Source organism: Notechis scutatus, chromosome Z (genome assembly GCF_049901735.1).
Source record: "Notechis scutatus isolate UNSWTSFEM ecotype Mainland chromosome Z, rNotScu1.2, whole genome shotgun sequence".
Lineage (NCBI taxonomy): Eukaryota > Metazoa > Chordata > Lepidosauria > Squamata > Elapidae > Notechis > Notechis scutatus.
The window spans coordinates 124,805,006-124,877,094 of NC_142025.1; the positions used below are offsets into that span (position 1 = coordinate 124,805,006).

Sequence of the window (72,089 nt, forward strand, 5' to 3'; positions counted from 1 at the left end):
TCTTATTGTGGAGCTCGTTCCTTAGTAAAGCCATTTCAGTTCTTTTCAGGATACGTTTAGTGGCTGCTGTGCTTTGATGAAATGTTAATTTGAAGCAGGTTGGTGTAGTATTGTTGTCTCTGCAGCTGCGTAGGAATTGGAGGTCACATAGTATTCCTGCTCTTTTAATTTCCAGTTTTCGTAGGTTTTGATCTGGCTGTTTATTTCCTCCCGTAGAGGTTTGATATTTGTTTTCTTAAGTTTTGCGGGTACTTACATGTATGGTGTTCGGCTTGGTTCGGGTATTTTCCCACGTCATTGTAGTTGTTCTTTTAAGGTTGTAGCAACGTTTCAGCAGAATCTCATCTGCCATCATCAGGCTTCTGTATTGTGTCCGTCTGTGAGTCAGACTTTTACAGTGGTTTCAGATTTGAATTTGGGGCAGCCTATTGCTGTGCCAGAATGGTTTTTCTTCATCCTGATTGGTTGGGAGTCTTGGTCTGTGTTTATTGGTCTCGGAGTTTGCTGTGTTCTGCTTGATTGGTGTCTCTAATATCTTCTGTCTGTTTTTGGCTCTTTTTGTATCTTGATTGGCTGGCAGCATTGTGTTGCTTTAATGGAGGCCTTTAGTGCAGCTTGGCTTCGGGTAAATGGACGGCTATCATTAGTTAGGAAGCTGGGTTTCATCTGGGTGCCTGGTTGGGATGTGTTTGAGCTGGAGGTATCAGGGGGATCTGTTTGTGCCCAGGTGTTTGCCTGGCTTGTGGTGTGGAGATTTTTTTTGTTTGTGAGTGCAGGCTTCCAAATGATTGACAGCCTGGTGGAATCATCTCTTCTATTCATGCTTTCTGGTCTTTTTCAATCTCTATGGCTTCTCTGATGATTCTGTGATTAGGGTTTTCTATAGTGGCCAGGGTTTTGGTGCCATTGAAGTTGATGCTATGACCTGTGGCTTCCATGTGTTGGACTAGTGAGGAAGTGTGTTCCAGCTTTTTGACTGCATTTTGTGTTCATCCAGGCGGGTGCTTATTCTTCTATTGGTCTGTCCAATGTATGTGGCGGGCATGATGCACAGGGGACTTTGTATATGCCTTGGTTTTCCAGGTCAATTTTATCTTTGGGGTTGCTAAGGATGGCTGCTATTTTTCTGTCTGTTTTGAAGGCAGTCCTGATGTGATGTCTGTGTAGTACCTTACTAATTTTGTCTGTAGTACCTCTTATGTAGGGCAGGACAGCTGTTCCATAGGTCTGTTCATCTTCTGGGTCTCTATTATGTTTCAGTGTGTTTTTGTGGATCAAGCTGGTGATTTTGCTTTTGTGGAAGCCGTTGGCTGTCAGTACTTTAGTCAGGGTGCATAGTTCAGTCTTAATGTGTGTCTTGTCTGCCAGGCGTTTGGTTCTGGTAATTAGTGTTTTAGCCACGGAGTTTATCTGTGCTGGGTGGTGGTGGGATTGGGCGTTGAGGTAGCGGTTGGTGTGGGTTTTCTTCTGGTATATGGTGTGTCCTAGTGTGCCATCTGTTTTTTTGTAGATTAGTACATCTAGGAATGGTAGTTGTTTGTTTGTTTCTGTTTCCATGGTGAACTTGATTTTGGGGTGTGCGCTGTTTGGGTGTGTTAGGAAATTGTTTAGGTTTTCTTGTCCATGGGGCCAAATCACGAATGTGTCATCGATGTATCTTAACCATAGTTTGGGTTTGAGGATGGCATTGGCCAGGGCTCTGGATTCGAATTCTTCCATGAACAGGTTTGCAATGACAGGTGACAGTGGTGATCCCATGGGAGCTCCTTCTATTTGTTTGTATCTTTGTCCTTTGTATATGAAATATGTGTTGGTTAAGCAGTGTTCTGTTAGTTCCATGAGGTGTTTAGCTGGTTGGTATTTATTTTTGATGATTTCAAGGGTCTCTTTTATCGGGACTTGAGTGAATAGTGAAACCACGTCAAAACTTACAAGCAGATCTTCTTGCTCCACGTGTAGATCTTTGATCATTTCCAAGAAGTGGTATGAGTTTTTTTACATGAGAAGCTGCTGTTTCAGCATGGGGCTGTAGCTCTTTTGCTAGGTGTTTAGCTAGGTTTTGTAGTGGTGCTCCTCTGGAGCTGACTATGGGTCTGATATATATATATAAACTGGATATATATAAACTTTAGTCATCTTTGATACACTTATTCCTTTCTTTTTTTCAACAAGTGGTAAAAATTCTTCCAAATGTTGTGGTAATCAGATTCAGTCTTATTTTTTTTTAATTCTTGAGTTACTCTATCCATTTCAGCGCACATCCAAATTTTCCTAATTATTTCCATCTCATCTGGCATTTCATTACCTTTCCATCTTTGGACAAAGGCTAACCTTGCAGCAGTGGTGACATGGATTATTAAATATGTTATTTCTTTATTATATTCTCCCACATTGATTCCCAATAAAAAGATTTCAGGTCTAAATTCTATTTTAATTTTACATATCTCTTCTATCTAGTTTCTAATTTTCAACCAATATGTTTGGGCTTCTCTGCAATTCCACCATAAGTGATAATATGTTCCAATTTCTTTATTGCATTTCCAACATTTAGGGGATAGTTTCGGATACATTCTTGCCAATTTTGATGGTGGGATATGCCATTGGTAAAACATTTTATATAAATTTTCTTTATACGATGCCGCCAAGTTGTTTTTTTTATTTCTATCCCATAAGGTTTGCCAACCATCCAGATTTATGCCATATCCAAAATCTTTCATCCAGGGCAGTTGTTTATCTTTCATTGGCCCTCTCTTGTTCTTGCCTCACTCCTCTTTCCAGGACAACCTCTCTGGTCAAGCCTGAGCTTACACTGCATAAGATATAAGCCATGTTAAACGTAGCTGCTCTCTTCCTGTTGGTATTGGTAGTGCATTGAATGGGAACTTCTTTCTCAAAATCCTGGAAGTCTTGGCTTCAAATATATTTATTTATTTATTTATTTATTTATTTGATTTGCCAATTGTTTACAAGATAATAAGTATAAATGTATACATAGTTGTGAATACATGAAATGGGTACATATAAGAAAAATAAAAGAATAAGAGAAACAATAGGACAGGGACGGTAGGCATGTTGGTGCGCTTATGCACGCCCCCTACAGGCCTCTTAGGAAAGGGGTGAGGTCAATAGTAGACAGTCTAAGGTTAAAGTTTTTGGGGTTTGGGGAAGAAACTACAGAGTCAGGTAGAGTATTCCAGACATTGACCACTCTATTGCTGAAGTCGTATTTCCTGCAATCAAGTTTGGTGCGGTTTACTTTGAGTTTGTATCTATTGTGTGCTCTTGTGTTGTTATGGTTGAAGCTGAAGTATTCATTGACAGGTAGGACATTGCAATGTATGATTTTATATACCATGCTTAAGTCAGACCGAAGACGGCGTAATTCAAGGTTTTCTAGTTCTAGAATTTCAAGTCTGGTGGCATAAGGTATTCTACAACGAGTAGAGGAGTGGAGAACTCTTCTTGTGAAATATTTCTGGACTTTCTCAATTGTGCTAATATCAGATACGTAATGTGGGTTCCAGACTGATGAACTGTATTTGAGTATTGGTCTAGCAAATGTTTTGTATGCTCTGGTTAGTAGTGTGATATTACCAGAGAAAAGCTACGTGGGATTAGGTTAACAACTCTTAATGCCTTTTTGGCTATGTAGTTGCAGTGGGCTCTAGCACTTAGATCATTAGAGGTGAGTATTCCAAGGTCCTTTACAGAGCTTGGGTCATCAACAAGATCTTGACTATTCAGCTTGTATTTTATTTTCTGATTTTTTTTGCCAATATGTAAGACAGAGCATTTATTTGTTGAGATTTGAAGTTGCCATTTGTTTGACCATTCTGATACATAGTCAAGATCTTTTTGTAGGATTGCAGTATTGTCTGTGGTATTGAACAGCTTTACATCATCAGCAAAGAGAACGCAATTGCTCTTAATATGATCACAGAGGTCGTTTATGTAGAGTATGAAGAGAGTTGGTCCTAGAACACTGCCTTGGGGAACACCACTATTGACAGGTACTGGATTTGATAGGACGCTCCCGATTTTGACCATTTGTTGTCTGTTTGACAGGAATGCTTCTATCCAGTTATTCAGTTGTCCAGAGATACCATAGGATTTTAGTTTTAGGAGTAGTTTGTCGTGTACCACTGAATCAAAGGCTTTACAGAAGTCTATGTAGATTGCGTCTATTGCTTTGCCCTGGTCGAGTTGTGTAGTCCATATGTTTTTGCAGTGTAAGAGTTGCAGATTACAGGATAGTTTTTTTCTGAAACCAAATTGTTTATTGGAGAGTAGGTTATTTGTCTCTAAGTGAAGGATGATGGATTGGTTAATAATTGATTCCATGACTTTACAGGTGACGCAGCATAAGGAGATTGACCTGTAATTTTCAACTAGGCTTGGGTCTCCCTTTTTGAAGATGGGGATGACTGTGGCTTGTGACCATAGGTTAGGCAAGGAGCTGGTTCTGAAAGATTTTTCAAAGATTATGCTTAGAGGTTTGGCTATGGCAGTGGATAGCTTTCTTAAGAAGTAGGCACATATTCCATCCGGTCCAATAGATAGAGATGGTTTTAGGTTGCGTAGTGCTTTTTCAACATTGTCTTCTGTTAAATCGATATGTATTAGATCATTGTTGTTATCTGTGGTACGGCTAGGAAATACTGGGCATGATCCATTGCTGTTTACAAATACTGAGCAGAAGAATGTGTTAAAGATGTTGGCTTTAATGGTGTCGTCGTTGCAGTCTTTACCATCAGGTCCTATCAAGGGAGGGATGGACCTTGAGTCTTTTAGTTTGTTGTTTACAAAATTGTAAAAAGCACGGGTGGAATTGGTGCTTAGAAGGTTTTCCTCTTGTTTAATGTGATAATTGGTGCATTCGGTCTTTATCTGGTGGCATAAATTTTTGTATCGGTTTTTGAAATTGGCAACGTGACCAGATTTGTTTTTCCGCCAGAGTGATCTCTTTTTGGATTGAAGTTTCCTTATTGATATGGGTAATCTGCTTTTTGTTTTGTTTTGGGAGTTGTTGTTGGTACATATAGTTTGATGACTCTTTTGACTTCAAGTAAAAATATGTTGTAATGGTCTTCAACAGTATTGCATCCAGTGAATAGAGATAGCCAATCAAGGGATGAGAGATCGTTGTGTATAAGATCATAGTTGCCTTTTTGAAGTTACAATTGGCGATTACATCATTGTGGTGATTTTTGTGTGGACGTATGTTGAGACAAAAGTCAATCATATTGTGGTCACTACTGGAAAAGGGTTCTTTAGTTTGTATTCCGTAAATTAGATTCAAACTATTGCAGAAGATGAGATCGAGGCAGTTGTTTAGTCTAGTGTTGTTGGTTACTAGTTGTTCCAGTCCCAGATTTGTAATAGCATTGTAGATATAGGCACTGTCATTCATTGCATCAAGACAGATCATCTGCAAAGCTTTGTGTCATCCCCTATGCATCTCCATTTTTGTGTTCCACATCAGTTGTAATCAAAGGCACTATCTTTTCCAACACCTATAATCCATACCCTGTTATCCTCTAAATTTACTTCTGTTCCTTGCTATCATGTTAGAGAGGATCTATTTATCAGCAGATGTCAACAGATTCTTCTATCATGTATTGTTCATTGTAAACAGTGTTTTTCAACCTTGGCCACTTTGAGATCTGTGGACTTCAACTCCTAGAATTCCCACAGGAGGAATTTAGGAAGTCCTCACATCTTAAAGTTCTCAGAGTTGAGAAGCACAGTTTTAAATTATAATAAATGGATTATAGTGCTTGGCTACTGGTGCGATGAAGGCATCTGAGCTTAAACATTTTGTTCAAGCCAGTGTGTGGATAATATAATAGATTCTATTGAATGCTACACATTTTATCCACTGAAATGTAAAGTGAAATTCTACTCAATTTATACTTTTATAGAATTATTGAAAATGGTCCAGTGTTAGAAGGCATTGGGATAGTTCTTGAAAAATTTTAATGACCTTCTTAGAAGAGATCCAATTCATTGTTATGAATTTGGTAATTCCATGATCAGAAATTTTAGAAATTTGTCAGAAATATATTGACATATTTGATGATCTTTAACAACATATAATTATGACTCCTTATTTTTATTTCAGATGGAGGTGACCAATGGGACAACAGTCCAGGAATTCATTTTGCTAGGCTTGGACAGTGAACCACAAAAACGGTTCTTCCTCTTTATCGTTTTTACTATTGTCTACATCAGCACATTAACTGAGAACTCTGCTATTATCATGCTGGTGCGTGTAGATGAGCAATTAGCACAGCTCCCCATGTACCACTTTTTGGGAAACTTCTCCCTGTTGGAGATCTGCTACGTGACCACCACCATGCCTCGTATGCTCTTCGATCTGACTTCTCCTCAAGGGATCATCTCCTTCCAAGCCTGTTTCCTTCAGTTCTACATTTTCTACTCCCTTGGTAGCACTGAAACCTTCTTCCTCTCAGCCATGGCCTTGGATCGCTATCTGGCCATCTGCCACCCACTCTATTATCCAATAATTATGTCTCCAAAGAACTGCTCCAAGCTTGTTGCTGGTTGCTGGATGGCTGGGTTCTTGGTTTACACTATCCCAATAACTTTGATCTCCAGATTGTCCTTCTGTGGCTCCAATGTCTCAGACCACTTTTTGTGTGATCAAGGGCTCCTGACCTTAGCTTGCCCTCCCCTTGGAAACGCTCCCCTTATCCTCTTTTCCATGAATATTTTCATCATATTAGGCAACTTAATCTTTGTAACTATTTCCTATGGTGTTATCATTGTCACATTGATCAAATCCTCTAACCAAAGTAGCAGGAAGAAAGCTTTCTTCACCATATCCATTCATATCATGGTGGTGACCCTTTTCTATGGTTCTGTGGCAGGATTGTATGTAGCTCCAAGTGGGAAAACTCAGTCACATATTGCTAAAATAGTCACCATCTTCTACACTGCTGTTACACCCTTTTTCAACCCCATGATCTACTGTCTGAGGAACGACCAGGTGAAGGAGGCTCTGGGTAGGGTTCTCAGAAGGACAGAGCAATGGTTGAGAAAAAGATAATATGTAAAGGGGAGAGGAACAAGAAAACAAAAAAATAAGTTCAAAAATATTTATAGTGGATTTTTAGTTGGCTTTTAGAACAGCTCAAAACTAAAAAAAATTGATTGGATTTGATTCAATTGCATTCAATTGGCTGAATTGGTTCAAATTGGATTGGGTTGGACTGTGTGAAAAATATCAAAGAATGTATTTACATAGAAAAAAATTATCTTAGACTTGTTCCATATTAGTTAATCACATGGGTCAAAATTAAACAAAGAAGGCACAAGGTTTTTGGAAAACATTTAATGAAAGAAAATAATAACACTACTGTTTCCTGAAATATTAAATATGTACCTTTTTTTAACTTTGCTTCCAATTTTTGTGAATGTTTTGTGCCTACCTATTCTTTGAAATGATGTAGTGAAATAAACATACAATATCTTTCATCATAAATAAAAATAAAGTAGATTTTCTGTTCTTGTTCAGTGACTATTTTAGCAACAAGTGACTGGTGGGATAATCATATGATTTTTCTGATAGGCAACAATTGTACATGTATGCACAATGGATGCTTGTTTCTACACCATGACCATTTCACACCATGATTTTTCTGGCATGTCTCCAAAGTGGTTTGCCAAAGTGGCATAATCAGACATAGAATAACCTAAACACTATCAGTGGAAGATCAATAAAGTGTAGGTAATAAATGATGTCTAGATACTACTATGTTACACTATACTGTGCTACACTATATGTCATGTTATAATTATCATGTTATGTTTGTTACATTATGGTTTTATGTTATATATTATGTTTGTTATACTCTGTTCCCCAATAGTGTACTATCCTATATTACTGCCATACAATATGAGTTACAGTATCATACATATAACCATGATGTTGAACTGAGTAACTGAAAAGTATGGATTATGAGAATATATTTTTCATTGAGAAAGACACATTCCAAAGGTGAACCTCCTCATTTTAAGAAGAAGAATTGTGTTTTCCTCGCAACATGTTGAATTATTTTTCTTGGTTTCTTTACGTTCTATGCACAGATGATGTTACTTAGCCTGGTAATGAAACATCTTCAGGAAAACAATCCCACTCAGAGAACCTCAAGAACTCAACAGAACAATCCTGAGCTCCATATATATTATAATACTGACATTCTGTTTTGCTTCAGGTCATAGTGCATAAGAATTAACTCTTGTATCATTGTCTCCTTAGACCAACAAAGTAACTGGCCTTTTATTATAGACTTTCCTGGCAATAGGTCATCATAGACAAATTGCATGTAAACTCTTGGGAGCTTGGAGCAACAGCAAATGTAAGCATGGGAGGACTTTATGTCAATGTATTGTGTCATGCCCCTGTTGGAGACTGACTCTGAGGAAGAGGAGGAATAGCCAACAGGGAGTGGAAGTGTGGCTCCAGAGGTGGTGGAGGAGGCTGGGGAAGGGCAGAGGCTAGCTAAGCAGTGAGAGGAGGACCCAGGCCCATCCCCTATCCATCCTAGGGCACACAGGGAGGAGAGGATCAAGGTAAAACATGGTCTACTGGGAGGAGAGGGCCATGATCCTCTTCATGGGTTACAGGTGTGAGATTTGCATAAGAGTTTGGACCTGCATGCTAACAGACACTGGAGACAAATTAGTGTTTTATTCCTAAAGAAGGTTTATCTTTGTTGGCGTTCTTCCAATGGACTACCTGGTTATCTTCCTGAAGTTGGCAATTATCTATCCTGGTCTGTTGTGGAACTTTATTCAGTGCGGTTTGTTTTTGGTTTTTGCTTCATTATCGGCTCTTTGAACATTTCCTTTGAAATGTTATTTTGAAAATAGTTTACTCCTACATTGTGAACAATTAAACAGAGAAGCCCAGTTGAAGGCATTAAAGGACTTTTATTCGCATTTTGGTTTTTGTTATATTTCTGATATACTCTGGGTCATCACAGATAGCTTGTATTCCAGTGATTTTGTCAAGCAGCAAGAAAATCAGGAAATGCAGACAGCTCAAATGAATGTAAAAGTTTATTGCAAGCGTATGCTCTCTACAAGTATCTGAACTACTAATGATCAAAATTGATAGTAGATAAGAATTCAAAGGAATTCAAGATGGGCTGGATTTATATCTCTTGTGGACATGAAGGGACTCAAGTCTAATGATCCCTCTCTTGGGCCCACGCTAGTCATCTACTAATGAGCCTATATTTCAATAAAGTCTGTCAGAATTATCTGATTCTGAGATCTGTTTAATGGATAATTTGCATCCCCAGATTGATTTAGGATTTTTCTCTGCTTGTTCGGTCTTGGCTGTTCACTATCCCATTGAATCTTCCACACCCCTTTTCACTTTGGTCCCCTACTTCCATATACATGCATATCCACAAATTGTGCAATTAACCCAAACTTGCTACTTGTTTAAATTACCCCAGAAAACAGAACAGTCAATTGATTCATCCTGGGATACATTAAGAGCAGACAATCTACTACATTTTTTAATGATGAAAGGTTTTATTTGTATGATATAAATATGTTACAAAAACATGATGTGAACCCCAGAGATTCTAACAAATAAAGCTTTGATCCTTTCCAGCAGGGAACCTTCACTCCAAATCAACTTTGGAATGACCCTCCCAGGGTTCTTCACTCATAGCTCCCAGGAATGTCGTCCCAATAAGCGAGTACAGCAGCAACTTCACAAGAACAGTTCATTTCTTGTGCTGTTATCTCCTTACAAAAACAAGATAGTAGCTACAGACCTTCCTGGCCATAGGCCATCACAGGCAAATTACATGGAGACCAGGATTCAAAAAAATTTACTACCAGTTCTGTGGGTGTGGCTTGGTGGGTGTGGCAGGGGAAGGATGCTGTAAAATCTCCAGTCAGAGGTGGTATTTGTCAGTTCTCCAAACTACTCAAAATTCTTACTACTGGTTTTCCAGAACTGGTCAGAACCTGCTGAATATCACCTCTGATGCAGACAGACTATTCGTATTTTGAAGGCCACAACAAATTTCAGCATAGGAGAATATTGCTTTTACATATTGGGAATCATAAATCTCAGTATTTTATCCTCTTTTTTAATAATAGCAATATTATTTAATTGCAAGATCTCTTTTTTGAATAACAGAATAACAGAATTGGAAGGGGCCTTGGAGGTCTTCTAGTCCAAACTCCAGCTTAAACAGGAAACCTTATACCAATTCAGACAAATGGATATGTCTAGACCTCTTTCATGGATACTTTGCATGATTGAAATCCCTCTTTAGGATTTTTTGAATATTTGTTCAGCCTCTGCTTTTTCATTATCATGTAAGAACTTCTATTCTCCTTTCAGCTTTGGCCTCCTACTTATTTAGATACTATACTCTTTTCTCCTCTTCTCCAAATTCAACCAAACATAATGGAATTAAAGAGGACAGCTCAAAGTCTCATTCATTTAGTTCCACAACATTCAGGAGATCAGTTACATTAAAGATAATTTCATGGGATTTTAAAAAATTCATTGGCAAGCAGATATAGACATGCAACAGCAACAACATGATGTGAAACTGTCCTGGTTTAGAGACAAACATCCATGTACATATACATGTGCAATTGGTGCCTACCCAGAACAGCCATATGATTCATCCTGCCATCAAAAGAGCAATCAATCTCTTTCATTTCATTTGTAAAGTTAGATATTGCATTTTTTATTTCACTTGGATATTTCAATGAATAGAACAATGCTGAAATGGGAGGAATAGTTAAAAATAAAGGTATATACTTAATATTTTAAGAAGCAGAAGTGGTTTTCTTTATTCTGTTATGTATTTGACAAAACTATTCACAATTTATTTTGGACCATGTGGTTTCAGGGGTAAAATATTTGAGACAATTTTTTTCTTCATATTTTTTTCATCCAATCCATTCCACTCCACTCCAATCCAATCTAGTTCATTCCATTCCAATCCAACAGAATTGAATCAAATCTATTTAATTATTCAGCTTTTAAGCAATTCAAAAAGGCAAAGAAAAAAAAGTCCAACATAAATATTACACAACTTGCTGGTTCATTTTCTCATTCTCAACCCTTTGACATGCATCGTTTTTTCTCTCTCAACCTTTGCTCCATCCTTCTCAGCAACCTTCTCAGAGCCTCCTTCACCCTGTCGTTCCTCAGATAATAGATCATGGGGTTGAGAAAGGGTGTAACGGCAGTGTAGAAGATAGTGACTATTTTAGCAGTACGTGACTGACCATCTCCACTTGGAGCTACATACATTCCTGTCACAGACCCATAGAAAAGAATCACCACCACAAGATGGAAAGATATGGTGGAGAAGGCTTTCTTTCTGCTGTGTTGGTTAGAGGATTTCATCAGTGTGGCAATTACAAAGCCATAGGAGATAGTGACAAAGACAAAGTTACCCAATATAATCAAAATATTCATAAAAATGTGACTGATATAAGAAGCATTTTTAAAAGGTGAGCAAGCCAGGGAGAGGAGGCCTTGTCACACACAAAATTGTCAATGATGTTGGAGCCACAGAAGGACAGTCTGGAGATCAAAGTCACTGGGACAGCGTATCCCAAGAACCCAGCAACCCAGCAACCAGCTACAAGCTTGGAACAGTTTCTTGGAGACATAACTGTTGGGTAGTGGAGTGGGTGACATATGGCCAAGTAGCAATCCAAAGCCATGGCTGAGAGGAAGAAGCATTCAGTGCTGCCAAATGAGAAGAAAACATAGAACTGTAGGAAACAGGCTTGGAAGGAGATGGTCCCTTGAGGGGAAGCCAAATCAAAGATCATCCGAGGCATGGTGGTGGTTACGTAGCACATTTCCAACCAGGAGAAATTTCCCAAGAGGGATGTACATGGGCAGCTGAGCTAAGTGGTCATTTACATGTACCAGAATGATAATAGTGGTGTTTTCAATCAAAGTTATTACGTATGTAAAACTAAAAAGGATAAGGAGATAGAATCGCTTTTCTTGTCCACTCTCCAAACCCAGTAAAATGAATTACTGGACTGTGGTCTCATTGGCCAGATCCATCTGGAATCAAAGAGAAAGAAAGCAGACTGTTCCACACTGTTAAAGAAGTACCATTCACAAATATTTCTAAAAGTTTCTATATAAAAAAATTTAAATGTGGGATAGGCAGAATTGACAATTTATTTGATTTAAGTGCCATCAGAATAAGTATAACTTTTACAGCAAGAGGGTTTTTTTTAACTGAGACTGCTCATCTCCTCTCCAAGGCTACCCTTGCATAAAAACTTTGCAAGAACGATGGGGTATTGGCTGAAAAAGTTGATGGAGTTAGCAGAGATGGCTAAATCGACTGTTATGATCAAAGACAAGAACATAAATGATTTTCTTTCTACTTGGAAATCTCTTTTGGACTTTGGACTTGAGGTGGAAAAAAATGAAATTTTGATTGTGGATTTTGCCGATTGGATAGATTTGTTGTTATAGAAATGGCTAATTTATAACATTATGGAAAAAGTAAAAAGTTGAGGTTTTATGTTATTGTCTTATTCTACTGCACCAGAGCGAGTCAGAAGTCAATGCCATTTTTCCCTTCTTTTGTACACTTTTCTCTATCCCCTTTCCCTTTCTTTTGTTCCCTATTTTTGGCTCTTTTGTTTTCATATTTTATATTATAAGCTAAAGGAAAGAAAGAAAGAAAGAAAGAAAGAAAGAAAGAAAGAAAGAAAGAAAGAAAGAAAGAAAGAAAGAAAGAAAGAAAGAAAGAAAGAAAGAAAGAAAGAAAGAAAGAAAGAAAGAAAGAAAGAAAGAAAGAGGGAGGGAGGAGGGAGGGAAGGAAGGAAGGAAGGAAGGAAGGAAGGAAGGAAGGAAGGAAGAAAGAAAGAAAGAAAGAAAGAAAGAAAGAAAGAAAGAAAGAAAGAAAGAAAGAAAGAAAGAAAGAAAGAAAGAAAGAAAGAAAGAAAGAAAGAAAGAAAGAAAGAAAGAAGGCTTATGGACAATAGATTAGATTAGATTAGAGAGAAGGATGGAGCCATTTCACAGAAAAGGGAAAAGGATATCATGTATCTGTGAAAAATAAAAAGAAATAAAGTCTTTATTGGCAGTATCTTCTTCAACTGAATTCCTTTTATTATTATTACTAGAGTATCATAGAAACACAACAACTTTCTATGGATCCCACCTTACCATGCAAACCAGCTGGGTATTTTTGGATCAGTCACTCTCTGTCTACCTAATTTACTTCACAGGGTTGGTATTGTGGGGAAAATTGGAGGAGGAAGATGTAACTGTAACTGTGAGAGGGACCTTGAAGTCTTAGTGGACAACCAGGTAAATATGAGCCCTATTTGGGGCTATTTTCTAAATCACCCAAAGGCCAGACAAGGAATAATGAATGGAAACTGAACAAGGAGATATTTAACCTGAAAATAAGGAGAAACTTTCTGACAGTGAGAACAATCAACCAATGGAACAGCTTGCCCTCGGAAGTTGTGGGAGCGCCATCACTTGAGACTTTCAAGAAGAGATTGGACTGCCATTTGTCAGAAATAGTGTAGGGTCTCCCGCTTGGTTGGGGGGTTGGACTAGATGACCTACAAGGTCCCTTCCAACTCTGATTATCCGTTATCTATTATGTGTTGGATATGTTCACCACCTTTGATTCTTTGTAAAAATAATAAAGGCAAGGAAATAAGTAAATACAGTGAATAATAAAATTGTGGTCTGCAAATGATCTAATAGGCGAAAAGGATTACAATGAAGGGCAATTCAAACCCGACTAGTGTCTAGTAGTCAAGTGACTAAAGTTATATACTGAGGGTGTAATAATCACATAGGTGGGCTAGAATTCATTTTGAAATAGAAAAGTATGCCCAGAGATGGGATCCGACCAGTATAACTACCCGTTCTGTTGTTGTGCGTCGCGTGAGTCACGTGAGTCGCGCAAGTGCAATTTACAGTTCTGTGTCTGCTGTTCTTCAGAGCTACCGGTTCTGTAGAGCTGGACAGAACCAGTAGAATCCTACCCTTGAGTATGCCATATCATGTAAGAGTATTAATAATATAAAATCTGTGAAGGAAACTCCTGCTTCTAGATGCATCTCATTCAACAAACAGTTGATCCGGTTGAAGGATCTGAAATGCTTCATAGTAGTTGGAGGTTTTCAAGGGGGAAGAATTATCAGTAGTAATTACCTATATGGAAAGTCTACATAGAAAGATGAAGGAAGTTGATTATACCAATATTAGTTATTTGAAAGAGCTATGAAGCAATTAGACTGTAGATTTTATTTTGTTAGATCAAGGAAGGATCAACTTAAACAGTGTAAAATAATTTTTCATGTGATTGTAAAATAAGATTAATGCAACTTTTGTCTATGTGTGGATGTGTATTGGACACCTCAGAGTATAATGATGGAGAATTTAGAATTTAACCCATAAATATTGCTCTATTTAAAGATGTAAATTTATCTTAAGATATAAAGACCAGGCACCATGTGATAGGGTGAGCTCCTATTCTTGCCTCCTGTCAACCTAGCAATTCGAAAGCATGCAATGAAAGTAGATAAATAGGTACCACTTTTGTGGGAAGATAACAACATTCCATGTGCCTCAGCATGTCGTGATGCTGGCTACATTACCACAGAAGAGTCTTCAGACAACTCTGGCTCCCTCAGCCAAAAATAATGAATGAGCACCAGCCCCTAAAGTTAGACACGACTGGATAGGGGAAACCATGATCTTCACCTTGACCTTTATTGTTCTATTAAAGTTTTATTTTGAATTGAGAATAATAGGATTGTAAATATGAATATGGATCTATCAGATGAAAGTTAGGATACATATAGTCCTTTGTTCTTGAAATCTACTTTAAAAAAAAGAGTTTGAGGGTATGAGAAGTTTGCTAAAAGGATTTACAACGCTGGTATTAAAGGTACAGTAGAACCTCTAGTCACTAACGCTTCCGGTCATGACCAAATCAGATGATGACCAAAAATTTTTGCATCAGGTCACGAACAAATACTCTGGTGGTGATCAGCTGTGGCAATTTGCCTTCCATGCTGATTTACCCTTCCACACCATTTTTTTAATGCTCATGCACTTCCAGTCATGACCAAATCAGGTTGTGACCAAAGTCATGGAACGGATTATGATCATGACTGGAGGTTCTGCTGTATACATAGCTGGCAATTAGATTTAATCTTTCCACTCCTGTTGTCACACTGTGATCTTTTTTCTCAACCATTGTTCCATCCGTCTCAACAACCTGCCCAGGGCCTCCTTTATCTGATTGTTCCTCAGACAGTAGATCATGGGGTTGAGGAAGGGTGTAATGGCAGTGTAGAAGATGGTGACGATTTTAGTGGCACGTGACTGATCTTTCCCACTTGGAGCTACATACAATCCTGCCACAGAACCATAGAAAAGGGTCACCACCGTGATATGAATGGATATGGTGGAGAAAGCTTTCTTCCTGCTACTTTGGTTAGAGGATTTGATCAATGTGACAATGATAATGCCATAGGAAATAGTTACAAAGATTAAGTTGCCTAATATGATGAAAATATTCATGGAAAAGAGGATAAAGGGAGCATTTCCAAGGGGAGGGCAAGCTAAGGTCAGGAGCCCTTGGTCACACAAAAAGTGGTCCGAGACATTGGAGCCACAGAAGGACAGCTTGGAGATCAAAATTATGGGGACAGCATATACCAAAATGCCAGCCATCCAGCAACCAGCAACAAGCTTGGAGCAGTTCTTTGGAGACATAATTGTTGAATAATAGAGTGGGTGGCTGATGGCCAGATAGCGATCCAAGGCCATGGCTGAGAGGAAGAAGTCTTCAGTGCTGCCAAGGGAGTAGAAAATGTAGAACTGAAGGAAACAGGCTTGGAAGGAGATGATCCCTTGAGGAGAAGTCAGATCGAAGAGCATACGAGGCATGGTGGTGGTCACATAGCAGATCTCCAACAGGGAGAAGTTTCCCAAAAAGTGGTACATGGGGAGCTGTGCTAATTGCTCATCTACACGCACCAGCATGATAACAGTGGCATTCTCAGCCAAAGTGCTTATGTAGACAATAGTAAAAAGAATAAAGAGGAAGAAGCGTTTTTGCTTCCCGTCCTCCAAGCCTAGCAAGATGAATTCCTGGACTGTAGTTCCATTGGTCAGCTCCATCTGGAATAAGGAAAAAGAATCAGGGCAAAGCATTCTTAACCATTTACAAATATATCTATTTCCACAAGGGATTTAAAAATGGAATAGAATTACCAAGTCAACAAGAAGGAAATGTTCTGGCATTGTTTATCTGACCTAAGCAGTTCCTGAAGTAAATGCTTTTCAAGAATGTTGAAGAACAAACAAGAGTTTAGAGAGGAAGATGGAAACCTTAGGAATTCATCTGTAATTCTAAACAAAAGGAAATATTTCATCAACTTGAAAAATAAAATATAAACTCCTTTTCGTTTTGAAATTTTTATTTGGGTTTTCACAAAAAAAACATAATACAAAAAGAACATCTTTTTTTGAAAATAGCATGGTCCCGGGTTACACTTCTTCATACAGACACAAACTCAATTTCATGCTCACTTTTATGTTCTTTTCCATATCTTATTACTGTTTTACATTTTCTACATAGTTTTTCTCCTCTCTTAATTTTCTCAATTTTATTTTAATTATCTCATATCAATTCAAATCGTTATACTTTTGTCTGTCCATATTTTCTTTTCTCATTAAACAAATTTTCTCCTGTAGTTACTAATTGGAGCATGACACCTTTATATCTTCTAATTATATCCATTCAGCTCTTATTTAAGCTTCAATATATACCTTGAGGTTATAACATTCAATATAATACATAACTTCCAATTGAATTCTGCTTGGTACATTCTTAAAATACATACTATATTCTTAAAAAGAGATTATAAATTTATGTAATTAAAATACTCATTCCATTCCAATTCAGTTCTATCAATAATATCCATTAAAGTCTTAACATCTTTAACATTACTTTTCAATTAAATATCATACTTTCTTGGGAACACTTATAAGCTTTCTGTAATTAATTTTTCCCCCTATTTCTCTTCCCTTATATTTTATAAAACATTAAATAATTAAAATGCTCCCATCTTTTCCTAATTCAATTCTCTCATTTTATTTCATATATTTATTAACAAACATTTCACTAGATTACAATAACTATTTTATCCATAATTTTAATCATACATTGTTTCATATTTTCTAAAATTATTTCTATTTCTAATATAACAATACTATCTTATGTACCTTTGCAGAATCCCTTTTTCAATTAAATTTTCACCCATTATCTCTAAATAGGCCCTGTTTCTCCATATCTTGTTTCTGTCCTTTATAACTTTTTTTCCTTTCCTTCTTCCCTCTCTTCTTCTCTCTCCCCCTTTTACCCCCTTGTCTCTCTACTTCTAATTCTCTCTTCTGTAATCCCCTCTTCTGTTGCTTTCTAATATTATACTTATTTTTCAAGTTATTATTCCTTTTCTTGGTTGTTTTTTCAAATCTTAAACTTTTCATTCTCTTTCCCCTCTTTCCTTTTTTTCCCCCACATAAAATTACTTGTTCATTAAAGATGGCTTCTTCTTTGTCCCAGTCTTCTTGTTCTGCAGGCATTTCTTGTTGTTTCTCATAGTTTGAGATCTCCATTTCTAAGAATTGAAATACAAAGCCAAAAGAACCCCTCCCTTCTTGTGCATCTTCTTTGTACTTTTTAAGTTCCATTTTCAATTCATCTAAAAGTAGTGCCATTTTAAAACACTTTTAAACAACCAGCCGATTGGTTTAGTCATTCAAATGCAATAACCAAAAATCCAGAGATCACCAAATAATACAAATACTCCCAAGCTGTTTCTTCATGCTTTTTTCCACTTTCTTTTCCTGGGGTTCTACTATTTTGTAGCCAAGTTTCAGTTAAAATGTAACTTTTAGGAATTTTGTTGAGGTTTTACTGTAAATTCCTTTTAATTCCAGGCAGTCTCCTCCCTTTTTTCCAGATCCTGCCCTTTTATTCTTTTTCTCTCCTTTCCTGCTTTTCAAAGGTTTTAAGTATCCAGAAATCTTTATTATCCCTTTGACATTTTATTTTCAGCTTAAATGCCTGTTGATGTCAAAATGGATTTTTTTTCCAATTTCTTATTTAGATCTCTTAGCTGTCAGTATAGGGAAGAGGAGAGAAGGAAAAAAAACCAAATCCTTTCCCTTTTCTCTCCTTTGCTGCTTCAAAAACTTCTTTGGGAACAATGTTAGGTTTTTTTTAGTTTAAATTCCAGGGTTCCTTAGTTGTTGCTTTTGCAGTTTAACCCAGTCAACCAAAACTTTCTCTTCTTATCTTCCTCCTGCACATTCTTTTCCAGTCGAGTTCTTCTTTGAGGTGGCCATTTCTGACCACCACTGCAACCTCCTTCGGGAAAGGGAGTAATGGCCAGCTGAGGAGGAGAGATGCAGCTCTCCTCAACCCTGCTGGCAGTCTCCCCCCTCTTCACCACCTCTACGGGGGGCTTAGCCCCGAAACCAGCTGGCTCAGGGCACTCCAGAGGTGAGCACGGATTGAAACCTCGCATGATCGCAGTTTCGATCTGTCCACAAAGAGGCTCAAACCGGAAGTCGCAAATATAAGTTTATAAAAATATAAACTCCTTATAGCTTTTTCTATCACTGAAGCTATTACTAAATGTCATAGAAATTCAAAAATAATTGCTATGAGTACTTCATCAACATAACAACTGTCTAGATCTAAATATTTGACTTCTGTACCAAACGTCAGGTGTTTCATCACAATAGCCAAAACAATCTTTTCAACTTAGCACAGAATGTGGATGTAACATTTAGGAGGAGACATATGTAGATACAGCTTTAGAACTGCCCCACTTAAAATTACCGCAGGTAACAGAAACAAACTTGGAGAAAAATACAATGTGGGCTGGAGATGTTTCCAAAGGAAACTCCTTTGATTAAAACTGAGGTTGGACTCAGAGATGAAGATGTAGAGGGGAAGAAACAAGGCTTTGTTGCCTCATAGAAGACCTAAACTCCTGGAAGGAGCTGTCATCATGCAATGAATGACAGCACTAGCAATTAAAGCTAAGAGAGAAGTCCAGTTTTCCATGATAACAATTAAAAATCTTTCTACTCAATGCACTATGAACAGATTCCCCCAGATCAGATCAGCAGAGAATCTAATTTCAGTACAATCCAGATGTCTGGTATTTTATTTTTTCTGTGAGATGTAACCTCAAGCTTCACATGAGAAACTGTTCTGGAAAGAGAAATGAGATAAGATAAAGAGCGGGATCAATAAAAGATTATCAGTTGCCTGGTATAAAACATCTTTCCACATGTTTCCTCAAACAACTTATTGATTTTCCCTGTGGTGAATGAGTGAGTCTCTTTAATGCACCACAGCAGTAGCCTGTTCAATCACAAGAGTTTGTGAGATAGTGAGGGAAACATTTTTGACACAATTTCCTCTCCTTGCCTTGCTATTGTGAATTTCTCCAGAGATATCCCAAGGATGCTTTTCCAAAAGGTGACTGAACTTAATTGTTGTAGGTTTTTTTTTTTTCACTTCTTATCCAAGGAAGAGACTTGGATGAGAAGCGAAACATTTTCAAAGGAAAAAAACCCAAGAAAATCCAGTTGCCCTTTGGAAGAACATATTTGGGACAACCATAACACAGTGCTAGATGATTAGGACTTAATTTTGCTCAAGGAAATGGGAAATAGGGAGAGAGCTAGACTAAGTGGGAAGTTCACAACATTTCTTTCTCCCAAATTGGAGGTACCATTCATGAAACTTGCCACATTTAAGAGTGGTACAGTGACATTGCTGTTCAAATTCTGCAGTATATTGACAGTAAAATGTCTCTCTTCCTTCCAGGAGATTAAAGATCTGTAGCCTGTAACAAGTTTAAACTAATAAACATCCATCCTGTAGCTCCTGTGGAGACTAACAGAAGAGGAGAAATGAACCAGCCTTGGAAATTATATGTAGACTTTCAGCATTGAACACTCCAGTTAAGAAGGACTAGCTTAGATACCCAATATCTAAGGGATTGGCCCAAAGAAGAGGAAGTCAACCTCTCTCCAAAGCACCTGGAGGCAGGACAAGAAGCAATGGATGGAAACTAATCAAGGAGAAAAGCTAAAACTAAGGAGAAATTTCCTGACAGTTAGAACAAGTAATATATGGAATGATTGTCTTCAGAAGTTGTGGGTGCTCCAACTCTGGAGTTTTTGAGAAGAGATTGTACAACCATTTGTCTGAAAATATTATAGAGTTTTCTGCTTGAGCAGGGTGGTGGACTAGAAGGCCTCCAAGGTCCCTTCCAACTCTGTTATTCTAGTCCAAAGATGGGAAATGAAACATCACAACACAATTCCTGATGCAATTTACCAGCCAAGGAGATGTCTTCATTCTAATTGAAAGAGGCTGTAGGAATGGAATAGATCAGGGGAAGTAACTTTGGGGACTGGATTTAAACTGAACACCATATAGAGGCATCTCTCAGAAACATGTAAACTCTCTGGTAAATGTTATTGCTGTTTTCTCTCCAGGAAGGTAACAAACACTTACCATTAGCTCTGTTTCTTCGTTCAGAGGACAAGGATGTGTGGTGGAATCCTTGATGTTCCTCTCAACTGAGGAATCAGGCTGGGGCTGCCTTGCATAAGATAGTCAACAAAACTGAGATCAAGCTTGGCATTGCAAACCAACCCAATGAATAAATATCTTGGTGCTATTAGATCCTGATTGGGCCATACTGGAGGATAATAAGTCCCTTTTGCAGTAAGCAAGACCATGTTATGCAACACGGATAAAAATATTGATGTGAACAGGATTAACTGGTTGTTGTAAGAAGGAATAACTTGGATAAATAGCAAGAGGAAGTCCCTGGGCACCAGTCCTGGGTTTAGAAGGAAAGAAACTAATTAAGAAAATCAAGAAAGGTTCCCAAAGGAGATTTAGTGCCTTCTGGATATACAGGAAAAAAATTTTGCCTGGGGAGAATCCCAATCATGTTTTTACTCTTCAATTACAGTAAAAAAAAAAACCTTCTGTGCTCCAAGAATGGGATTTGCCATGTTTATCAGCATCTCTAGGTAATTCAAGGAAGATAATTCCCATAATCTAGCAGTGGGCCATCAATCTATCTACTTCTAGAAAGCTCTATTCAAACTTTTGCTAGCTGTAAACCCAGGGGTGGGATTCCACTGGTATAAAAACTGGATCAGCACTCTGCAACTCAAACAGCTATCATACTTACCTTCTCCTCAGTGGTGAGTTTCAAACTAGTTTACTACTGGTTCAGTGGGCATAGCTTGGTGAGCATGCTGTCCGCCTGTACACACACACTTTGCACGTGTCTGCGCCAAATGCGCACTTTGCGCAGGTACAGAGGCTTTCCAACTCGCCTCCTGCACTCCTGCACTCTCCCTGTCACTTCGACAGCTGACGCGCGGCAATATGCTGTGCCACACAAAGCAGTTGTACTCCAAAAGCAGGGAATAACGGTCAGCATGGGAGCCCAGATGGGCAGGTGGGCACAACAACAGCTCCAGCAACTCCTCAGGCAGAACTGGTTTGGTCTCCACTGATCTTCAGCACTACCTGTTGTAGAGCGGCGGCAGATATGAGGCGGACACAGGCTTGACTTTTAAAGGCTTTATTCGCGTGAATAAAGGGTTGCCGTGGCTGCCGGGGCTAACTGGCAGTCAACTGGCAACAACAGCTGATGCCGTTTGACAGCTCCTTTTATAGCCGGCTGTCAAACGGCATCAGCCAATGGGAGCGGTCGGCACTCCCGCCCGGATGGCGGACTGGAGTGAGGATTGCCGTCAGTCTGTGAACACAACACTACCGGTATGCCAGAACTGGGCCGAACCGGTAGAATACCACCACTGCTTCTCCTGCAGTCCTTTCTTAGTCCAAGCCAACTGCAACAAGCTTCTATATACTGTTCTAACCACATCCTGTGCATCTAGCTGTAGTTTCTCTGCAGGATCTGCTTTCAGCATTTATCAAGTGTGTAGATCTTGTTCTGATCTAGCTAAGCTGCTGGTAGCTTCCTTTTCTGAGTTTCTATGCAGACAAAATGAAAGCAGGCTGGGAAGATCCAGAGGTATTATTTTCAAGTGGCAACTAGACTTTCTTGTTTTTCTTTGAAGACGTTCCTTCCATTCCCCACCAACTAAGTCAGAGTTGAAGAAGCTTCTTGGATGAGAAGCAAAATGTCTTCAAAGAAAATCGAAGAAAGTCCAGTTGCCTCTTGAAAAAAAGTGCCCTTGGGACCACCGTAACCTGGATGATTGAGAATCTCCATAGACAGACTGGGAAGGATTAAAAAGAACATGTTGTTTTTTAAATGAAATGCTTTGAAGGTTGGGGTCTCAGAACCTCAAACAGTTCAAGAAACAACCATTTCTAGAAATTGGCTTATGTTAATTTCCTTGTTAAATACGGATTATAAAATATTCGCTTCTATTGTTGCAAACAGATTAAAAAGAATTTTGAATGATTTTATTCATCAAGACCAAAATGGATTTCTCCTGAACAGACAAATCAGGAATAATTTAAGAATAGTACAAGATGTCCTGGAATTTTATGAAGCCCACCCCAAAAAAACAAATAGCCCTTATGTTTTTAGATGCACAGAAAACCTTCGATAACCTGAATTGGCAATTTTTAATCCAAAGAATTTATAATATGAACTTAGGCACCAAATTTGAAAATATTATAACTACTATTTATGATACACAACAGGCAAACATCACGATAAATGGGGAATATACCTGCCCAATTAAAATAGAGAAAGGAGTCAGACAGGGTTGCCCACTCTCACCCCTGCTCTTCATATTATCATTGGAAACATTACTAATATATATTAGACAAAATTCAGACATAAAAGGATCAAAGGTTAAGAAAGAAGAATATAAGCTGCAAGCGTTTGCAGATGACATAATTTTTTTATCGAACAGCCAATTGAAAGAGGACAAAAACTGATGAACGAATTAGAACAATTTGGAGTAGTTGCAGGATTAAAAATTAATAGAGAGAAAATGAAATTAAGGATTAAAAATCTAACAGGAAAACGGAAGTTAGAATTAGAAAAGGTCATGGGATTTCAAATGATAAAGAAAGTTAAATACTTGGGAATATGGCTGACAGCACATTGCAAAACACCAAAGGAAAATAATTATGACAAACTATTGCAAAAGGTAAAGAAGGATTTAGAAACATGGGGTAAACTGCAACTCTCATTATTAGGTAGGTTTGCTATGATTAAAATGTCTATTCCCCCAAAATTTCTGTATATATTTCAGACGATACCAATTAAAGTACACAAAAAGTATTTTGAACAACTTAACAAAATAACCACAAAATTCATTTGGCAAAAGGAAAAACCAAGAATAAATTTAAAGGCAATGCAAGATATGAAGAGCAGGGAGTGGGGGGGGTGGCCCTTCCAAACTGGGAGTTGTACTATAGTGCAGCCTCCTTAGTATGGTTGAAGGAATGGGTGAATTTAACAAACAAGAGAATATTAGCTTTAGAAGACCACGACTTACAGAGGGGGTGGCATGCTTTTTTATGGGATATCGGGGAAACCACTCAGAAATACTTTCACAGACATTTAATTAGAGATGCATTACTGACCAACTGGAAGAAAATAAGGAAAAAACATTATTTAAAGATACCAATCTGGATTTCAACAATGGAAGCGATGATCCACCCAAATAATTTGGATATTACTAAGATGATTAAATATAAGGACTTATTAGATGCGCAAGGAAATTTGAAACTGTGGCAAGATCTTCAAAGATCAGGGAGTACAAATTGATAGATGGGTATATCTTCAAATTCAGAGTAGATACAAACAGGATAAGAAAGAATTTGGAATCAATAATAAACTCCAGCAACTAGATAAAATTTTATTAGGCCCAGATAAAAAAATATATAACGAAATTTTTTAATTATTTACTAGAGACAGAATTAGAGGAAGAAATTGTCAAAGGGAATATGGTATTCCTGGAGTAGGAATATAGGACGTAGTATTACCTTAATAGAAAGGGAGAAGGTCTGGAGTAGAAACAACAAAATTACAAAATCAGCAGCTTACAAGGAAAATGCCGACAAGATGTTTTACAGATGGCACCTCCCCCCCCGCCCTCGAGATTAGCGAAAATGTGCCCCAACATGAGTCCGAATTGCTGGAAATGTAAAGAAAAGGAGGGAACTTTCTTCCATATGTGGTGGTCTTGCATAGAGGCTCAAAATATTGGCAGAAAATTAGAAAATGGTTGGAGGAAATGACAATAGAACAGATCGAATTTAAACCAGAATTCTTTTCATTAGGGATTTTTAATAAACAACTCTCAAAAAAAGTGAAGTACACAATACATATTTTGACAGTGGCCAGACTGGCCTTTGCACAATGTTGGAAGCAACCTCATGTTCCATCAGAGGAAATGATTATTCAAAAAATAGCAAACTGTGCAGAGATAATCTGTGCAGAGATTAATTTTGGCATTAAAAGGAAAAGATACATCACTGTATTATGACAGTTCACTGTATTATGACATTTGGAACTGCTGGTACAAATGGATGGAACAAAGATTGAATAAACAACAAAGAGCAAAAGAAAATAGGTTATAATCGTAGTAGTGACTAGATATATATATATATATATATTCGCACAAGGAGTAATTGTATAAAGGGTACAAAATAAGGTGGAAAAGAAGGTCCCACAAACTGTCAAGGACGAAATGGTTTTTAATTGTCTCCTGAATTTTCTTTTTCACTTTTTCTTCTTTATTTCTTTTTTCTCTTTCACATTTATGTATGTGTTGTTTGTCTGTTTTAATTGTAAAATTAATAAAGTTTATTTTTAAAAAAAAAAAAAAGAAATTGGCCTATTTCATCCTTGAAGGCAGAGGAGCCTGTCTCTAAAGAAAAGATCTTTTGGAGGTTAATGAGGCAGATCTTTCGGGACACCTTCCCAAGAGAAACCGGAAGTATAAGAGAGATTCCCATGCTGTGATCTAGACTCTTCTTCCCACTGAGTATACCATCTGTCTTTGTGTGCATGGAAGGGTGCACGACAGCCAATGGAATACAGAAAAAATCAACAGAAGATGTGAAGTGAGAATTAACAAGCAATTAGCTAAAGAGAAGAGCTTGAACAAATAGGTATTATTTAAATTCTTCCTTAGCTTAAAAGTGAAAGGTGAACATAGTGGACAATTGTGTAGCCTTCTGCTTGCCACAGATACAAAAAAAAAGAGAGTTAGGTGTGCTATCTGTTCCCTTTTTCTTTTTTCCTAATGAGGATCAGGAAACTAAATAACACTAATAAATATGTGTTTATTTTAGCATATTTACGCAAGCAGTCCATGTCACAAGCATGTGGCTCTGGGCAGCATGCAACAGAACAGTGAAAAACTCCATCGCAATCTAAAACTAATCAATCTTCAAATGTTTTGCATGTACAAACATGGTTTCTCTTCAAACAGACTTTAGGAGTGGTCTAGACAGAAACTACTTGTGGTGGAATTTATAGAAGACTGGAAGAGACGTAAATCATAAGTATAACTACAGTAGATATGGGATTCTTTAGCTATCCACCAATTTATAATTATGATGAGTACTCATTGAACTTTTCCATAGTGTCAACTTTCTGGAAATAAAACCGGTTTAGGAAATTATTTTCTAAATCTCAACACTTTTGTTTAATTTGGACAGAGAATTGGCATGGTGTTCTGTCCAGTCCATACTTATCACAGTTGTTGAGTAGGAAATTCCCAGCTTTTCTATTCCTTCTGGATCTGTTTTTTTTTTTTTTTTTTTAAGAGGGGGAAGAAAGGATAATTATTTTGGAAGAGATGTAGTGGCGCAGGCTTAATTCTGCTGACTGCCAGAAATTAGATCCTGATCAGCTCAAGGTTAACTCAGATAATTAAACAGTTAATTAAATTAAAGTTTGTTGTACTTCCTTTTCCTGTCTTTTTTATGTTTATGTTCTTTGATTTAGTATTTCTTATAACCTCTGCCTTTGCATCAGGTTGTTTACTCTGATAAAAAGAATTGTGTGATTTAATTGAGACACCTAGTTAGATGATAGATAGAAAACAACTATCTATCTATGAATATATGGGGTGGGAGGGGAGAAGATTGATGAGTTTTTAAAGATCTTCCATTTTTCATCTTAAAACTGCTAAATCTTTAAAGCTAAAATGAGACATAATTTGAACTCCAATCCTAACTCAGCTATGAACTAACAGATCAGCAAAATTTAATCCTGATAGGAAAGAATATTTGTAAATCAGATAGAACTGTGGGCTCCTCGGTGCTCTCTGCGCTTTGTGGTTTTCTGACAAACATTTCGTTATCAAACTTGGTATCATCATCAATGCTCCTTGAAGATGTTAACTAGTTTGGTAATTGAACACCTGCCAGAAAAACCATCAAGTTCAGAGAGCACCAAGGATCTCACAAACTTTAGTCCATGTGAAAGTTCTCAGCAAAAATCTTTATCTAGAATACAGAGTGATGATGTCCCAAAGATTATGGATCTTGAGTAATCAGGCATAAATTCTGTTATATGTACTATATGTTAAAAGATGGCGACAGCAAATAGCACCAAAATCCAGGAATTCATTTTGGTGGGCTTTGGAGATGGGCAGAAGAAACGCCCACTGCTCCTCATTTTTTTCACTGCTCTCTACATCCTTACTTTGGCTGAGAACGTCATCATTATCACTGTGGTGGCCCTGGACACCATTTTGGCCCAGCTTCCCATGTACATCCTCCTGAGCAACTTCTCCTGGCTAGAGATGTGTTACGTGAGCACAACGGTGCCTTGTATGATCTTGGACCTGACTTCACCAAATGGGACCATCTCCTTCCATGCCTGCTTTCTCCAGTTCTACATTTTCTTTAGTCTTGGTACCACCGAGTGCTTTTTCCTGTCAATCATGGCCTTGGATTGCTATTTGGCTATCTGCCACCCACTACGCTACCCCTATATCATGCCTCCCCATTCCTGCTATGCCCTGGTGGCTGTCTGTTGGATTCTTGGCTTTCAGTGGAATCTAATCCCAGTTGTTATGATCTCCAAGTTGGACTTCTGTGATCCCAACATCATTGACCATTTGATATGTGATCCTGGACCCATCCTTTCCTTGGCTTGCTCTCCACTTGGAAATATGCTCCTTCATTATCAATTTGCAATGAGCACTCTAGTAATCTTATTCAACCTATTCTTTGGTGTGTTATCCTACAGTGCTGTGGTTCTCACCTTGGTGAAAGCCACTCACCAAAGTGGCAGTAAGAAGGCCTTCTCCACCATATCTTTCCATCTCATGGTGGTCACCCTTTTCTATGGTTCCATAGCAGGAATGTATGTAGCCCCAAGTGCAGAAAGCCAGTCAGGTATCATAAAAATAGTTACTGTCTTCTACACTGCCATTACACCCTTTCTCAACCCTATGATCTACTGTCTGAGGAATGATCAGGTGAAGGAGGCCCTGGGCAGAGTGCAAAGAAGTAAGGTAACTGTACTGAGATTTAATGCAAATAAATGCTAGGAAACTATAAGAAAATAGTATAAATATAACTAACCATCCAATCAATGAGTGTTCTGACCCAAACCCTTTTCCAATAAAACAAATAATAACCAAAGGGAACAGAAACCTTTTAATAAGTCTTACGAATCTCCAGTTAAAAGGCTGCTGCAAACTAATTAACTTTGATAAGCACAAACCTTGCCAAAACTGTGCAAGACTGCCAAGAATAACAGATACAAAATATTTCATAACACAAGAGTTTTCAAATACCAACTTAAGATGTCCATGAGGCTGAGCTTCAAAACGTCTTTGCTTCCTGCAAAGAATATTCACTTCACAGCTACATTTTATCTTCTTGAAGGAGGGGCCATTACCTTGCAGCCTTACTCCCAAATCGCCTGTGCTGCTCTTTCCTGTGAGCAATCCTGTGTGCACACGCACTTGGCACAGGCTCTTCGGGAACCTCCTTATCACTGCTTCCAGCCCCCACAATCTCTGAAGGCAGCAGTCCACTCCCTAATGGTCCTGGCCCCTCATCTGAGTCCTTGCTCTCCTCAGCCATCTGTACCTGCTGCCGGCTAACCACAACAGTGAGATAAACAAATGTGGTCTCAGTTTGGAAAACAGGAGTATTGTTTTCTCATGAAGTTTTCATGCCCTTCTTGTTCATCTCTTCACTCTCTTAGTTTAGTATAGTTTTTAATAATAATTTAATAATAATAATTTAATAATAATATGCAACGGATCAGCAGTTAAGGATGATTAGCTTGACAGTTGGAAAGCTGAGTCCAGGTTTGAGACCCGAGCATTACACCACAGGGTGAGCTCCCGTTCCTTGCTCCAGCTCCTGTCCATCTAACAGTTTGAAAGCATCTAAATGTAAGTAGATAAATGGTACCACTTTGGGGAGAAGGCAACAGTGTTCCTTGCACCTTAGTGTATTATCATGCTGACCACATGACCACAGAAATGTCTTCAGATAATGGTGGCTCCCTCGGCTAAGAAACGAAGATGAGCACTCCCATACTAGTGCCTGGATATGACTGCAAAGAGGAAACCTTTATCTTTACCTTTATAATGTGTAGTTTTAATGTTTTAACATTCTAATTATGTTTTACTTGTTTTATAACTTGTAAGCCACCACAGTCACCTTGTAGGAGAGATGTGCAGCATAAAAATTAATAAATAAATGACATTAATATTTTTGTGAAGTATTTAGCATGGTCTAATGCAGGGGTGTCAAACTGGCAACCCACAGGCCGGATATGTAATGCACAGGTCATGCCCACTCCAGCTCCGCAAAAGGGGAAAACATCACGAAATGTCACATGATGGCAACATGATGCGGCAAGTTTGACACCCATGGTCTAATGCAATGCAAAACCTTACTTGGAGATTAAAAGTGTATTTCTTTAGGTTTTTAACCAACCTTCCTTTTTTCAGAACTGGTTTCCATTTCATGTTGGTCTATAGCCACACTATAGAAAGTCTAATGACCAAGATTCATTAATGCTTTTTATAAAACCCCTGATTATCTTCTTTTGGGGGGAGGGGGCTTTACCTTGTTGTGTTATGTCTGAAAGAGGGAGAACTGCTGATAAATAATCTATTATACATGCCTCTTCTCTCAGTCATTTAACTGTTACTTTCTCTTCCTGTAAGGGATGGAAAAACTTGAAGATTATATATGTGTGTTTTAATTAAATTGTTGTATACCTCTGAAAATGACAGTGTATTTGAAGTCAAAAACAAAATATACTTAATGTAAGTATAAAAATACTTTTAATTGAATGTGTAATATTCAGCTATTATATAAATATTCTGTATATTGTATTGGTCTTTCAAAATGCTTGCCTCTTTTTTAATGAATTTATATATAGCCTGGTTATATTGCTGTGGAATAAATAAACTATTGTTATTGATGGTGACAATGATATTCCTTTTTCACATTTTCCTTTTGTGCCTTTTTTTAGCTTGGAATTTTCTGTCTGCTGTCTTTAATGCTTTCAATGATGGTTCCTCAGGTAATCTGGGCCCATGCAATAACAGGGGCTAAATACTAGATCACTGCCTCATCAATGCATTTATGATGTTACTTAGTTGGGTAATGAAACATCTGCAAGAAAATAACCAAGCTCAGAAAGCACCAAAGATTCCATAGTACAACCCTGATCTACAAATACTCTCTACTATTTTCTTCTGTATCTTCCATGACCAAATATATAGTTTGATTTCTGGTTTGTTTATACCCCACCATTTTACATCCCATAATATTCTTACTTCTGAATGATTAGATATTGAGGATTGATTCAAAATTTGAGTTTCTGGAGTAGAAGGAGATATGGCTAATATCTTAGGTTTCTGAATTGAACTTTTCTTGCTATTCATATTGTGGAACTATTTTGTCTTCATCAAAAGAGGAACTGAGAAAGTGGGAAGATTGCAAACAGAAGATAATAGCAATAGCAATAGCACTTAGACTTATATACCACTTCACAGTGCTTTACAGCCCTCTTTAAGCAGTTTACAGAGTCAACATATTGCTCCCAACAATCTGGGTCCTCAGAAAGATAGAAGGCTGAGTCAACCTTATGCCTGGTGAGATTTGAACAGCCAAATTGCAGGCAGCCAGCAGAAGTAGCCTGCAGTACTGCATTCTAACCACTGCATCACCACAAATCTTTTGGTATGAAGATCTAATACTAAGAAGTCTCCTTATAATTTTTTTGAAGGGGGGAAAGAGGTTATTTTAAAGATATATTCTAAAATACCTCAGGCATAAAGGCAGCAAACACATTGCCCAGAGCTATCAAAAGCCAATTTGGTCGAGGCCTGGAGACTAAAACATATGGAGAACAGTTGCAGGATTTGGGTTTGGCTAACCTAGAGAAAAGAAGGACTACAGGGGAGAGGTAGCAGTATTCTAGTATTTGATGGGTTGCTACAAAGAGGAGGGAGTAAACTTATTTTCCAAAGCACCAGAAGGCAAGACAAGGAACAATGGATGGAAACTAATCAAGGAGAGAAGCAACCTGGAATTAAGGAGAAACTTCCTAACAGTGAAAACAATTAACCAGTGGAACAGCTTGCCACTAGAAGTTGTGGATACTACATCACTGGAGGTGATTGGACAGCCACATCTGAAATGGTGTAGGGCAGTGTTGACTAACCTTTTTGTTGTCACATGATGAAAGTGTCTGCACCCACAATGTAATGTGCACACAACCACCATCCCCAACTTGCCCTGCCCCCCTGCGCATGCGCACACGACCTCTGTGCTCCCCCCCCCCATGCATGCATGCATGCACCAACCCCTCATGACCTGTTTTGGGCCTAGTAGGCCTCTTTGCAGCCTCCTGGGAGCAAAAACGGGCTAGGGGGGCACCACACACACACACACACACACACGCCTCCCATATTTGCTCCCAGGAGGCTGCAGAGAGGCCCAAAACAAGGACCACGGGGGGGGGCGCCACAGCCCCCCCTTGCATACGCAGCAGAGACCTGCTCACATGGCCAGCAGGGAGGAGTGTGCATATGCGTGGTGGAGCTGAGCTGGGGTAACGGCTCGTGTCCCCACAGAGAGGGCTTTGTGTGCCACTTGTAGCACACATGCCATAGGTTCACCATCACAGGTATAGGGTCTCTTGCTTAGTAGGGGGTTGGACTAGAAAATCTCCAAGGTCCCTTCTAGGTCTATTCTGATTGAACTAGTGATTAAAGCACTGGGCTAGAGACCATGAGTTATAATCCACCTTAACCATGAAAATCAGCTGTGTGACTTTGGACCAGTCCCTCTCTCTCAACCCAACTCACCTCACGGTGTTGTTGTTGTGGAAAAAAGTAGGAGGAAGGTGTTCTGGATATGTTCGCCATCTTAACTTATTTATAAAAATAATAAAAGTGGCATATAAATAAACTTACAGCAAATGTTCAGACATTTTAATTATACCTAATGAAAAAGGTATATATGCATGGATATACATGAGACAAAACATAAACTGAACTGGACAATTTATATTTATCTTTGATTATCTGTATATTTTATAATTTCCCCATTAGCCAGCTATTATTAGAGTTTATACACTTTATTTAACACTGAGCATTTTGATTGGGAGCCATTGTTTATAACCGTGGTTTATTGTAAAATGGTTTCTTTATATACAACATGTTAGCCCATAATCCATGGCCCATGAATCACAGAGGTAACACAATGCAATACACCAAAGCAGGAAAAAAATACATGATTGTTTAGCATTGAATAGGAATTTCATCATGGCATGACACCAAGACATGATTGCTGATCATATCCGAGTCATTCTAGAATCTTTCAATCTGAAATAGAATGGTTGCTTGGCTTGTGTAATTGATTAATAGCAATATTATTGACGGACACTGTAAAATCTTCTTTTTACCAGATAGCAAACAGATAAGAGATGGAGAATGTGAAAATTATGAGTAAAAGAAACTATGGACAAAATACAGTTCTGTACCAAACAATATCTCAAATAAAATTTACATTTCTATTATTTAAGCATTATGACTTTGTATACCTAATAATAAATCCACACTATATCGGACATTAATACATTTGAGCAAGTCCAGAAGTATTTCACAAGAAGAGTACTACACTCCTCTGATTGCAACAGAATACCCTATATCACCAGGCTTGAAATTTTGGGCTTGGGCAACTTTGAACTACACCACCTATGGTTGAACTTAAGCGTAGTACACAAAATTATCTGCTACAATGTCCTACCAGTCAATGACTACTTCAGCTTCAACTGCAACAATACAAGAGCACACAACAGATACAAACTGAATGTAAACCGCTCCAAACTTGATTGCAGAAAGTATGACTTCAGCAACAGAGTGGTCAATGCCTGGAATGCACTACCTGACTCTGTTGTTACATCCTCTAACCCCCACTCCTTTAACCTTAAGCTATCCACTGTTGACCTCACCCCATTCCTAAGAGGTCTGTAAGGGGCGTACATAAGTGCACAATTGTGCCTACCATCTCTGTCCTATTGTCCCCATTTTTTCATACCTATTTCCTGTATTCTTACTCACATTTATACTTATACCTAGTATCTTGTAAGCAATTGACAAATCAAATAAATAAATAAACATTCATTGAACTCTAGTCCCTAATTGTTTTGCTTATTTGTATACATGAAAATCAATAACAATTATGTAACTTTACATTTAAAAGATACTAGAAGGGGAAAGGCCCTGATCTCTTGACCAAGGTCTAGACCAAAAATCCACGAATCAAAGTCCCTAATTTTCCTGGAATAGTGTCCTTTTTATGGCATCTTTCATCTCCTTGTTCCTCAAGCTGTAGATGAGTGGGTTGAGCAAAGGGGTCAGCACCGAATAGAAAAGTGTCACCACTTTGTTGCTTCCTCCGGAAGCTTCGGGAGCTACATAAGTGACCATGATGGAGCCGTAGAAGAGGCTTACCACCAGCATATGTGAGGTACAAGTGGAAAATGCCTTCCGTCTCCCAGTGCTTGAAGGCAACCTCATTACTGTCCAGAGAAGAGTAGTATAAGAGGAAACAATGAAGAGGAAGGGGCCGAAAATAGCAGTGGAGCTGAGGCTGTAGAAGGCCAGTTCTGTGCCTAGGGCTGGAGTGCATGAAGAAGCCAACAGTGGCCCTGGGTCGCAGATAAAGTGGTCGAGGATGTTGGAGCCACAGAAATGGAGCTGGGAAATCAAAATGATGGGTGCAAGAAACCAGAGGAAGCCAGAGGCCCAGCAGGAAGCAGCCAGGATGCAGCAGAACCTTTGAGACATGAGCTCTGGGTATCGCAATGGGTGGCAGATGGCTAAGTATCGGTCCAAGGCCATTGCAGCGAGAAGGAAGCTTTCCGTGGTTCCCATAGAAAAGAAAAAGTAGAACTGGAGGAAACAGCCATGGAAAGAAATGGCATCTGGTAGTGGAGAGGTCAGGTCAAAGAGCATGCTGGGTACTGTGGTAGTTACGTAGCATATCTCTAGGCCAGAAAAGTTTCCCAAGAGGATATACATGGGCAGGCGGCTGAGTTGGGAGTCCAAAAGAACAGCCCATACGATGCAGAGGTTCCCCACCAAGGTGAAGACATAGCAAATGGAAAGGAAGGAGCATAGGAGCAGCTGGAATGAGGGCAAAAGGGATGGGAAGCCCAGGAGGACAAAGCCCGTGATCACTCTGGTATGGTTGACTTGGTCCAAAGGGTTGTGCCCCTGTTGATATGAGAATCACATCACAAAAACAGTCAATGTCTGAAATAAACTGTGCCATAGCTCCCTTCCCCAACTTAGCTTTTGGGTATGTGGACTTCAATTGCCAGGATCCTCAGTAATTGCCTTAATAATTGTCAAATTCTGGGAGTTGAAGTCCACATCTAAGGGTTGTCCAAGACCATTATGGATTAAGCATGGCTAAAGGTCCACTGGCCGGAAAATTCTCTGTTGCTGTTCTCTACTTCTAAATTCAGATAGGCAACATCTTTCAGCTTGCACACAAGGTTATTCACTAATACATCTGTTTTTGCTATGGATCTTAATATCTCTGTTCCAGTCAGGTACCCACAGGGCAGGAATATGTGAAAAAAGAAGAAGAAAAATTGGAGAGTTAATAAAGGAAAACAGCAAAGACTGAAGAATATATCTTCAGCAGAAAGCAGAAAGATAGAACTGAATTCAGAGTGATACAGAATTTAGAGGTCAAGAGAAAACAAGCAGAAGGAACTTAAAATTGGGAAAATATTTTAAAATAATGCTTTCTTTAAATAATCGATACAGAAACCATTTTTAGCTGTCAAAAAGACTAATTTGTTATTTCTGAGAAAAAAATAAACATTGTCAAATATGGTGGCACATTATGATATTTTGATTTTAAATGATTGTAATCAACATAAGTCTATTTTAACTTCTGAAATCTGAAGTAAGGTGATAGCTGGGTTTGGGACTGGAATTTTAGTAAATAGCACCCTTTTAGAATGCACATAAATATTTCTAAGAATGAAGAATTTCTCCATTGCTTCACCTCTCAGCTTTTTTTTTGGGGGGGGGGGGCGTTGCTTTCATGATTTTTTTTTTTTAATTTACTTTTCATCTCCCCAACTTTCTTTTTCTCTTTTCAGGAAACCCACAGGGGTCATAAATCATGGTTCCATTACCATTTATTCTTATAACTTCCCTATGAAGCTGGCTTATGCTAATCAAAACTGAATAACCATTCCCCAAAAATGAACATTGATCTATTCCATCTATTCAAGACTTACAGACTTTTCCATCCTATCCCAAATACTTTGTAAAAAAATATTTTAGGACTATTCCATCAATGCTAAACCTATTTAACATCAAATAACTAAGTTTACCAGATTACAACATCACATAGACCAATTTCTGCTCAGTTCAGGAATCCAAATTATGCATCCCAGTAGAGGAATGCTGATAATTTCTTGAGCATCTCCAATGAATGACAGCCCATCATCTCAGAATTATTGTTTCCACCACTGAATTGCTCTTACCATTACTATTTCCTTCCCTAAAATTTAACCCAAACTACTTTTCTGGGACTTAAATGTGTCACTCTTAAGTCCTGTGCTGTGAAACAAGAGAGAACAAATATGAATCTTTTAGATACTTGAAGAGTGCTATCATACAGTCCCTTAGACACCATTTGTCCAGGCTAAACATGGCCAGGTCCTTCTGCCTCATAGAAATTGGTTCCTGAATCATCTTTATTGATCTTCTGGTAATTTCCTATAATAGTTGTCCCATCACCCAAATTTTCTAGGGAGTTCCCAAATTCATTTCCTAACTGTCACTGCAATGTTACCAAAGAACATTCTATCAAGTTAGCTTCCCCTGATCCATTATTGTCCATCAGACTACAGCTTGCAATACATCCCACCAATTTCACAACCATGAAATATAGTCCAATGTCTGTTTGAAGAATCAGGATTGTTTCTGAAATAGTCCTTAAAGTTTGTAAAATCAGAATTCCTTACCTCAAATGTGGAGACATCCAGGATGGCATCTGTCATACTAATTTCATCTGTCCAGAACTGGGGTATAAGGAAATTAGAGAAGTATAGCAAAGAAGAGGTATTAATCATTTTACATGCAGAAACACACAGGTAACATCATACATGTATTGGTTCCTATGTTCAAATGTCTTTGATATAAACATGCTGATTATCTGCCATCAAGTCATTGTTGACTTCTAATGGCCATGTAACCAGACCTTCTTCAGATGAATTAAACTTATTAAACTACAACTTTGTTGTATATAACTTTAGATCTACATGCATTTTTCAAGTTTATCAACAAGTGCAATGCTGACATACCAAAGTTTACTTTTCCTCTCTATTCTTTCTCCTAAACTTCCTTTAAATCAAGGGTGAAGAGGATTCCTTCTTCAGCTCTAGAAGGAAAATTAATAGGTTAGAGAGTTGTGTTAATTAGCAAGTCCATCCACAGTTCTACAGTATATTTTTATGATTCAGAGGTGGTTGGACAATTGGATTTATTGATTAGAACATAAGGAGGTTAGTTAGTAGAAAAACACTCATGTAACCCTTACCTGATTTGGAAGATTACTCTGCAAATCCACCCAACTTCTCCATTATGAGGAGTTCAACAGTAAAAGAAACCTGACATAGCATTTCCATTATTTAAGGTCTCGAGAGGGACTTGTCCACAGAGAGCGATGAAGAGAAAGTGAACCTGGGATTTTTTTTCACTGGTTTAGAAATAGATGTGGTCAGATGCATGAGTCCTTTTGGCTGAGAATCCTGACCATTGCAGACCAGAATAGAGCTGGAAGGGACCTTGGAGATCTTCTAGTCCAGCCCCCCTGCTCAAGCAGGAGATCCTATGCCATTTCAGGCAAGTGACTGTCCAGTCTCTCCTTAAAAACCTCCAGTGATACAGCACCCACAACTTTTGAAGGCAAATTTTTACATTGGTTAATTGTCCTCACTGTTTGGAAGTTTCTCTTTAATTCCAGGTTGCTTCTCTGGTTGATTAGTTCCCATTCATTGTTTCTTGTCCTGCCTGCTGGTGCTTTGGAAAAATAAACTGAACCCCTCCTCTATGTGGCAACCTCTCAAATACTGGAATACTGCTATCATGTCCCCACTAGTCCTTCTTTTCTCTAGACCAGCCAAATCCAAATCCAAATCCTGCAAACGTTCTCCATATCTAGGCCTTTAATCATTTTTTAGTATCCAGGCCTTTAATCATCTTAGTTGCTCTTTTCTGAACTTTTTCCAAAGTCTCAACATCTTTTTTGTAATGTAGTGACCAAAACTCGAAGCATATTCCAGATATGGTCTTACTAAGGCTTTATAAACTGGTACTAACACCAAGAAAACAACAGGATGGCAGGAGGACCTAGTCAGAGTAACTCACACTTTAATTACTATCCAGTGGATTTCTGCAATAAATTTTATGTGGGGTTGCTTTTTAGCACTATTCAGGAGCTTCAATAGGTCCAAAAGGTGATGTTCTTAACTACATCTTGATATTGGGAGCTCAGAACATGGATGTTGTGGCCTTTGTACCAGTTAAGAAGGGGCCATGATGGCTCAGCAGTTTAAGGCAGGGGTCGCCAACCTTTTGGACCACAGGGACCACCAAACTCATAATTTTAAATCCCACAGACCAGAGACCATGGGAAAAAACCCCAAAAAGTCTGCAGGAAAATTCCTCATCCTGTTTTCCTACCGATCGATCATTCTTTATTTGGGATCACAAGATACCATCTCCAGCTCTGTTCTCATGGGGAGAGAGAGAGAGAGACTTTTGGCTTCATGCAAGGAAAACAGCAGAAGGAGCAGAAGTCTTTCTTTCTCTCTCCCAAACTCCGCCAGAATGGCACAGCCTCTTGGAGCAGGATGCCTTGCAGGGTCCCAAAGATTCATTTCTGGCGGAATTTGGTGGAGAGAAAGAAAGACTTTTGCTGCTTTCCTTGCATGCAGCCAAAAGCATAAGAAGAAAGAAGCAGCAAGAAGCAGCCCGGTGGCCAGGCCAGGCATGTGGGGTGAGCGGGGCAAGTTCCCCCTTTCCACCCTTTCCCCCCTCCTCTCACTACCTCATGTTGTTTGCAATGCAAGTGATGCAAGTCTTGTGTTCCCACGGGCCATGTGGGTGGCGCAGCTTTGTGTTCCCGCACAACCTGGATTAATTGCTTTGCAGGTGACATTTCCCTACGGACCACCAAAATTTTCTTATGGACTACAAGTGGTCCCCAGCCCACTGGTTGGCGACCACTGGTTTAAGGCACTGAACTCTCCACTGGGAAGCTGACAGTCCAGGTTTGACACCCAAGCACCACACAATGAGGTGAACTCCTGTTGCTTGCCCCAGCTCCTGCTCACTAAGCATGCAAATGCAGGCAGATTGATAAGTACCACTTTGGTGGGAACATAACAGCATTCTGTGTACCTTTGCTATATTGACACCCTAGCCACATGACCACGGAAATGTTTTCAGACAACACTGGCTTCCTAGGCCAAGAAACAGAGATGAGTACCATCCCCTAGAATCAGACATGACTAGACAGGGAAACCTTTATCTTTACTACTAGTTAAGAACATGAACAGAGCTCTTTGTAGCCTACTCTGGTCCATCTATTCCTGGAATCTGTTCTTACAGAGGCCAACTAACTGCAAGAAACCCATTAGTCTTTCAGCAGATGTCCTTCAGAGGAAGTTCCACTTCCATCCAGGCTAATAACTAACTGGTTCCTATGACTTCCATGAATTGGTCCGCCCTTTTCTGAAACCAGCCTAGGTAGTACCAGGACCACATCTCGTGGTAGCAAATTCCCAATTTTAATTAATTGCCAACTGCAGCCCAGCAAACTAAATCCAATAGATCATGAATTAGTTAACCTATTCGACAAGTTAAACCAAAAGGTACATTGAAGAATACTTGCCATAGACTGCTCAATTATATATGCTAGTTATAAGATATAAGTTATAAGGAGAGCTCTAAGAAAGTAACTTGAAGATATGGAGATTATTTTTGAAGATGTTGAATAAGAGAAACCAAGACAAAGCTGGAGGAGACTGTTGAACAACATAAACAGCTTTCTTCTTCCTCCTCCTCCTCCTTCTCCTCCTTCCTTTTCATGTGGCATTTTTGTGGAGAGAAAAAATGGAGAAAAGGGGGATTAAAACTAAGGAATGAGAGATAGCCTTTTCTTCCATATTCTAACTCAGTATTTTCCACCATATTTTTTTTCTTTACATGAGAAAGTTGCTCAATTTATGCCATAAGTAAAGGCTCCCCTCACACATACGTGCTAGTCATTTCCAGCTCTAGGGGGCGGTGCTCATCTCCGTTACAAGGCCGAAGAGGCAGCGGTGTCTGAAGATGTCTCCATGGTCATGTGGCCGGCATGACTAAATGCCAAAGGAGCATGGAATGCTGTTACCTTCCCAACAAAGTGGTCCCTATTTTTCTACTTGCATTTTTACATGCTTTCGAACTGCTAGGTTGGCAAAAGCTGGGACAAGTAATGAGAGCTCACTCCGTTATGCGATGCTAGGGATTCAAAATGCCGAATTGCCATTTCTGATTGACAAGCTCAGTGTCTTAGCCACTGAGCCACCGTGTCCCTTAGGAAAAGGCTAATTCTCCTAGGCCATCCCTCTCTGCCTATTTACTTTCACTACATAATTTTAGAATCTTGCATTTTTGTGTCAGTTTAAAGCAAACTTTCAAGAAATCTGTGCTATGGTTCAGTTTTTCTAAACTTTTTTACTTCTTCTAAAAAAAATAAAGCTTTTAAGAATAAAAACAAATTTTATTTTTATGTCTATGTATTCTGTTGAATTCTTGCTTTTTTTCCTATTCATTTCTATTTGCTGGATGCCTTAATCAGGATAGCACTCTGTGTTAGCTTTTTCAAGGTTGATCGTCAGCGTTCTAACATTTAAAGTTAAAAAAATTTCTGTATTTTAAAACCTTCTTTTAATAAAGTTTATTTTCTCTGTCTCTTGGGTGTTTGACTTACCTCCAATGGGAGTGGAAAAGTCAGGCCTAAGCACAAAAATGATACCGTTGGAAGAAAAATCCAGTCTGGTTCCAATCCCGGAGAAATAATAATTTAAAAAATCAATGGAGGCTGGCTGCTCATTTGGTTTCCAAAAACTTCAGTGTCAGCAACATATTTCTGGGACAGCTGACAAAATGGCTGAGTGAGTAAATGGATTTTTACAGGTTTCTGGGATTTGTAATTGAGATGCTCCAGGGGGTTGTGCAATGTAATGAGCCTTGTGTCTTTTCCTATTTCAATGGTGGTGAGTTGACCCTATTATGTCCTAAAGGTTATGTCCTAAATGTCATCTTCAGAATTTGGGTGGGAGAATGTAAATTCTTAATCCCATCAGCGCCAGTGGGAGCTGTGGCTGAAAGCGATTTGTTTATGAATAGATTGGCCCAATTCCTAAAAGTAAGCCTCTTCAAGCTTTTAGTTTGAAGCTGTTTTCATATAGCAGGAAGACTGGGCCTGCTTTCTGCATGTGTTAAGATTTTTCTCAATTTCTCTTTTGGGGAAATATAATATTCTGCCTCTTTGAATATTCCCCAAAATATTTCATTCTCTGGAAGGGGGCTTCCAACAATGCAATGAGAATCAATCAACTCCAGTTCTTGCATTTGCTTATACTCAATATATATGTATGTATGTATGTATGTATGTATGTATGTATGTATGTATGTATGTATGTATGGTGTTAGACTTGGATATTCGGTATTTTCCACGTCATTGTAGTTCTTTTAAAGTTGTAGCACGTTTCAGCAGAATCTCATCTGCCATCATCAGGCTTCTGTGTTGGTCCGTCTGTGGGACGCACCCACAGACGGACACAACACAGAAGCCTGATGATGGCAGATGAGATTCTGCTGAAACGCTGCTACAACTTTAAAAGAACTACAATGACGTGGGAAAATACCCGAACCAAGCCGAACACCATACATGTAAGTACCCGCGAAAACTTAGGGGGTAGCTTTCCTGGAACTTTTCCTCTCTTCCCCATCCAGCTCTGGATTGTGCAGTCTATTGTCTTGGGCCACTCTCTAGAATAGGATGCCTCCTCCCTGGGAAGCCATGGTGTTACTGATGACATTTTTTCCCATTCCTTCTTCCAAAATGCTGATACCTTTTGATGCTGCATAGCTTGAATGTGATGTTATGGTATTTTATTTACTTACTTAACAATTACTATGTAAGAAAGTTAGTGAAGAAGATGCCAGGTAAGAAGTTGTGAGAAGTTCACGAAGTACGTCTTCAGCAACAGAGTGGTCAATGCCTGGAATGCACTACCTGACTCTGTTGTTACATCCTCTAACCCCCACTCCTTTAACCTTAAACTATCCACTATTGACCTCACCCCATTCCTAAGAGGTCTGTAAGGGATGTGCATAAGTGCACCATCGTGCCTACTGTCCCTGTCCTATTGTCCCCATTTAATTGTACCTATTTCATGTATTCTTTTTTTTAAACAAATTTTATTAATTTTACAATTAAAATAAACAAACAACACATACACAAATGTAGAAAAGAAGAAAAGAAATAGAGTTGAGAAGTAAAAGAGGAAAGAGAGAGAAAGAAAAGAGAAGTAAGAGTAGAAAAAAAATCCCTATTTGGTGCTAAACCATCATGTGTTTTCTTTGCATTGGTATATTGTGTTGAGTGTTTGTAGGCCATAGATTTTGACTTATAACATGTAAAAAGAACTAAATGTGTTTTTCAATAAACCATAGTTATAAATAATGACTCTCAATGGAGATGTTCAACCTTGTATAAAATTCCAAAAACATCTTGAATTGCCTCTGAACTGTAATCTGGCTAAAGGAGAAACTTATAAAAAAAATACAGGAGTGATCAAATGTAAATTGTGTTTTAATAGAATCACAGAATAATAGAGGGATCCTGGAAGTCTTCTAGTCCAACCCCTGCTGAAGCAGGAAACCTTACACCATTTTAGAAAAATTGTTGTCCAATCTCTTCTCAAAAACCTCCAGTATTGGAGCACCCACAGCTTCTAGAAGTGAGTCGTCGCACTGATTAATTGTTCTGAATTCTTCTTAATTCTCAGTTGGTTCTTTCTGGATTAGTTTCCATCCATTGTTCTTGTACCACATTCAGGTGCTTTGGAGAATAGCTTGACTCTCTTTTCTTTGGTTCATATATGTTTTGCAGGATCCAATCTGGGTTGGTCACTGGGATTAGAGGTTTTGTTTTCCAAGTTTTCAGGCTCTTGTTGGAGCCCATATTCAGGGAACTTTTCTGGAAAGAAGCAAAACAAAACCTCTGTTCCCAGTGACCTACCCAGTGGTGGGATTCAAATTTTTTTACTACTGGTGGATGTGGCCTGGTGGGCATGATATGGCTTGGTGGGCATGGCAGGGGAAGGATACTGCAAAATCCCCATTCCCTCCCCACCCCACTAACCTGCTTTCCAGCTCTGTTCTCCTGTGCAGGGCAACAAAAGAAGACCCAGCCGATAAGCTGGGACTCGGGAAGCAGAGAATAGATGGGGGCAGGGCCAGTCAGAGGTGGTATTTGCCGGTTCTCCAAACTACTCAAAATTTCTGCTACCGGCTCTCCAAAACTGGTCAGAACCTGCTGAATACCACCTCTGGACCTACTCAGATTGGATCCTGCAACATTATTGTGGGACACGTCTTTATTCATATATTATTTAGGCTCTGGCCAGAAAAGGTAGCAATCTTGCTTTATCAGATGTTATACAGGTAAGTCCTCAACTTATAACCACAACTGAGCCTAAAATTTATGTGAGAAATTTGTTAAGTGATTCCCCCCCCCCATTTTACGACTTTTCTTGCCACATAGTGAATCACTGCAGTTGTAAATTAGTAACATGGTCATTAAATGAATCTTGTTTCCCCACTGACTGCTTGTCAGGTTGCAAAAGGGGATCTCATGATCCAGGGACACTGCAGCCTTCATAAATGTGGGCCAGTTTTCAAGTATCCAAATGTAAATCAGGTGATCATAGGGATGCTGAAATGATCACAACTCATTTTTTTTCAATGCCCGTTGTAACTTTGAATGGCCACTAAGTGAACTGTTGTAAGCTGAGGACTATTTGTCATCCTGTCTGATCACCAAGGCTTTGTCTCCTGCCCAAGTGCAAGAAGTGAGTTTGTCCTTGGAAAAACCCCACAATGGTAGTTTTCATAAACAATCCATTAGGCATCTTTAATGGCAGGAAACAGCAAGTGATTCTCGCCTTCTTTCCTAAGATTAAAAAAAGTATGTAAGAGATTTTAAAGCCTCCACGACTTTCCCTTGGCATTTGCATCTAAGCATTTACTTGGTACATTAGTCCAAACGCTGCCATTTTCTCAAGGGAAGAGAAAGGGAAACAAGAGTTAAATTAATTAAAGAGAAAAACATTTTGGCCTCATTTAGCAGAAGTACATTTGAACATGTGCCTTTGGGCTCTCTTTCGGGAGCCAATTAAAACAGCCAATTAAAACTTAGCTTTTTCTACAGGACCAAGGCAAGCAATTAAACAGCAAACACTGCCTGCAATTATGATTTGAAGAAAGGTTATAGAAATGTTACCCTTCTCAATTGGAGAACACAGTTCAGGAATCTGTTCACGTACATGCTAGTTAAGGAGCTGGTATTAGGCTGGATTTTACCTCAAATTGAGCAGCGGAGACCCTGAATGTACGTTATGCTAAACCATGGTTTGGTTAACCATGGTTTATTTATTAAATATATATGCCACCCATCTCATGATTTATTAAATAAGCAATTAATGAATTCACACAGTAAACTATAGTATGTATATACATGTACGTGTATGTACGTATATGGGTTAGTATGGTAGTCCATTTTTAAAAATACATTAAAATAGACAAAATATGGGTGGGCTGCTGGGGGTTTGCAGGGGTTCGGGAGATCCTCTAGCTAAGATTCTGCAGTTCAAAGAACCCCGCAAATCCATCCACCCCATATCCACCTGCCCCACCCCTCCCAGGAGTCCCCACGTGGCTCGGGGAGGACAAAAAAACAGGCCATCCGGAAGTTCAGGAAGGCCAGAAACAGGCTCGTTTCCGGCTTCCGGAGAGCCTCCGGAGCCCGGAGAGGCCATTTTCGCCCTCCCAGAGGCTCGGGGAAAGCTTCTGGAGCCCAGGGAGGACAAAAACACTCCCCTGCACCGCTGCTATGGTGCAGGAGGCTGACTAAGCCACACCCACCATGGCCATGCCCACCCAGCAACCAGGAAGAGAACCCGTTGCTAAAAATTTTGAAGCCCAGCCCTGACAAAGTCAATCTGACACACTCCAGACCACAATGGAACCCCAGATTTACATGTCTAAGCAAGACAGTTAAGTGAGTTTCATCCATTTTGCAATGTTTCTTGCCACAGTTGTTATGTGAACCACTAAAGTTGTTAAGTCGATCAATCGTTCAGTTGTTATGCAAAGCTGGCTTCTCCCCATTGATTTGGCTTGTCAGAAGCTGGCTAGGCAGGTTACAAACGCTGATCACATGCCTTTGGGACAGTGAAACCGTCATAAATGAGTCAGCTGCCAAGAAACTCAGTTTTGATCACATGACCATAGAGATGCTGCAACAGTCGTGTGAAAAATGTTCATAAATCACTTTTTTTTTCAGTTTCGTTGTAACTTTGAACAGTCAACTAAACGAATGGTGGTAAGTCAAGGACTACTTATAATTTGAAATTCTCCTGGGTATATAAACTATTGCAATTCCCTTTTGTAAAGGACAGATGAAGTAACTGGGGTTTTATTACAAGATCCAATGAACCTAATTCTTCATCAGTTCCTGGAGTAGTTGAAGTACATACATCTTTAAGTTGCCAATTTTAAGAAACATTGTTTTAGACTGAAAAAACAGTAAAAGCCCAAGGAATCATTGCCAAGGAAACTGCATCCATTTATGTCAGCATGATGTCACCACCATGAAGTCTTCTTCATATATGCATATACATATATATAACACTGCTGGATTCGTGTTACAGACCATTAAAGAATTCGAATTTCGAAGTGTACGAGTTTCCGACATTTTACAATTGATTATTTTTTTTAATTTATAAGGGTAACCATGGGCCAATGTTTAACAATTTCTTGTTCAAAACTTGATAGGGCTAGCAGGTACTGAATAAAATTACTTGCCATGACAGATTCGTTCCCCATGATTACATTTCTTGTCTGTTCTTTGGCAACTAATTGGTCATGCTATCAAAATGAACCCAGAAGTGGAATGAATACTTCTGTCAACTATAATAATCCCTGCATGGCCTTATACAAGCAGTCTTCTTTAACTACAACCGTTATGCTGCTATAGGGCATTGCATGCCAATACTACTAGATGCAGATCGTTTCTCCCCCCGCCACCACACTGCTGAATTCCTAATTCCTACAGCACTGTCCCATTTCTTATCTTTCCTATTATCTTCTCCTGTTAGTTTCTTATGATGTATCTATTGTTGTATTTTATGATCTATGACCTTGTTTATATGTACATTGTGAGCTTATGAACCAGAGAAAAATTCTTTGCATGTCCAATCCCACTTGCCAATAAAGAATTATCTTCTCTTCTCTATTCTTTTCTCTATCCTACTCATCTCTTCTCCCCTACCCCCTCCCTATTCTATTCTATTCTATTCTATTCTATTCTATTCTATTCTATTCTATTCCATTCCATTCCATTCCATTCCATTCCTCTACTCTTATTCTATTCCACTTTCTCTACTCTATTCTAATTTTAATTCTAATTCAACTCTAATTCTAATTCTATTCTGCAGTAAAAAAAAAATGCTAAGTAAAACATTTGTTTTACCATTCTCCATAAAGAGAAATTTTACACAATATTATGCCAAAGAATTAATTTTATTGGATTGGGAGGGGAAAAGGTCAGGAGTCTGGCAGGGAAAAGTATACAATTTTTTTTAAAAAACCATCTCAAAATAATATCAAATAAATACAGAAAGCATTTCTTCTATTTACACAGAAATAACAAGTTGGATTTAGAGGTGATCATACAGACTTCATAAGACGGTGGGATTTAGGACAGTCATGCTAAACTAAGTCCCACTGACTTCTTTAGCACACTGCAAAAAAAGAACTGAGTCCGATTCAGATGAATAGAATCCACGAAGAACAGGATCTAAACTGACCGACTGCCCAACCTTAAATGCAGGGGTGGGATTCAAATTTCTTAACACTGGTTCTGTGGGCATGGCCTAAGTTGTGGGTGTGGCTTACTGGTCATGTGACTGGCTGGGAGTGGCTTGGTGGTCCCATTACTGGGTGGGTCAAAAGATAGAAATTCACTTTAACAATGCTCTTGGTGTGAGGTTGGACACTAGATGACCTCTGAGGTCCCTTCCAGCCCTGGATTTCTGTGCTGTTTCAAAGCAACCCCTGAAGCTGTGTCTAGTGCCAGTTTGTGGTCCTTCCTTTCTCTCCTTTTTCTTTCCCTCTCTCCCTCCCTCCATCCATTGTCCGTCCATCCATATCTCATTCACATTCCTTTCCCTTTCCTCTTTCTCCCTTCCCTCCCTTTCTTTTTTTCTCCCATCCCTCCCTCTTTCTTTTTCATCCTAGAAAGAAAGAAAGAAAGAAAGAAAGAAAGAAAGAAAGAAAGAAAGAAAGAAAGAAAGAAAGAAAGAAAGAAAGAAAGAATAAATATGGTATTCATTTGTATATTTTCAGTTGGAACCTCTTTCTACTTAAACCAGGGGTCCCCAAAGTTGCCTTTAAGACTTGTGGACTTCAACTCCCAGAATTCTCCAGTCAGCTATGATGGCTGGAGAATTCTGGGAGTTGAAGTAGTCTTAAAGTTGCCAAGTTTGAAGACCTCTGACTTAAACCTTAGTACAACACCCAGATATTTAATGCCATTAAACATCTTGGATTAATCTTGAAACTTTTTGCATACTTGTACTTATACAGAAAGAATTTTATTTTAACACAATATGGCTTCAATTCCAAAGCTACTTTTTATGAAAACCAAGTCAAGAAAAGGAGATTGGAAACAAACCAAAGCTTAACCTTCTCATTCTTTCTAACCCTTTCTAAATGGCAAGTAGAAGTGAGTCTTTCTACTTGCCATTTTATTACCAAGAATTTACCACCATCTTCAAATTAAAGAGTTGCCTTCCAATAACAAAAAACACAAATTTGCAAACTGCCTGAATATTAACACAGCACATAATTTTGTATGTTAAACGAACCATAAAGTGGAAGAGGGAAAATATTTGTGAGAAATATTTACTATGTTTTTTGCTTGTCAAACTTAAAAGGTCATTGGACACTCCATAAAGGTTGTGACAACAATAGAAATAATCAAGCAGCAGCTAGTCAAACTGCTGAATAGTCTGAATTATGCTTTGGAAATTGTGTAACGTATGCTCTGAAATTGAGCAAATGAATGAGACCTAAAGGTAAGCTGTTCTCTACAAAATCCATTCTGAACTTACCACAGTAGGCCTGGCATGAAAAAGACAGCAACTTACTAGTTTTGAAGAGGACATGGAAGAAAGAAAGAAGATTGGCCCCAACAGTTTTAGGAGGCTGCATAGTTTTGATTACCCAGAACATTCCCAAGGCAGTAATCAATACCATGTTCTTTTTGCTAAACACTGAATCCAGGCATACTGTAAGGCTGGATGCTCCCAGGAAGCTGAAGAAAGACCTCCTAGGCCCAAAACAGGGCTTAGCAAGCCTCCCTGGAGCCTCTTGGGAGCAGAAACGGGGTATGGGGGGTGTGATGCTGGACTCCCCCCAACTCCCCGTATTTTCTCCCAGGAGGCTACCCTATACTTACCTGGTAGCCCAACGAGCCTCTTGGGGACTTCTGGGAGGGGCTGGGCAGGGTTTCTAATGGGGCCCACCCCCCCAACAGCTGCCAGGCAAACAGAGAAAAGCAGGATTCAACCTATACAAGCCTCTCCACATGTTCCTTGGGGGAAAGCAAGTGGTAGGAGAAAGGCGACCGGCTGTGGCAGCAAAAAGGCAAGGGCGGTGTGGGGGGAGGCGACCAGGTCTTCAGAGCTTCACTCACCTAGGAAGATCAGTAAAGGCATAGCAGTAAAGGGCCATAGCAGGCAGTAATGGCTGGCCTGGCAGGCAAAAACAAGCTGCAGGCATGTCACGCATGCACACAATGTTCCACATGTGCAATAGCAGGCATGATATTCTTCCGATTAAAATCGGAATTCTGATTTTTGGAAATCGCCCTCCTTTCCCCCCACCCTTCTTCTCCTCCTTCCTCTCCCCTCGGAGGCCCCGAGTCAGGAGTTGCTGGCGCGGCTCCGCGGCTCCAGTCCCGTGTTGCCTCAGGAAGGAAAGGCAAAAAGGAAGAGCCGCGGCGGCGCTTTGCAACGGCAGCAGCAGCTCCTGGTTTTGCCTTTCCTTCCCGAGGCAACGCGGGACTGAGCCAGCGTGGAGCTGCGCTGGCGGTAGCAACTCCTGACAGCCCCAGCCGGATACCTGAGCGGAGCCCGAGCAGTGCGAGCGGAGGCCGCTGAGCGGCAGGAAAAGGGAGCTGGGCCAGCCACAGACCAGCCTCCGTGCAACACGCCGCCGCCCAGTCCCAGCGAGGGAAAGCAGCGGGCGCTCCCCGGGCGGGGGGGGGTCTCTTTTGTCCGGCCCCGATTTTTTTCCCAGAGCGGAATATCATGCCTGAATAGAGACTGACTGGGCAGGGAGCGGAGAAGTGGGCAGAGAGTGGCGGGGCCAGCCAGGGGGCCATTTTACCAGTTCTCCGAACTACTTCTATAGAACTGGACAGAACCGGTAGAATCCCACCCCTGCTTAAATGCGATTGAAGCAAAGCAAGAGCAAATGTGAAAGAAGAGGTCAGAAAAGGGGGGGAGAAAGTTAAAGAGATGGGGAATAAAAATTGAGCAGCCCCCAGATTTTCTGTAGACACTCATTTTAGAACAACTGAAAGTAAAACAGACACCAGTGTCTATGGAAAAGAAATTTGGGGGGGAATACAAACCAAAAGAGATGCGAATTCAGCACCAGTTTGAGCAAATGTTCTACAATTCTCTTTTTTCTCACTCCTTCACTTAACGACTGGATTGTACACTGCTCAAAAAAATAAAGGGAACACAAAAATAAGACATCCTAGATCTGAATGAATGAAATATTCTTATTAAATACTTTGTTCATTACATTGTTGAATGTGCTGACAACAAACTCACACAAAAATTATCAATGGAAATCAAATTTAGCAACCCATGGAGGTCTGGATTTGGAGTTACACTCAAAATTAAAGTGGAAAAAAACACTACAGGCTGACCCAACTCCTTAAAACAAGTCAGAATGAGGCTCAGTAGTGTGGCCTCCATGTGCCTGTATGACCTCCCTACAACACCTGGACATGCTCCTGATGAGTGGATGGTCTCCTGAGGGATCTCCTCCCACACCTGGATTAAAGCATCCCCCAACCCCTGGACAGTCTGTGGTGCAATGTGGTATTGGTAGATGGAGCGAGACATGATGTCCCAGATGTGCTCAATTGGCTTCAGGTCTGGGGAACGGGCGGGCCAGTCCATAGCATCAATGCCTTCGTCTTTCAGGAACTGCTGACACACTCCAGCCACATCAGGTCTAGCATTGTCTTGCATTAGGAGGAACCCAGGGCCAACCGCACCAGCATATAGTCTCACAAGGGGTCTGAGGATCTCATCTCGGTACCTAATGGCAGTCAGGCTACCTCTGGCAAGCACATGGAGGGCTGTGCGGCCCCCCTAAAGAAATGCCACCCCATTACTGACCCACTACCTAACCAGTCATGCTGGAGGATGTTGCAGGCAGCAGAAGGTTCTCCACGGCGTCTCCAGACCCTGTCATGTCTGTCATATGTGCTCAGTGTGAACCTGCTTTCATCTGTGAAGAGCACAGGGCGCCAATGGCAAATTTGCCAATCTTGGTGTTCTCTGGCAAATGCCAAACGTCCTGCACAGTGTTGGGCTGTAAGCATAACCCCCACCTGTGGACATCGGGCCCTCATACCACCCTCACAGAGTCTGTTTCTGACCGTTTGAGCAGCCACATGCACATTTGTGGCCCGCTGAAGGTCATTTTGCAGGGCTCTGGCAGTGCTCCTCCTGTCCCTCCTTGCACAAAGGCGGAGGTAACGGTCCTGATGCTGGGTTGTTGCCCTCCTACGGCCTTCCCCACGTCTCCTGATGTACTGGCCTGTCCCCTGGTACCGCCTCCATGCTCTGGACACTATGCTGACAGACACAGCAAACCTTCTTGCAACAGCTCGCATTGATGTGCTATCCTGGATGAACTGTCCTACCTGAGCCACTTGTGTGGGTTGTAGACTTCGTCTCATGCTACCACTAGAGTGAAAGCACCACCAGCATTCAAAAGTGACCAAACCATCAGCCAGAAAGCATAGGAACTGAGAAGTGGTCTGTGGTCACCACCTGCAGAACCACTCCTTTATTGGGGATGTCTTGCTAACTGCCTATTCTTTCCACCTGTTGTCTATTCCATTTGCACAACAGCATGTGAAATGGATTGTCAATCAGTGTCGCTACCTAAGTGGACGGTTTTATTTCACAGAAATGTGATTGACTTGGAGTTACATTGTGTTCTTTAAGTGTTCCTTTTATTATTTTTAGCAGCGTGTTTCTACAAATCGGTCCGACCTCTCTAAATTACTGAAAACGGTACGAGGAGAAGGAACTGACGTAGCCTAAAAATCTGGGCATCCCTGCCCTTTCTCTCTTCTCATTCACTTTGTGCGTGGTAGGCAATGGTCGCAGCGGCCTGGTTTTGGGATCTTTGCACTCTGCCATTCACCACAAGAAGTAGAGGAGTATCTACGCGGAGGCTAGAAAAAGTAAAACTCTGAAAAGCAGGAAGAAAAAAAAGAATGATAGTGAAAAATTTTAGGTAATGTGAGATTTTTTTAAAAAAACCATCAGTGTAAGTATCATACTTATTTGTTACATTTATTTGTTGCCTATCTCTCTACTCTAGAAAGCTTAAGTAATAAAAGGTAGAAAAACAAGAAAGCTTGTAAACAGAACTACAAGTATTCCTCAACTTACGACCAAAATTCAACCCAACATTTCCATAGTTAAAGATACGATCATCATCATTATCTTTTTTTAATGACCCCATAATCCCTTGCAGGGTGGAGTGTGGGCAACTGAATGGACCAGAGTGTTTACTGGCCGGATGCCCTTCCTGTTGCCAATGCAGAATTTTATTCAGCAGATAAATTCTCATTGTGCCCAGAGAAAAATATCTGCCTCTACCTAGGATCGAACTCACAGCCTCCTGATTGTAAGCCACCACACCACTCTCGGGTAAATATAAGATAAAGATAAGATAACCTTTATTGTCATTTTTTTACCATGGGCACATCGGCACACATTAAAAATGAAATCCTGTTGCTTTCTTTCAAAAGTTTATACATACGTACACATATAAACATGCTGTATACAAACATATTATATGTGTAGTGTCTCTCTTTTGAGCCAGCCTACTCGCATTTTACAACTTTTCTTGCACAGTGAATCATTGCAGTTGTTAAATTAGTAATCCAATTGTTAAGTGACTCTGACTTTGCTTGCTTAGATCTAGCAATATCTCAGGGGTTGCCACAAAGAAGAAAGGGTCAACTTATTCTCCAAAGCACCTGAAGGCAGGACAAGAAGAAATGGATGGAAACTAATCAAGGAGAGAAGCAACCTAGAACTAAGGAGGAATTTCCTGACAGTCAGAACAATTAATCATGGAAGAATTTGCCTCCAGAAGTTGTGAATGCTCCAACACTGGAAGTTGGACCAGAAGACCTCCAATGTCCTTTCCAACTCTATTATTTTGTACCAATAAAGGAGAATATTTGTAGCTCAAGGTTGAAATGAGGGATCCTTGGTGCTCTGAGCTTGCTTGTTTTCTTGCAGACGTTTCATTACCCTAACTAGATAACATCATCAGTGCTCAATAGCCCTGATGATTTTACTAGTTAGGGTAATGAACCGTTTGCAAGAAAACAAGCAAGCTCAGAGAGCACCAAGGACCCCCCCTCTGTTATTCTGTTATGTTATTCTGTGAGAAGATTGCAGAAGGTGATCACATGACCCCAGGACATTGCGGCCTTCATAAGTATGAATCAATTGCCAAGACTTTGAATTTTGATCACGTGATTGTGGGAATGCTGCAACGGTTGTAAGTTTGAAAAACAGTCATAAGTCATTTCTTTCAGTGCCGTTGTAACTTTGGATGGCTATTAAATGAACTGTTGTAAATCGAATTTACTAGTTATAAAACAATAAAGCAAACAATGACCAGGGAACAATCCTAGTTGTCTTAGAAAGATAATACTTCCCCTTGAAACATTTTTCTCCCCAAGTAACAGACAAGAGAATCATCAGAAAAACTTAACTGATACAAAGTGATGAAGAAAATGAAAGCTCACATACCTTGGTCTTTCTGTCTCCATTTTCAAGTGAATATTTCTAATACTTTTAGATTGAAATACAAGTATTCCTCAAACTTACAACCCTCCATTTAGTGACTATTCAAAGTTACAATGGCACTGGGGGGAAAAATGACTAGTGACCAGTCCTTGCATTTAGAATCTTTGCAACATCCCCCAATGGTCACGTGATCAAAATTCAGGTGCTTTGGCAGCCAGTGTGCATTTTTAGTACAGCTGCAAGATCCCAGGATCATGTGCTCACCATTTGCAATCTCCCCAGCTAGCTTCCGACAAGTATAGTCAATGGAGCAACCTGGATTCACTAAACAGATGTATGATTCACTTAACTGTAGTTATTCATTTAATGACTATGGTACAAAAAAAAAACTGTCGTAAAATCAGGCGCAGCTCATATAACAACTGCCTGGCTTAGGATCAGAAATTCTGGCCCTAATTGTCGGCATAAATTGAGGACAGTCTGTAATTCCACGTTGCCCATTGTAAGTTTTGGATTATTTGTGGAAGGCTCCGATTAAGTTTGAACATTATTCCCGGCATGACATAGGACAGACAAAAGGTGAATTGGGAATCGACTCACTTTGTTCTGGTGTTGGATGTGATGGTGTCGAAGATGAGGTTCAGGGATGGCCACCGAGTCCCCAATTAGGACACCCCAGCTTTGGACCATGTTGTAAACAGTGACAGCAAAACAAGGGCCTTCGATAGAGTCCACCAATCCAAAGGTGCTGTTGGAGAGCAGAAAGTGAAAAAATTGAAATAAATTAATTATTGTGCAATTTAAGTCAGATGTATTCAATACAGATCTAGTATGGGGTGTATGCTGTGCATTCAAAAGGTTACTGAGTCATAAATCTGAAGTTAATTGTCTATTTTATGCATAAAATCAATCAGTGGCTTCCAGTAAGCAATAAACATAGATACTGCCTTTTCTCTGATCAAAATTGTGACCAACCTAGACCAAACCAAGTCCAAAAGCTCTAGGGAATTTCTAAAGCCTGGCACTCTGACAAATTAGCCATCAATAAAAACGTAGACATAAACAATATCCAGAAGAGACAATCAAAAAGCCAAAAAGAAAGAACCAAAAGACCAAAACACCTCTCGATCAGCAATCAACATCCAGATGAGCATTAAATTAATGCCAATATTAACTTCAGACCAACAATCAAGGAGTAAACAATTCCCCAATGAAGGAACTGCCAAACCAGCTAACAATAAATCAAAAGAATTTCTAAGACCAGTCCAGTGGCAAACCATTAGAATATAAACTGAGAGTAAACCCCACTCCTTATTGTTACTGATGTTACTTTATATAGGTAATGAAACATCTGCAAGAAAACAACTAAGGACCCCTCATAGAAATCAATTTAGCCATCTCAGTAAGATCTATCATCTTCACCAACCATCCTTCCATTGAGGATAGTCCAAATCTTTCTATTTTTGTACTATACACAAATATATTATGCAATAATCTTGCTACAGTTGTCATACAGAAAAACAAAACCCCACAACATTTTTTGCAACTGTCTGCCCATCAATCCCAAAAGAAAAAACAACAATTCTGGGCTCAACTTGTATATTAATCTTTAAAATATTCTGAATTGCTGGAAGCTGCGGCTGCCATCTTCAGAAGGAAAGTGGTCTTTGTCTAGGGCAGGGGTGTCCAACCTTGGCAACTTTAAGACTTGTGGACTTCAACTCCCAGAATTCCTCAGCCAGAAAAATCCACAAGTTTTAAAGTTGCCAAGGTTGGACACCCCTGGTCTAGAGTCTGTGTAACATCGCCTCCTTTAGATGCCAGCCACGATTCCTAGTGAGCAATTATGGCAACTTTATGACCTGTGGACTTCAACTCCCAGAATTCTTGAGCCATCATGACTGGCTCGGGAATTCTGGGAGTTAGAAGTCCACAGGTCAATGTTGGCTCAGGAATTCTGGGAGTTGAAGTCCACATGTCATAAAGTCACATGTCATAAGGCCACAGTTGCTCATTTTTGCTCTAGACCAGGCCTGTGGGTCAGATGCGTCATGCACTGGCCATGCCCACACGTGGTTTAGCTAAGGGGGAAGTTGAAATACGTTGCGTGATGACGCCATGACAATGCGAGTTTTGATACCCCTGCTCTAGACCAAGGCCATTAAACCCCAAAGTTCAACCCTGCCCAATAAACACAGGCTGTGAAAACCAACACCAGACGTTGATGGTATCAGGGCAAACAAGGTTCAGAACACAATTCTATACTCACAAAGGCACTTTTTCTTCAGTAGTCAGGCTGAACAACACCTTCCCCAAGATCACAGTACCCGTGTTAACACCAGGCTGCAAGGCACTGAGGGATCGTCTCTGTAGTTCTACCTTCTGACCTGAAGGCCCTTGATAATGTCCGTCACCACACGGGCCCAGGTGGGAGCTTTGCAGACTTCCCAACATGTTTTGCAGCTTCTTGCCTTTCACCTTGCCCTAGAAGAAGAAAGAAGCAGAAACAAGACTTGTTGGCAGATGTGACATTACCTAATATGGACAGAGGACCAAAAAGACCTGCAGTAATAAATCAGCTTCAACAGTTTCGGTGCATGCCAGGCCTCACGTAGGCTGAAAACATGTACCAGGAACAAAGAACATCAATCAGCAACACGTCACCATGGGGTACTAACTGAACTGCAGGCGCTGATTTGCTATTTTGTACCTTCTAAACTGACCATCTAACACTGTGATTTGATGCTACTATGTGTCCACTAACATTCCTACTCATGTAACATGATGATTGGATAGAATTCACCGCTTGTGACGTATCACTATGTATTTTTAATAAAAGAGCTTCCCGAGCTCGTGATCGGGGTAGCTCACCCGAGATAGAACCAGCCTGGTGTCTTTCTTGATGCATTCGACCACCCAGTGGAAAGCCTTCCAAATGCGGAGCAAAGCCGCATCTGGTGACCCCGACGTGATCCGTTAAAAGAAACGAGTGCGTCTATCTTCAACCGCCTATCTCACCCGGCCGGACGAGCCAGTTGCAACCCAGGAACGCCGTCTCGTGTCACGGATCCCTCCCCAGGAATCTTCCGTGAAGAAGACATCCTCCCTTCAGGTGAGTATGGGCGGAAAGTTCTCCAAAGCGCAGATAGCACATTTGCAAGAATTAGGAGAATTAACGAAGAGCTCAATTCTTATTCTTAGGAATCAGGGCAAAACGCTCCCGGTTCCAACAAAGAAGAACCTTATTACCCTTTTGACTTACATTTACACACAATGTCCGGCTTATCCGGATAAAGGGTCCTTGAAAGTCTCCACATGGCAATGTTTGGGTGACTATTTTCATAATAATCCCAGGGCTCCGCCAAAGATTCTGACCACATGGCGAATAGTCATGGAATGTTTAAAAATCCATAGTTTAGCATTGACCAAGGCCCCCTCCCCAAAGGAGGGTCCTCCTCCTTATACAGCTGAAACCAAGACTAAGGACGCTCTCCCGTTAGAAGCTTCCTCCCCCACTGCTCCTGAACCCATGAGTCCTCCTAACTCAAATCCAGCGGAGGATCAGACACCCATGGGAGCGATCACAAAGCCATGGCGCAGGGACGCAGGGAGGGCTCTCTTACCCTGGAGGAGCTCTCTCTCTGTCCTGTTGAATATATAGGGGATGGAACCGAAAATATGGTGCCTGGACTTGAACCTTTACCCATGAAATTAATCAGAGATTTAAAACAAGCCGTGGCCATGTACGGCATCCAGGCACCATATGTCAGAGGCTTCATGTACACCATCAGCACCTCCTTTTTTATGCTACCCCAAGATTGGAAAGACCTTTTCCGTATGGTACTGACGGGACCGCAGTATGTTGTTTGGGAGTCAGACTTTCGCGCCGAAGCTGAAAGATTTGCCCGCGATCGTGGCGCGGCCGCGAGAGCGGATCAAATTTTTGGTACGGGCCGATTTACGGACTTAACAGCTCAGATGGCTCTCCCACAGCGTACTCTTGCCCTTATCAGTATCATAGCGGTCAAAGCCCTTGACAAAGTCGATGATCCTACCTCTGGCATCGTAGGATCTTTTTCAAAAATCACTCAAGGCTCACATCAGCCTTATGCTGAATTCATAGAGGAACTTCAGAAGGCCATTCAGAGACAAATCTCAATGAAGAAGCCCGTGAAGAGCTTCTGTTGAAACTGGCCATTGAAAATGCAAATGAAGATTGCAGAGGATTCTGCAGCTCTATCTGCCCGAGGGGGCTTCCCTCTCGGACTATCTAAAGGCTTGCAGAATCGTGGGAACTGTCTCCTACAATATGGAGCATCTGGCCATGGCCTTGCAGCAAGCAGGTTCTCAAAACAGGCCGGCCGGAAACTGCTTCAATTGTGGGAAGCCAGGCCACTTCAAAGCACAATGTAGAGCCAGGGACAATACACAAAACAACACCAAGCTAAACGATATGCCCAAGGTGCAAGAAAGGGTACCACTGGGCAAACCAGTGTCGCAGCAACATTCCTCAGCCGCAAGGAAACTAGAAGAGGGACGATCAGCCAGCCCCGCTCCAAAGGCTGACTCCATGTCTTTTCAACTAATTGCCTCCGAAGATATGGAAATCGACATTCCAGGCACTGTATACTTTCTTCCCACACGCCTGAAAACAATCCCTCCTGCCATAACACCCCTCATAATTTATCCCATCCGGGACCTCATGGCAAAGGGATTCATTGCATCTCTGTTTCTGAGAGATTCCGATGACTTTTCCTCAGTGGCCATGGCGGTAATTGGAAATACTCCCACCAAATTTAGCAAGGAGAACTAGTAGCAACCGCTGTTCCGGTACCTGTTAAAACAGCTGATGCTTGGGCATTTACTGTCCATCAAACGGTGGAACAAGCCAGGCCTGTGTTACAATTCACAATCCGTGACAAAGTCTTTTCGGTCTCTTAGATACTGGAGCTGACGTAAGTGTCATCCGAGCGGCTGAGTGGGCAGACGATTGGCCTTTGGAAACTGCCCCAGCCGCTCGGGAGTGGGAGGAGTTCAGCACGCCCACCGTAGCAAACACTGGCTACCGGTGAGTTCCTCTGATATTTCTCGCACTGCCTATCTCCAACCCTTGGTTCTTCCGCTACATACTAACCTGTGGGGCCATGATCTTATGTCTCAACTTAACGCAAAACTCATTATCGATTAATGGAATCTTTTGCTAGAACTCCACTGCAGCTACAATTAAAAACCACAGAACCTGTTTGGGTAGATCAATGGCCCCTCACAATAGACAAACTAGAGGCCCTGCAATCACTTGTCCAGGACCAAATTGTCAAAGGGCATGCTGAACCATCTGTCAGCCCATATAACACCTCCATTTTTGTCATAAAGAAAATGTCAGGGAAATGGAGGCTCTTACATGATTTAAGAGCCGTGAACACAATAATAAAACCTATGGGGGCGCTACAATGTGGTCTTTCAAATCCCAACATCATCCCTGAAAAATTTGATCTCATGGTCATTGATTTAAAGGACTGCTTCTTTTCTATCCCCTTGCATGTACAAGATCGCGCCTTATTCGCTTTTACACTACCTCGTTTAAACAACTCCTCTCCCTCCTCCTGCTTTCAGTGGAAAGTTCTACCCCAAGGTATGCTCAATAGCCCCACCATGTGTCAACACTATGTCAATAATGTCCTGCTACCCTATCGTTTCTGCCTTTCCACAATTTCTGGTGTATCACTACATGGACGATATCCTTGTTGCCGCTCCTGGTCCACCGGGTACGGTGTTCACTTCATTTTCCTTCCTGAAAGCCATTCTTGCAAAAGGAGGTTTGCATATAGCACCTGAAAAGGTACAAGTACTAGCTCCGTATGCATATCTGGGCTATAAAATGCTTTCAACTACTGCCTATCCTTCACTCCCCTCTCTGTCTCTACCTTCTCAACCCACCTTGGTTCAACTTCAGCAATATCTGGGTACCGTAAACTGGGCTCGACCTTTCCTGTCTTTAACCACTGATATTCTTTCTCCATTGTTTGAAGCCCTTACCTGGGGGAAAAAGCCTGCTGACATAATATCCTTGCAGCAACCTCAGCTTCAAGCATAACTCAAATAGAAGAGAATATCCGAAAAATATGGGTAGACAGAGCTGCTGCCAATACTCCTCTAGATATGGTCATTTTAGCCACCCCGAGGCTTATGACCGTAGCAGTAACTCAAAAGGACCAAAAACTCCACATCATAGAGTGGATCCATCTTTCCCATACGCCACGATGCTCCATCACTTCCAAATCAGCTCAATTGGCTCAATTGATCATAAAAGGCAGGAACCGTGCAAAATTACTTATGGGAATAGATATCTCCACACTTTTCATCCCTTTTTCGCTACAAATATGGGAATCTCTATTCCAAAACTCCCAGGAAATTCAGTTTGCCTTAGCCGACTGGCCTGAACTAGGTTCCTGCCACCCGCCCGCTGATCCACGTTTTCAAATCATTCGGACAATACCCATCTCTTTCTCCTCTCCCATCAGCAAAGAACCTTTGGTCAATGCTTTGACTATATTTGCTGATGGCAGTAGGGAACGAGGGGCATGCGCTTGGCAAAGAAATGGGGTGTGGCACACTAAAACCACCCCTGTGCAGACATCCCCACAAAGGGCTGAGCTTTCTGCAACCATATTAGTCCTCCAGAATTTTAACGAACCCCTCAACTTGATCTTAGACAGCCTATATGTTACCCAAATAGTCTCTACTATTCACGATTCTTACCTCTCTCCCGCTATTGATAAAAACTTTCTCTCTCTTTTTTTTACATTGCAACACCTTGTTGCACAACGTCAGCACCCCCTCTTTGTAGCACACATTCGCAGCCACCAACCCTTCCCGGGAATCCTCCAGGAAGGCAATGATGTGGCTGATCAAGCGGCTGCAGGTATCATGACCTCACACACACTAACTCCTTGGAAGAGCCATTCATACTTCCATCAAAACACTAAAGCTCTCATGAAACATTTCAACCTTACTATGGCTGAAGCTTCAGCCATTAGACAGCAGTGCCCCACCTGCAGTCAACAAGCCCATTCCATTCCCTTAGGGTAAATCCTGGCGGGTTGAAAGCCTGTGAAATATGGCAGATGGACGTTACTCAGTTTCCTCCGTTTGCCCCCTGGAAGTATCTGCATGTCACAATTGATACTTATTCAGGGTTTATAATGGCGACCCCGCAAAGAGGAGAAGCCTTAAAACATGTCATCAACCATTGCATTCGCACTTTTGCATCGTTTTGACGCCCAAATGAAATAAAAACAGATAATGGTCCTGCATACACTAGCACAGCTATGTCAGAATTTTGCACTAAGTGGCAAATTACCCACAAATTTGGGATTCCTTATAACAGTCAAGGACAAGCCCTGGTAGAGAGAGCTAACCTAACGCTAAAAACAGCGTTGGAACGACATTTGATCAAAGGAAAAAAAAACCTTGGCCTCCCGGCGATGCAGGACACCCTTAATCTCTGTCTTTATACACTCAACTTCCTCAATCTCTCCGGCACCCCTGCTATGACGGCAGCGGAGCGACATTTTTCCTCCCCTTCCTGATTCTCCCAAACCACAGGTATACTACCGCCAACTGCCAGACCCTACTTGGAAGGGCCCTGCTGGTCTCTCACCTGGGGTCGCGGCTACGCAGCTATCCAGCTTCCAGATCGTGTCCTGTGGGTTCCTGGATGACACGTCAGACCATACCACCCCAAAGTAGAAAAATCACCACCTGCAGACATATCAACATGATTCGTCCCGTTGCCTTGCCGACCCTCTTCCTCCTTCTTGCCGCACATGCCTCCAAGGTCTCCATTCCGTCTCGAGTGACATACTTCACGCCAGGCACCCCCTCCTGTTGACCTGCACCGCGTCTGGGGACATTTTCCCCCTATTTCAGATGGTCAACACTCCCTCAGCCATGGCTCCATATCTCCAGCAATGCTTCTTTCCAGATCAACACCTTTGAACACCCTCCTCGGACTACACTCCTCATACTTCGTCCTACTGCCACCACCTATTATTGCTCCGTCGACGCCTCTATGATTCCATACGTAACATTTATGACTCCTGGACAGTCCTCAGACCCGTTCACCTCATCGTCATCACAGACAATTGCGAATCAGCCTGACATTCATGTTCAGCCCCCCTTTCTACATTGGGTTAGAGATCGCAGAACCCCACCAGCGCGTCAGATGGCTTCGCCCCCTGCCTGATCAAAACCACACAAGCAGGCTTCACTCAACTAACTCTCATCTACCATACCCAACAACCAAGCAGAAGTGCCTTCCTACGGAAAAACTTGCCAAAAAAACGGGACCATGTACCATCTATGTAAAATGAACTCAAAAACCATTTGCTACGATCCCAAGACAGCTGTACGTCTCAACGTTACCTTATGGGCGGGACTTCCAAGAACCTCTGGCAGATCTGATCCTGAGGGGGAGGGAAAACTTTATTACCTAAACCACACCACCGTGCTCAAGGATGGTACTAACCCAATAGTTTTAACCTTTGATGTTTGTGTTGCTTGTTCTAAACCAGGGGGACATTCATGCGGGTCGATTGACTGGAAAACAACGTACGCCCGCAATCATAAATATTTGTGTCTTACACCCATTAACTGGGCCATAGGGAACCCCAATCAATGGATCCCTTGTGGAGGTTCCATCGAGTGCTCAGGTTGGTCTTGTGTCTGTGATTATACCAGGGGAGGGTACTCAGGCTGCAATCATCTGTCACATTTCAAACGAATATCAGGGTCTACCACAGACAATAAGGTAGAAATCACCATCTCCAGACAATACCCTGCCTTGGATACTTATGGTATAGGGATCGATGGCACAGGATCGGATCCAAACACTTACATTACCATAAAAACCGAAATAATATATGAAGGTAAGGAAACATCGTTAGACTGGTCGGTATATAATAATTTAAGGAAATTAGATAAAGCCCCTGATACCAGTGTTATTGCAAAAAACTTGTTCATGGATATGGCAGAAAAAATTGCAAAACAACTTGCAATAACCAATTGTTTTGTCTGTGGGGGAACCACCACAGGGGAACAATGGCCATGGCAAGCCTTAGAAGCCTCACCATCACTGTTCAATAACATGTCTTCTATAGGAAACATAACAGCTAGAACAGTTTCCGATCCACTTATCTGGACAATTACCACCAACTTACCGTATTTGCCGGCGTATAAGACGACTGGGCGTATAAGACGACCCCCAACATTTCCACTCAAAATATAGAGTTTGTTATATACTCTTAGATAAGACTACCCCCTCTTCCGCACACTTTCCACATACCAAATAAAAGGTAAAAGAACATCAGATTTGATTTCAACATGTTAATTTATATTCAAATGCTTATGACATGCAGGAAAACTCACAAGGCTGTGAAAGTATGCCAAATAATAGAACATAAGTAATTTTCCGATTCAGAGCAGGTTATAGTTCATAGTTTTATAAAATGTGTGTGTGTGCCTAAATTTCAAATTACCCATTTACCATGACTTGTCATGGACAGGCAACTTTATTAAAAGAATTCTATTTCAGCTAAGCCGGAAAGACACAAATAGGGCCTGCAGAAGCATAATTTTCACTCTGATATTAATTGTGGCAATGTTGCATTTTAAACTAGCCATGATTAATTATATCCAAATTTTCACACCCACACTCCCCTTCCTTTAGCTTTCTGAAACCCCACATTTGCAGATCCCATTTTAGCAATGCATCTAAGATTTGACTTGCCAGCCACTATCATTAAATTATGCTTGCTAAAATATGAACTGAAATATGAACTGAAATATGAACTATCCTGCAAAGCTGCCCATAATGAAGATAAGTTGATCTTGATGTCAATCCTCCTCAGCCTTTCACTTGTCTTTTACTTCAGGGTCCCCAACCGCCGGTCCGCCGGACCGGTACCCGAACGGCCACGGAACAAGCCTTACCGGGTCGCTGGTTGCTAGGCGCCGCCATCTTTTTTGGTAAAAAAGCAATTTTTAAAAAAAGATGGCAGCACCAGCTTCGGTGAGCTTTTCCGGGTAGAAAGCCATTTCTACCCGAAAAAGCTCACCTAAGCGCCGCTGATGCGACGAAAAATCACTTCGTGACGCCACCGGAAGTGATTTTCGTCAAAAAAGATGGCGGCGCTGCAGGTGACGCGGAACCGGGCGGCGCCCAGCTGACGCCGGAACCGGGCCATGGCGTCGAAAAGGTTGGGGATCCCTGTTTTACTTGATACCGCTGCCAAACCTGCTTTTCCATCGATACCAGAGTAAAAAGGTGACATTGCTCCCGCAGCAAGAGAAGACAATGTGGGATGTGAGAAAGAGGAGAAATCGCACTGAAATTAAGGAAATTAGGCGTTTGTGGTTTTTCCTTTCCCCTTCGGGACTGGATCTAGAAAGTTGTCATTTTAACATAATCGCTCCCTTCTTCTCTTCCCACCCCCAACCTCTGTTTCGCCTTTTAAAGAGAAAAAGACACCCATTCTGCTTTATTGTATCTGACATAGTGGGCTTTAGTTCAGAAGCTGATGTCACTCAACAGGCAAGTCCTTTCAGAAAAACGCCAGGCCCTGCCTGGTCTTACCCAACGCTGCTTGCCAGGGATCTGGCAGGAAAGAAGGAGTTCAGATCCTTTTCTTTCTAGCCTCTCCACCTGCCTTTCCCGAGTCCATCCAAGGCGTGCCTGAAAACCAGGTTGATTCTGGGTAACGTCTAAGCCCCAGAGGTGGGGTCCGATCAGTCCCTTTGCCCAGCTCCACAAAAGGTGAAATCGCCAGCGAAGCAAAACAAATGGAAGGAAGAAACCGAGCAAGCCGGGTCAAGAGCTGCGCTACCTCTAGCTGAGCCTTAGCGATAGTAGGGACCCACATCCCACCTCCGCCCCACCTCAGCGAGAGAGAGCCGGCCGGATTGTGGGCGTAATCCCTCCCTGGCAGAGCTACGGGTAACCAGCGCTCAAGGCTACAACTGAATGCAAAGTCCCCGCTCTGAGATCTGCAGCTACTTTACGAGGAACCCTTTGCAATTCGCCAGCGCCTGCTATGACCTCAAGGAGAGGGAGAAGCGAGCCTCCTCACCAACAAGGCGAAGAATATACCCGTATTTGCCGGCATATAAGACGACCCCCACTTGGAGGCATGTTTTTCAGGGCAAAAAAGTCGTCTTATACGCCGGCAAATACGGTAATTGGTAGAAACTGCTTTTCCCGAAATGGGTCCACTCCAGTAGGACACCTCCTTTGCTTAGGTACATGGGATAATTCCTACCAGATTTGGACAGCACCTGACAATGCTACCACCACACCTGCTAAATTCAACACCTCCCTCCTCCCTTATCTCAATGACACAACATCTTCCCAAATTTGGACAGCCCCAAATAATATGTATTGGATTTGTGGTAACCTAGCCTATCCATCTCTTCCAGCAGATTGGCAAGGATCATGTGCATTGGGGTGGATAAGACCTTCCTTTTTTCTCCTACCGATCTCCATTAAGCAAGAACTAGGCATCCCTGTGTATGATACATTATCCCGCAAGAAAAGAGACACTGATAATGCCTTTGCAGGCTTCCCCTGTCAATCAGAATATACAGGGGATACCTGGACCTGAGAGAGAATCGTCTGCACCTAGGCTTGGCCACTTGGGCCCAAGACGGGTCCTATGGGCATAGAACCCCCATATATATGATTAATAGAATTATTCATTTACAAGCTGTTTTAGATTTAGCAGGCCAACGAATAGATAAGGCTCTAAACACTCTAGCGACTGCTACAGACAAATTACGCACAGCTGTCTACCAAAATCGCTTAGCTTTAGATTACATACTAGCCAAAGAAGGAGGGGTATGTGAGTAGGTTCAATCTCACGAATTGTTGTCTTCAAATTGATAAAGTTGGCGAAGTAGTAGCACAATTAACAACTGAGATGCGACAATTAACCTATAATCCTGATCAAGTATGGCAAGGTATTAATCTTAAAAATATTTTTAGTTCCTGGTTCCCAAAACTACCAGGATTACAAGCCATAGTAGCTCTCATAGGTATGATTGCTGCAGGATGCGTTATTCTTCCATGTGTGTTACCAATTTTTATTCGCACTATATCCAATAGTCTGTCCTTGTTAGCTGAAAAGCGCGCTATTGCACAGGTTAATGCCCTCTGGGAAAAGGAGCCTCTGTACAAAGTCATACCCTCAGAAGACCCTGATGTGTGCACTCGCACAAGTTTTTGCATGGGCAATGACGAAGATCCAGAAGAATTTCCTCCATATAAAACTAAAACAGAGGAGATGCAGTAATAAATCAGCTTCAACAGTTTCGGTACATGCCAGGCCTCACGTAGGCTGAAAACATGTACCAGGAACAAAGAACATCAATCAGCAACACGTCACCATGGGGTACTAACTGAACTGCAGGCGCTGATTTGCTACTTTGTACCTTCTAAACTGACCATCTAACACTGTGATTTGATGCTACTATGTGTCCACTAACATTCCTACTCATGTAACATGATGATTGGATAGAGTTCACCGCTTGTGACGTATCACTATGTATTTTTAATAAAAGAGCTTCCCGAGCTGGTGATCGGGGCAGCTCACCCGAGATAGAACCAGCCTGGTGTCTTTCTTGATGCATTCGACCACCCAGTGGGAAACCTTCCAAATGCAGAGCAAAGCCGCAAAGACCCCCCCAAGTCTTTCAACCTTAATACCTTGTTTTCCAGGAATCCATTAAGTCTCTCAAGGAAATCCATGAGTTGCTGCTCCCGTAGTTGAGGTTCCAGCCAAGCCGGGTCAAGAGCTGCGGCCCGTGAAAAACCCTCCAGGGCTTCCATGTAGTTTTCTTCATACTTAAAAAGCTGCACACAAACCATGTAAAAAACAATGGATGATAACTTGGAGTGAAAGTGAAGCCTGTCTCTAGGATCCAAAAACTCAGCATCCTAATCCCAAAGGTGCTTTTTCAGGAGGCAATTGAGCCTTGTCTTGTTTTTTTTTCTTTTAGGATGCAAATGACCAGCTGTCTGCAATAAATCCTTCCATTTCCCCACCTTCCAGTCAGAACTGAAGAGCTTCTTGGATGAGAAGTGAAACATCTTCAAAGGAAAACCAGAAAGTCCAGTTGCCTCTTAGAAAAAAGCACCTGTGGCACAACTATGATCTGGATGACTGAGAATCTCCATAGACCTCTAGCATCCTAATTTGTAAATGAAAACCATATACAGGTAATCCTTCACTTACAACCATTCGTTTAGTAAAGATTCAAAGTTAAGGTTGGTTAGGGTGACGACAATGGAAGTGACTTACGGCGTTTTTCACGCTTACAACCATTGCAGCATCCCCATGGTCACGTGATCAAAATTCGAACGCTTGGCAACTGGCATGTACTTATGATGGTTGCAGTAACCCAGGGTCACGCGATCCCCTTTTGTGACTTACTGACTAGCGGTCAACGGGGAAGGCAGATTTGCTGAATGACCACATTACTAGCTTAACAACTGCAGCAATTCATTTAACAACCGTGAAAAGGTCATAAAATGGAGGAAAACTTAACTCAACAAATATCATGCTTTAGCAATGGATAACTGGGACTTTTCAAGGATATCTGTACTTGAGACCTTAGTTTGACTGACTATAACTCCCAGAGTCTTTGTTTTCAACCCTAGCTCTTAATAGGTTTAATTGAACTTCTGGGCATTTAGCCAAGAGCATTTCATACCTCGTAAGTGTTGCAAGCTAGATAAACAATCCACTCAGCACTTGTGAGGGAGAGCCATTGATAAAATCAGATAATATAGCCACTAGAAACTCCCTGCCCTGCCTCTGAAGGGATTAATTCCCAAATAAGAATGACGTAACTCATCAGAAACTCCACTAAGACTCCAAGACCCCCCTCACAGTCACTGCTATTAAGCCTGGTTTCACTCAACCTTTATTTAAGTATTAAATGCATGAAATAATAAACAACTTTTTGGTATATATCTTTTTTTAGATAATTAGGGCAAAAAAGCAATGTCAAGTTGGCCACACCCACCCAGTCACATGACCACCTAGCCATGCCCATCCAACCACATGATCACATAGCCATGCCCACCCAGCCACATGACCACCCAGCCAGTCATTAGGGCAGAGAGCCCCTTGCTAAAAAAATTGAAGCCTACCCCTGGTTGTAGGTCAATAGGCACCTAACAATAACTAATATAACTAACTTAATAATGAATTTAGATAACCAACAATCTAAATTGGTCTCTCCATGTCACCCTTAATAAGCATGCAAACCAGCATCTGCATTTCCCACATCAGATGAGGATTGCATTTCCCACATCAGATCTTTTTCCTTCTGTCCTGGCCACTTTTTACAGAGGCACGATTGAAAGGGTTTTAACCAATTGCATCACTGTTTGGTTTGGTGGCAGCAATGCCTCAGATAGAAAGTCCCTACAGAGAATGGTAAGGGCAGACGAGAAGATTATAAGAAGCTTGCTTCCCATTATACAAGATGCTGCTTATAAGCGCTATGTGCTTAAGAGCTTGAAATACTGTTAGAGACCCCCATACACCCACTCAACGGTCTGTTTGTTGCTCCCCTCTCAGAGGAGACTTCAAAGTATTTCCAGCAGGGGTACCTGATTCTATTACAACTCTGTTCCCTATGTCATCCGTCTGGTAAACTCGCAAGATTCATTCTTCTTGCCATGTACATATATACATCCAAATTAGACCATGTTGTTTCTCTGTATCATATATATGGGTATGTGTATACATGCATGTGTGTGTGTGTGTGTGTGTGTGTGTGTGTGTGTGTGTGTGTGTGTGTGATGTTTATGTAGTGTATATTAGACCCTTTGAGATCTGTATGCAATGAAATTTCATTTTAATGTATGCCGATTAGTGTACATTTAAATGACAATAAAGTTATTCTAAGTTCTAAGTATGTCTGTTGATAGAATTGCTTATTATTATTATTTATTATTATTACCTTTATTGTCTAAGTACATGTGTACAATGAGATTGCTTGTAGAATGCCAGGCTTGCCACAGTTGTTAAGGGAATCACTGCAGTTGTTAAGCTAGTAACACGGTTGTTAAGTGGCTTCCCCATTAACTTTGCTTGTCAGAAGGTCGCAAAAGGGGATCACACAATCCTGGGACACTGCAATTGTTGTAAATATGAGTCAGTTGCCAAGCGTCTGAATTTTGATCACGTGAGCATGAAGATTCTACAATGGCCCTGAGGGTGAAATGCCGTTGTAAGCCACTTTTTCCAGTGCTGTTGCATCTTCAAATGGTCACTCAATGAATGATCAAGGATTGCCTGTAGTCAGCTCCCCATCTTTCTGTCAACAAGGGTTTCTGCTCCAGTGACTTTCCTAGACTTTTACGGAGATCCTGGGAGTTATATTGTGTTTGATGTTGTCCTTTCCATATTTTTTTAATTATCTGCCTGCAATCCTGGGAATTGCTGATGGTGCTTCATCCAAATCCCAGGTTTTTAAGAACAGATTGGACAACCATTAGTCTGAAAAGTATTGTGTTTCCTGCCTGTGCAGGGGGTTGGACTAGAAGACCTCTAAGGTCCCTTCCAACTCTGTTACTCTCTTAAATACTAAAGCTACTTAGCTTCCAAGTCCAAATCAGATCAGGAGGTGGTATCATGTCCTCATTGTGAGCAATCAGAACAAAGATCCACCCCTCCAAAATAAGAAAGTGGTTTTCCAATCAACAACTTAGCCACATTACACTTAGGAATCACCAACTATGATCCTAAAGCTTTTCTTGATGGATCACTCATACATTAACCAACTTCATGTTGCCTTCTCTATTCCATTTCCTTACCGTGGCTCGATTGAGATGCAAATCTGGATTACAAGAAGCAGTGGAGTCCACCTTTTCCTGTTACAAATAAATAAACAAAGCACACACAATCAGCACTGCCAGGTAGATATAAAGAACAAATTCATTTGCAAGGAATATTCTTCCTCCCTCAAAACAAGAGGGGGTTCAACCTATTCTCCAAAGCACCTAACGGTAGGACAAGCAATGGATGGAAACTAATCCAGGTGAGAAGCAACCTAGAACTAAGGAGAAATTTCCTGACAGAAGAATTAATCTTGCCTTCAGAAGTTGTGGGTGTTTCCAATACTGGAGGAAACTTTAAGAAAAGAACAAACAATCATTTGTCTGAAATGGTATAGAGCTTTCTGCCTGAGCAGAGGGTTGGACTAGAAGACCTCCAAGGTCCCTTCCAACTCTCCATGTCTGCCTACTCTACTCTATATTCTACTCTACTCTACTCTACTCTATGTCTATTCTACTCTACTCTATGTCTATTCTACTCTAGTCTATGTCTATGTCTGTCTATGTCTATGTCTGTCTATGTCTATGTCTACTCTACTCTATGTCTATTCTGCTCTATTCTAGGTCTATGTCTTTGTCTACTCTACTCTATGTCTATGTCTATTCTATTCCTATTCCATTCACTCCACTCCACTCGATGGTTGTAATATCCTGTGGTCGCCTGATTGTCATTTGTTGGAGAACCAGGACAACTATTTGTCTGAAATGGTATAGGATCTCCTGCTTAAGCAAGGGGTTAGACTAGAAGACCTCGAAGACCCGGTGTGCTCACCCGCCATTTGGGCGTAACTATTCCCCTTCCCTCCCTGCTGGTCTGCAAAGACAGAAAGGTTGGGGGAATCGCTGATCTATAATTTTACTACAGAGGCTTAACTTGTACAACCATCCCTTCCTCCCCATACCACAACTTTGTCTCGGGTCCCCCGCCAGCACCTACTGCTTGAGCATAGGCACTCAGTGCTTGCTGAGAGATCTTGGGGTTCTGTCCTGTATTGAAGAACAAGGAGAGGTAGGCGTTGCCCAACACATCTGTGGAATGAAGAAAACAAAATTAGCCACTTGCATATCCCCTTGCCTTTTCTGCCCCTATCCCCTGCCTGGGCTATGTTGTGATTCGTTGACTACCAGTTCCACGGAGTCAGAGGAGATGGAGGGGGTGCCTGGTTTACCATCTGAGGAGCAGAAGGGCTCAGGGCCAGATGCAAGGCAGGGCTCCTCTGCTCACTGTTTTTGGGGGAGGGTGAGCTAAGTGAGGGGGAGGAACAGCTGGGGCCCGTTCCAGATGCGCTTATGCGCAAAGAAGTGAGGAGAAGACAGCAATGCAAGACTGAGGGTCAGCTATCCAGGAAACGAAGGAGACATGATGACAAGCCTCTCCCTGCCTGGGATACAAGGAGGAGTGGGGGAGACACAACAACCGTTCATGCTCCAGAAGAGATGCCTTCAGTGGATTCCTTGGCCAGGATTTCTTTCTACTATCCAGGTTGGCCCAGGTTGTGGGGATTGAAATGCTAATTGAAGCTCCCTGCAGGGACTGCTACAGCTTGCGAAACACCTAAGGATGTGTGTGACCTGGGGCGTTGTCAGTGAATACCGTGCATTCCTGCCTTTCTAAAATAAAAAGGGGTTTCTCCCCTCACAAGCGGCGCTCGCGAAGTCTGGGTCAGGACAGGCTAATAGATTGCATAGTAAAACTCACACCAAGAGCGTCCGTCGTGCACGTCCATCTGCACAGCCAGTTTGGCTTGCCGCACGCTGTCCATCACGTTTTGTACATGTTCATCAGGAGAAGTGGTGTGCAGCTGCCGTAACACCATGGAGAGGTTCTGCAAGGAGCCTTTGTTCTTACACTGAAAGGAAAAATAAGTTTGGCTACAGGATGAGATTCCTGTATAAAGCGAAGACTTAATAAGATCCAAATGCAGGCAGTGCTTTATTTACCATTCATTTAGCAATTGTTCGAAATTACAGAGCATTGGGGGGGAAATGGCCAGTCCTCGCATTTACAACTATTGCACTGTTACATGATCAAAATTCAAACACCTGACAAACTGGTATGTAATTACAATACAGGTAGTCCCTCGACTTACCACCAACTTTCCATTGCAAAGGGGAACATTTGCTAAAGCATGGCAATTGTTAAATGAGTTTTTGCCTCCATTTTGCGACCTTTCTTGCCACAGTTGTTAAGTGAATTGCTGCAGCTGTTCAGTTAGTCACACAGTTGTTAAGTGAATCTGGCTTCCCCCATGGACTTTGCTTGTCAGAAGTTCGCAAAAGTTGATCCTGTGGCCCCGGGACATTCCAACCATCACAAATATGAACCAGCCGCCAAGCATCTGATTTTTGATCACTTGACCAAGGGGATGCTGTAAGGGTCGTAAGTGTGGGAAATGGTCATAAGTCACTTTTTTCCAATGCCCTTGTAATTTTGGACTAAATGAACTGTTGTGAGTGGTGTGGTGGCCTAGAGGTGGAACTTTCGCCTCACAATCAGAAGGTTGTGAGTTTGATTCTAGATAGAGGCTGATATTTCTCTCTCTGGGCTCAATGAGACTGCTGCAAACACCGCATTGGCAACAGGGAAGGCCAGTAAACACTCAGCTCCATTCAATTGTCCCAACTCCAACCCCGCAAGGGATTATGGGGTCATTAAAAGACTAAATGAACTGTTGTAAGCTAAGGACTACCTATAGTTGTAGCAGCCTGGGGTCATGTGGTTGCCATATGTGATATTCCCAACTGGCTTCCAACAAGCAAGTTAATGGGGGAAAGGTGAATTGTCACATGATTCACTTAACATGATTCACTTAACGCTTCAGTGATTTGCTTAACAACCAGGGCAAGAAAAGTCATAAAATCTGGTGCGACTCATTTAACAACCACCATGCTTACCAATGGAAATTCTGGTTTCGATTCTGGTCTGAAATCAGGAATCCACGTTTACCCAAATTATTGTTTGCAGCATACAGAAAGTCTTAGACGCGCAACCACCTCTTTGAAGTTACAACAGGACTGAAAAAAGTGACTTATACTTATAACCATTGCAATATCCCCATCGTCACATGATCAAAACTCGGATGCTTGGCAACTGGTTCCTATTTATGAGGGTTGCAATGTCCCAGGGGTCACATGATCCCCTTTTGCGACCCTCTGACCAGCAAAGTCAACGGGGAAGCTGGATTTGCTTAACAACTGTGCTATTAATTTAACAACAGCAGTGATTCACTTAGCAACTGTTGGAAACAAGGTGTTAAAAACAGGGCAAAACTCACTTAATCGTTGTCTTGCTTAGCGAAAGGAGTTTGGGGGTTCATCACAGTCATAAGCCAAGGACTTCCTGTATTTTTTTTTTTGTCTCTGAGAAGTATTTTACTTGATCTACAGAATGCCATTGGAAAAGCCAGAGGTTTCCAAACAATCCTTCACACAAAAGAACGCTTTGATAGCAGAGAACCGAAAGGGAAGCTTACATGGCCAAGCGCTCCGGAGAAGCAGGTATGAGCTGCCGAGACATCACCCTTTTTCCAGTAAACCTCGCCTAATTGATTCCACGCTTCCACCAATTCCGGGTCCAGCTTGACCGCTTTGGAGAGCAATTTTTCAGACTGGGCGTTATAGTATGCTGATACATTCAAAGCTTTTCCTTTAAGCATCAATGTGTAAGCTTGCCCTTCTGAGAGGCCTAGGAGAAGTGGAGGGGATAAAAGTAAGAGATAACATCTATATGTTATCATCCAAAAAAAGAAACAAAAACAAAAACAAAAAAAGTCCACCTAATATTGAGCTGTAAGTACCATACATTTCTTTTTGGCAGGTCTTTTTTCTCTCTTCCATTTACTGATCAACTACATATTAACAGAATAACAGAGTTGGAAGGGATCTGGTAGGCCATCTAGTCCACCCCCACCACCCCCAGCCCAAGCAGAAGACTCTACACCATTTCTGGCACATTTCTGTCCAGTCTCTTCTTGAAAGCTTCCAGTGATGAAGCTCCCACAACTTCCGAGGGCAAGCTGTTCCATTGGTTGATTGTTCTGTCAGAAAATTTCTCCTTATTTCTAGGTTGAATCTCTCCTTGATCAGTTTCCATCCATTA

The 72,089-nt window shown here is 40.9% G+C and overlaps 5 protein-coding genes and 1 pseudogene across 6 annotated transcripts in view; 2 read left to right on the plus strand and 4 right to left on the minus strand.

Moving 5' to 3' along the window:
- Positions 1–6,094: 6,094 nt before the first annotated feature.
- LOC113430260 (olfactory receptor 11H6-like) lies at positions 6,095–7,069 on the plus strand. Its single transcript, XM_026692720.2, has one exon. It carries the CDS (start codon positions 6,122–6,124, stop codon positions 7,067–7,069), a length of 948 nt encoding a protein of 315 aa, XP_026548505.1. The 5' UTR covers positions 6,095–6,121.
- Positions 7,070–11,122: 4,053 nt separating this feature from the next.
- Positions 11,123–12,094, minus strand: LOC113426194 (olfactory receptor 11G2-like; annotated as a pseudogene).
- Positions 12,095–15,247: 3,153 nt separating this feature from the next.
- Positions 15,248–16,204, minus strand: LOC113426214 (olfactory receptor 11G2-like). Its single transcript, XM_026688581.2, has one exon. The coding sequence runs from the start codon at positions 16,202–16,204 to the stop codon at positions 15,248–15,250; it is 957 nt and encodes a 318-aa protein (XP_026544366.1).
- A 10,464-nt stretch (positions 16,205–26,668) lies between these two features.
- LOC113426193 (olfactory receptor 11H6-like) lies at positions 26,669–27,640 on the plus strand. Its single transcript, XM_026688565.2, has one exon. The coding sequence runs from the start codon at positions 26,675–26,677 to the stop codon at positions 27,638–27,640; it is 966 nt and encodes a 321-aa protein (XP_026544350.1). The 5' UTR covers positions 26,669–26,674.
- A 4,456-nt stretch (positions 27,641–32,096) lies between these two features.
- On the minus strand, positions 32,097–33,857 carry LOC113426191 (olfactory receptor 11H6-like). The gene has a single exon (XM_026688564.2). It carries the CDS (start codon positions 33,653–33,655, stop codon positions 32,903–32,905), a length of 753 nt encoding a protein of 250 aa, XP_026544349.2. The 5' UTR covers positions 33,656–33,857; the 3' UTR covers positions 32,097–32,902.
- Positions 33,858–50,250: 16,393 nt separating this feature from the next.
- TTC5 (tetratricopeptide repeat domain 5) overlaps positions 50,251–72,089 on the minus strand; it is a 25,583-nt gene continuing 3,744 nt past the window's right edge. For both annotated transcript variants that reach the window (XM_026688578.2, XM_087945145.1), the window contains exons 3-10: positions 71,464–71,675; positions 69,690–69,840; positions 68,928–69,019; positions 67,970–68,026; positions 64,847–64,993; positions 54,359–54,573; positions 52,690–52,837; positions 50,251–50,509 (exon numbers count right to left, since the gene is read on the minus strand). In XM_026688578.2, the coding sequence (XP_026544363.1) occupies positions 50,390–50,509; positions 52,690–52,837; positions 54,359–54,573; positions 64,847–64,993; positions 67,970–68,026; positions 68,928–69,019; positions 69,690–69,840; positions 71,464–71,675 (1,142 nt within the window). In that variant the 3' untranslated portion in view covers positions 50,251–50,389. The remainder of the gene's footprint in view (positions 50,510–52,689; positions 52,838–54,358; positions 54,574–64,846; positions 64,994–67,969; positions 68,027–68,927; positions 69,020–69,689; positions 69,841–71,463; positions 71,676–72,089) is intronic.

Coding starts and splice junctions, on each gene's coding strand:
- LOC113430260 (XM_026692720.2), top strand. CDS start 6,122: ATGGAGGTGACCAATGGGACAACAGTCCAGGAATTCATTTTGCTAGGC.
- LOC113426214 (XM_026688581.2), bottom strand. CDS start 16,204: ATGGAGCTGACCAATGGAACTACAGTCCAGGAATTCATCTTGCTAGGC.
- LOC113426193 (XM_026688565.2), top strand. CDS start 26,675: ATGGCGACAGCAAATAGCACCAAAATCCAGGAATTCATTTTGGTGGGC.
- LOC113426191 (XM_026688564.2), bottom strand. CDS start 33,655: ATGTATATCCTCTTGGGAAACTTTTCTGGCCTAGAGATATGCTACGTA.